Source organism: Tasmannia lanceolata, unplaced genomic scaffold, assembly GCF_043159265.1.
Source record: "Tasmannia lanceolata isolate RefF3 unplaced genomic scaffold, GAP_Taslan_0.1 ptg000003l, whole genome shotgun sequence".
NCBI classification, from domain to species: Eukaryota; Viridiplantae; Streptophyta; class Magnoliopsida; order Canellales; family Winteraceae; genus Tasmannia; species Tasmannia lanceolata.
In genome coordinates, this window is record NW_027518680.1 from 5,167,248 (window position 1) to 5,224,245 (window position 56,998).

Below are 56,998 nucleotides of genomic sequence, written 5' to 3' on the forward strand. Positions count from 1 at the left end.
CAAAAACTGATCCGCTTATTTTCATTGAGACCCTACAAGATCCATTCATAATATGCAATCATTCACAACTAATTTCTCTACCTCTTCCTTGTCGCTATACATTTGGAAGGTAAGAAAGGACGTAAAACGGTTTCCTTATTTTCTTTACAAGGTAGGCGGGTTATAGTATTACACCACCACCTTAGAAATTGTAAGCCTTTTACGCAAGCTTTTTCTCTAATTATTTGGTAAGAGTTCATTAGCAACAGACATATTCAGTCGTCAACTACAAGATGAGGAAAAAAATGAATACAGAAAAAGAAACCCATTTTTATTGGAACAATAAACACAGTGTATCAACTTTATTACAATCCATGAACAAATAAAATACAGTATTTTTCCCATCACTATTTTGAAGACACAAACAGGAGAAGTTGTCCTCGACTCTTAATGCTGAAAGAGACCCACAAAAAATTAAAACCCAATATAATTCATGTCAATCTAATGGAAGAATAAAAAATCACACTATCCTAGATCGATAAATTAATACAAGTATATTTAATTTCCTTCTCTTTAGAAGCAAGGGCGTGGGAAAACATTTCCTATTGCATTCCCATTAACATTTTTGCATGAGCTAGTTGTGGTTTTCCCTCCACTTCCAACCAAATTAATGTTATTCAACACTATCCCATGACATGGCAAGCTCTTGCTGCAATCAAAGTCCACAGCCACATCTGAGGCACTTGTCCCTTTGATGTTATTGTAGACCACATTACTTACTGCCACAGCTGTATTCTGCAAAACACATCAAAATTCTTGTTGGATTTAAGTGAGAGATCCTATTTAGATGAGTCAAAGTAAGAAAGGGTCTGGTGGGGGTTGAGAAATCACCTTTTCCGGGCATGCTTTGTTGGAGTCACAGTAGTTTTGGTCAATGATTATAGGATTGGCGACATTGCGCATGGCAATGTTTTGAAATTTGATGTTGCTTGCACTCCCGGAACCTCCCTGCCAGGTTTTGATCCTGACCCCATTTGTTGTTCCAACAATATTGGCTCCATCTACTATTACTTGTGAGACATGATCTTCTGAATTGCCAGATCCCAGGCTTCCAATACTGGGTTCAAGAAGACAATATTTGGACAAACAAAAAATATAAATAAACAGTTAAATTTTTCTTAATTAGAAAATTTATAAATTAAAGTTTCAAGAAGGATTAGATTGAGTTTGAGACCTGATTCCATGGCCTGGTCCACAGGTTATGCCTGTCGCTTTGACGTTTTGAGACCCACTTACTATTGAGATGCAGTCATCACCTTAAAAAAATATGGAGAATGTACACATCATAATCGAGTTTTTTGGAGTTTCTTATGTCTGTTAAAGTACCCAAAGCTCCATTGAAGGAAAAGTAGAACATGAAAATGTTTTGTTTTTTCTTTCTTCTGTTTGTTTTGTGTTTTGTAAATGAAATTAAGACCATATTTCATAGCACAGAAAAAAAAAACTTAGGAGAAAATGAGGTGACACCTTGTTCATCTTTTTTCTCTTTACCTGTTCCAATGACACAATTTGTTATCTGAATGTTTTGGGTATTTGTGATATGAATTCCATCCGTGTTGGGGCTTGTTTCTGGTGCAGTTACCTTGAGATTGGAAGCTTGGACATTGGTACATCTCTCAAAAGAGAGATGAATTTGTTGGCTGTCCTTAATGCTGAGGTTATTCACTATCAAGTTCATGCATGAAGAAAAGGTCAAGGCCTGTTGAAAAAAAAACCCAAAGATGGAAGAACATCAGTTCCTTTCTTTAACTACTTAAACCATTTTTAAGATTTTTATAGAAAGAAAGCTGAAAGTCGAGAGGAAATGTATTTATTTACACATCTCTATAATGAAACTAAACATGGGTTCGGTGGAAAGAGAACAAGAAATGTACCGTTGGAGCCTGCGTGCAAGTCTGCAAATTCACAGATGAGGAATTAAAAAAGAATTAGCCCTTGTTGAAAGAAAATGCATGTTTGTTATATCGAACTTGGTGATTGTGAATTCAAAAAACTTACAAAAGCTTTGTTGATTTTGCAGGAGTTTTTCCACCATATCTCTCCATTCCCATTGATAGTCCCAGCACCATCAACTCTAAGATTCTGAATATTCTTAAAGTTAATCCAGTATCTTCGATCCCGGTTCCAATCCGATCGATCTGAGGAAGCTTCAATGGTTCCATATATCTGATGCATTAGGAAAAACAAATAAATATAACATGTATATGAACTGAAACGATAAGGGAAACAAATACACTTAATAATTTGCATGGGGGTCAATCTTCATATACAAAAAAAAATTAAGACCCATATGTGTTTGCCTAATTAAATTTATCTTACCATTACTGTGACAGATGACTTGCAAGGGCCTGAGAAGGTGATTGGCTTAAGAAGGTAGTTTTTACTCTTAGATATCACAAGAACAGATGGAGCAGATGAACAAGCTTTCTCCCAAGCCTTCCCAAATGCCTGACAGTTACACCATATAGAAAGTGAGACTTTTAAAAACCACGCAAGAACAAATAGACCCATTCACAAACAAAAAGTCAGACATCATCAAAACCCAACGAGGATTCAATCACAACTGCGTGATATTCTGTTTTGTTTTTATCATTACTCTATTGGTGCTTACCTGTGTATCATCTGATCCGTCACCTTTAGCTCCAAAATCATCCACATTCACCATTATAGGTGAAGAATAATGACTCTCCACGTGATCTAACTGCTTGAAACTAAATAATTGGGGTTCGCCATAGCCTATTGAAGTCGCGAATTCCTCCCCGACTTCGCCGGCATCTTGGTTGATAGTGCCGAAATATGTAGGATAAGCACTTTTGTCATAAGGAGAGGCTTCAGAGAGTGGGTCCTCAAAAAAATTGCCATAACAGGAATAAGAACAACAGCATAGCATTAAAAGGGGGAGTAAATGTCTTTCTAGACCCATATCTCTCACTTGTAAGAAACAGATAAAACAACCAATCTGATATGGAGTACTTGACGTTCAAGAGGTATAGTGGTGAAATCATGTCATGAGGAGTTTCTATATATATAGAAACCAGTGGTAGCTTTTGAAGCTTCTAGTAGGCCGAGAGAAAGAGGGAAAGAGAGTACAGTTTGTACTCAATCCATGGCGGCTTTGGATAGTGTGTTCTTCATGATAATTTTAAGGTATGGATTGCGATACAGGAGATTGAGATGTAAGGATTTCTTGGGCGGTCACTGACCTAATTGCACCACCTTCTCAAGTCTCTTGTTCTCCAAAGGGAAAAAGATTTCTCTTCTAGCTACCGCCCTTTCCTTCCCCATTTTCCTTGTTACTCATAATCATGCATGTACATATCAACATAGGTAGACATGCATATGTATCATATACAGTCATACATACATGAAGCTTATAGATATACACAAATTTGTTCTTTGTACATTACATACATGTTATGAATTTTGCGCGCTAAATAGTACCCCCGGTCCTAATACAACTTGTCGGGACCAGGGTAGAACTCATCCTTAAAAGCTTGCCGTAAAGGGGAGGGTGCCCAAGCCCTTATAAGCCCATGTAAGCATAGACATGTGTTCAAATCTTATTAGTATTTTTGTCTTTCTCTTTTTTAACTCAAGCCGGCACCTTAAATTTTATTAGTACGAAAAAATAGTGCAAGAGGGGGACATGCTGCCCGAACTCCAACCCAAAGATATACAATGAACCAAAGATTGCCTCTATAGCTAGCAATTCCCAAATACTGTAAATATTATAAATCCCATAACAGCACAAATACTATAAATCACATGAATGGATATACACTTGAATATATGTATGTATGAAGTTGTAGATGAATTGCATGAAGGCATGCATCCATGCACATGTACAAACAGATGGTCGCACTAACAGTGATCATATTTTTTCACGTGGGTTGGCCAAATGTATTTTTTTTTCGTAGATAGATGGCTTATGGTCAACGGAATCAACATGACTGTGGATGATGTCAAATCGGACATGGTTCACCCATTAGAAGTGCGGCGTGGAAAGGACACGTGGAGGCCATCGATAAGAGCCTTGAGATACTTGTCATCCAATGGATGAACTCTCCTTCACTAGAGTCATCACTAATCCTAAAGAAATGCAATAAAGTCTTGGTAACATTTATGTCACAAGGATAAGCCTTTGAACCCAAACGTTAAAAGCAACAAACCCAAGTCACAAACGCCAAGCCCTCCTCCAAACCAATGCCTTCCTTTTCCCTAACTCACCACGGCAACTCGTGGTATAAACATTACTATTGCCCCAAAACACACGCAAATACCGTTCTCTTACCACATTCTCACCTTCTCCTTTTCTTACCTCCTCTTCGTGCGCGCATCTAGCTCTAGCTAGGGGTGTTTGGAGTGTTAGCTAGGGCCTAGGGCTAGGGGGCTATATACCCTTGTTTTTATCCTGCCGAATTTACGAGCGATGCGTGTAACCTACCAAAAAAAAGAATTTACGAGCGATGCATGTGATTAGGGTTGGGGATAGACCAAGGCTTCATATGAGCCTATTCAATACTAGAATTTCCATTTGACGTTGAGGAGTTCGTGTTTGATCTGTGAATATTGATTACTTTCTATTTTGATATGGGCCGTTGGATCTTGTTTTTCAACTTGCGAACATGATTCATGCAAAACAATATGAGCTTTCTATCTACTGTTTATGAGAATATTGAGTTGGGATCCTCCTAAGGCAACCCACACATAAACACTGTTGGAAAGTTGCCTTATTTCCGACCCACGTTGGATTACTTGGGTGGGAAGGCAAAAAGCAAAGTAGTAGTTTTCTCTTTTTGGGGTTTAGAAAGAAAAGAAAAACCTAGCAATTTTAGCTCCAAAACCAACGTTTGGAAAGGGGCAAGAGAGGTGTTTCTCTTGGGTGTGAGAACGTGTAAGAGAAGAGAGAGAGAGAGAGACGAGAGAGAAGGAGAAGAAGAAAGTGGGTTTTTCTTGAGTTGGGTTTTCTCTTGTGGGTTTCTCTCGGGCTACTCTTGGGTGTGGTCTTGGGTTTGAGAAGCAAGGGAAGGGTTGCGGGTTTTGGGTTTTGGTTTAAATCCATTGTAATCCTTGTATGTTGTTTTCTCATGGTGGAAGATCGTGTTTCTCGCCCGTGGAGGAGGCTTGTCCGAACTACGTAAAATCTCGGTGTTCATCTTGTGGCTTGTTTGTGTATTTTACTTTTCCGTTAAATTTGTGCCCGGTCAAATTGTTATGCCCAATGGATTTTCTCAACAAGTGGTATCAGAGCTGTGGTTGGAGCGATCGTCGAGGCCGTGTGAAGTGATCGTGGGTATTGTAGTTGGATCACTATTAGAGTGATTTTTTGGGGTGGAAAGATTGTTAAAGAAGATTCTTGTTCGAGGTGGAGTATTACACCGAGAAGTGCGAAGTAATATGAGATGGTGGCAAAATCGAGTTCTAACCAGTTTAACATCCACAAATTTAACGGAAAGGGCAGTTTCACCCTTTGGCAGATGAGGGTGAAGGACATCCTAGTTCAATAGGGCTTGGCGAAGGCGTTGAATGGAAAGAATGGGAAGCCGGAGAAGATGACGGGTGCCGAGTGGGAAGACATAGAGTCGAAGGCGGTCAGCACGATTCGACTATGGCTGGCAGATAGCGTTATGTTTAACGTTATGGGAGAAGAAGATGTGCCTAAATTATTGGAGAAGTTGGAAAAGCTTTATATGTCAAAAAGCTTGGCCAACCGGTTGTACCTAAAGCGGCAATTGTACGGGCTGAAGATGCATGAAGGCGGAGATCTTCTGGAACACATCCCGGTGTTCAAAAAGGCTTGTGGATTAGCTCTACAAGGTTAATGAAAAGTCGAAGGAAGAAGGCAACGCCCTTTTGCTTCTTACTTCACTTCCTGATTCGTATGACAACTTGGTGTCGACTTTATTGTACGTTAAGGATACGATAAACTTAGAGGAAGTCACAGCGTCACTCTTATCAGATGAGATGCGAAAGAAACCTGTTCTTGGTGTAAGTGAAGAGCACGGGTTGGTTGTTAATGTTGGGAATCAAAGAGGAAGGTCGTCTGACAGGGGATCTGGAAAAGGCAGGTCAAGATCTTGAGTCGGCGGAAAGAGCGCGCAATGTTACCGTTCCTAGGAGTATAGTCACATCAAGCGGGATTGTCCAAAGCGAGCTGACTGGGCGGACAATGGTGCTACGAGTGCTGTGGTGGCAGTAACGAATGAACATAATGAAGTGTTTGGAGACGTTCTCACAGTCTCCTCACGTAATCACACTTCTCCTCATGATGAGTGCATTTCAGATTCAGGGTACTCTGTTCATGTATGCTCCAGGAGAAAAGATTTTGATACGATCCAAGAGACAGGGGCGGGTGTAGTGTCCTTGGTGACCAGTCTACTTGTGACATCACGTGAGTTGGGACGGTAAAGATCAAAATGTTTGATGGAATGGTTCGTACTTTGGGTGGTGTGGCGTATGTCCCAAAGATATGGAAGAATCTAACATCTCTTGGCCGGTTTGACTCCAGGGGTTGCAGGTTTTCAGCTGCAAGTGGAGCTATGAAAATCACACGTGGCTGTATGGTTCTGATGAAATGAGAGAAGTGTGGTGGATTATATCATTTGTTCGGGGACACAGTGACTAGGGTTCCTAAGATCTCGATGGCTAGTTGGAAACTGGGTAATTATGTGCGCACATGTAGGGTCTCTTTCGCAGTTGGTTCAGAGACAGGTTTCCAGGTTGCAGATGATGGTGAGAGGATGACAGTACCTGCGTTGGGGAGGATGGATCGAGATCCCTCTCCAAGGTTAACTAGGTGAGCCAACGGGTTGGCAGCTACACATGTGCATTGGCCGTGTTGATCGAATCGGAAGCAATCAGAACCAAGGTGATTCGAGGGTGTGTAGCTGATTCTTTGGCAGGCCAGTGGTGGTTTGCGGTAATAGTAGACCGGTGGCAACATCAACGAAAAATCTTCAGGTGGCTGGGAAATAAGCGAAGGTGGAGATTATTGGAAAGTTGCCTTATTTCCGATCCACGTTGGATTACTTGGGTGGGAAGGCAAAAAATCGAAGTAGTAGGTTTCTCTTTTTGGGGTTTAGAAAGAAAATAAAAACCTAGCTATTTTAGCTCCCAAAACCCACGTTTGGAAAGGGGGCAAGAGAGGTGTTTCTCTTGGGTGTGAGAACGTGCAAGAGAAGAGAGAGAGAGAGAGGGAGAGAGAAAAGAGACGAGAGAAAAGAGAGCGAAAGAGGGAGAGAAGGAGAAGAAGAAAGTGGGTTTTTGTTGGGTGCCTTTGGAGGTTTCTCTTGGGGTTTTTTCTTGGGTTTTCTCTTGTGGGTTTCTCTCGGGTTACTCTTGGGTACGGTCTGGGGTTTGAGAAGCAAGGAATGGGTTGCGGGATTTGGGTTTTGTTTTAAATCCATTGTAATCCTTGTATGTTGTTTTGTCATGGTGGAAGATCGTGTTTCTCGCCCGTGGAGTCAAGTTTTCCGAACCACGTAAAATCTCGGTCTTCATCTTGTGGCTTGTTTGTGTATTTTACTTTTCCGTTAAATTTGTGCACGGTCGAATTGTTCTGCCCGGTGGATTTTCTCAACAACATGGTTATTGTTAAGTTGTAATCATAGTCATCGAACTTGGGTCCCACATAGTACACAGATCGTCGAGAACATATGTTGGGTCCATTTGAATCTTTAGTAGCTTGCCAAGAACATAAGTTGCGTCCATCTATATGGCTTAGCTTTTATTGGCAAGCTATTAAAGATGCCTTAGGCTCTATTTCTTTTGAGTTAAAACGGGCGTAAAACAAAATTTATGCCCATATTTCACTAAAATGGATGTAAAATTTGTTTTATCGCCCATTTACATAGAGAAAAAATGGAACCTTATCGATGAAGGTTATAGGATCATCCAATTATAGTTGGACCAACTGCAATGGGCTAAACTTGTGGTTCCTGCGACATGTTATGTCCTGAGACACCTTTCTTTGATTCTTTTTTTTTTCCTTCTTTTTTTCTAAGTCGTATGTATATCTCTCCCAAATTCTAGATTGAAGGATAGTTGGGTATTTTATCTTTCTTTTTATATAGCAGTTTAGATCCAGATTGGACAATAGGTATCATTTTTTTTATTTCTACAAGACTCAGTTTAAACAACCTTTTGTTCAGCTGCTTTCCTTGACATAGAAGAACTGGAAAGGAAAACCATGGGCACTGTAGATAGATTAAGTTAAATAAGGCCATATTTTAGTTGTATCCAAGAATGCCCTTACGTTTCCTTTATCTCATGCAATAATTACATGAAGCAATTGATACTCATGAGCAAATGCATGGTACTTTTGCGAAGAAGTCTTTCAATCCATAAATCATATCATCGCATTAAAACCCCCAAGTGAATTTTTGCCTTCTGAATAAACTAGCTAGCCTTTTAAGTGTTTGCTGTGTTACGTTTGGTGTTGTTTTTTCTCTATTCATTTCTTCTGTTTTTTATACTGAAGTGCTAAAATGACGGTTGTTGTTAGGCTTGTTCCTGACGGGCACTATGTTACAGTCATGGTTTTAAATTTTGGCCGAAATCCGAAATTTTGGAGTTCGGTCGAGACCGTATACCTGAAACGGTTCTCTTTTTTTTTCAGCTGAAATTTCATTTTTCCGAACTTTTGTCCGAAATTCAACGAAATTCTGCCCTAAAATCTCCATTTTATTAATTAAATAATGTTTTCCCAAAATTTTGCTAATTTTGGCCGAATTTTTTTATGAAAAAAAAATACTATGTTAATTGATTTCGGCCTAAAATGTGAAATTCAGTGAGGACCGAAATGCATTTTGAAACTGAAAATTGAAACCATGGTACAGTGAGGTGGTTCCCACTGCGGTTCATCTTCTGTAAATTAAATATGGTTGGAATTGATTAAAAGAAAAATTAGATAAGATTTAGGCCCTGTTTGTTTTTTATTTTGAGAACCGATTGGGAGGCCAAAACTAATTATTGACACAAAACTGCAACTTTGCAGACTGAAAGCCCCAAACTGAAATTGGCTCTACACTCAAATGTGCTAGAATGCAACTGATTTAACAGAGGGTTGGTTTGGATGTACACCAAAGTTAAACAAATTCGAATCTATGAAAAAATAGAGAAAAGCAGCATGTGACAATCGGACGGATTCCATTAGAACGATTGCTTCACTAAGCACGTTTCCTTTGATGTAAAATGATTGTAAAACAGATTTTACAAGAATTTGTTTTACACCCTCTTCATGTGGAAAGGAGGTTGAAATAATTTGTGCTCAAATTTCACTTTAATAATGAAAACCCATTTCAAAAAGAAAAAAGAAAGGGAAAAATACACTTAGACCCCCAGTGGTCTCTGACACATTCAACTTAACCCCTAATGTTTAAAAAGTTACAAGCAGAACCCTGTGGTTTCAATTTGTGTAAGGTAGACCCCCTCAATTGACGGTTTGTCCACAGATTGAAGGGTTAGGATGATCCTATGGAGCTGATTTTTTTGGCACACCCCATCTATGCCAAGGCCCATCAAATGAACGCTTTGGATCATCCAAACAATGTGGGCACACTGTTTTTGGTAGTGTTTGGATTCGGATATGGGGTTTGGGCCCACTATCAAAAACACAGTGGGCTCACATTGTTTGGATGATCCAAAGCGTTCATTTGATGGACCCTGACATAGATAGGGTGTGCCCAAAAAATCAGCTCCATAGGATCATCCTAACCCTTCAATCTGTGGACAAACCGTCAACTGAGGGGTTCTACCTTACACAAATTGGAACCACAGGGGGTCTACTTGTAACTTTTTAAACATTATGGGTTAAGTTGAATGTGTCAGAAACCAGAGGGGGTCTAAGTGTATTTTTCCCAAAAAGAAAAAAGAAAAAAAAAGCTTGAAATAAGCTGAGCCTAATAAATTGATGAAAAATTCGAGGGGAAAGTAACCGAATAGTAGAGGTTAGTGTACTATTATTAATAGGGGTGCAACCTGAGTAGGGTTGGGTCGGGTTGGCAGAGGCCAACACAACCTGATTTCCAAACTGACAAGGTTCAACCCAACCTGACCCCTCAAACCTGGCCCAACCCGACTTTTTAAGCTTACACAACAATAAATTGATAAAAAATGTTGGGTTTCACTTGGGTCGGGATGCCCAAGCCCTCAACCCGAACCCAACCTGAATTCAACCCTACTAGACCGGACTTTTTTTGGGTTGAAGCGGACCTGAGTTGCACCCATAGTACAATACTAAAGATTCTAGCCCTAATAATAATAAAAAAAGATTCGAGCCATAGAACTTCTCAATTCTGACACAAGGTACATCTCAATTCGAGCCATAGTACAGTTGACTAGCCAAACCCACATGATCTTGATCACACATCCCATGAGTAGGGGCGCTTTTTTGGTATAAAAAACAAACCATCATTCAAATATGGTCTTGGTTATTCGAAGCCTTTTTTTCCCCTTGGGTTTGTCCACTACGTCAAGTATGATTATTCGAAGCCTTTTTTCCCTTGGGTTTGTACATTACGTCAAGTCTTTATGGCTACTAGTAAAAAGGCACGTGCACCGCACGTGCGGCGTCTTAATGAACTATTCCGATCGACTATCATGTTTTGATAACTGCACTAATTAATCTTGTCCTTTTTATTTAAACAACTGTCAACTGTTATTGCTCTTTAGAGCTAGTTGAAGAGGAAATACAAGCTAATTTTGTTTCATTATTAAATAGGCAAAATTATAACTAATAGGCAAAACAACTGTCAACTGAACCAATTATAAATACGATTAGGCAAAATATCTACATTTGGTGAAGGTTGGGTAAACCCAGAACCGAACCGATTATATATTGTTCTAGCTCGGCTCGGTTCCAAACATATATGGTTCGGTTCTGGTTCCAATTTCAGGGAACCAATTATATATGGTTCGGTTCTGGGTATATCCCAAAACCGAACCATGTCCACCTCTAATGGCTATAGGGGGCTTCACTTGGGACCTCACCTATCCAAAAAGAAAGAAATCCGTTTTAACTCCCTACCAATGGTTTGGATTAGGCGGGCCCCATATCTCTTCCTGCGGACTCCTTGCGGACTCCCTACCGGCTTGTGCTTTTGAGAAAAGCACACAACAATTATTTTCGACTTAGATTCAATCCAAGAACTAGGACCACCGAAAGAATATTCGAGGAGACGTAATGGCTTCCCTACCCCATCTGAACCGGCGAAAGAATTGGACTAAGACTAAGCAAGATCCTCCCCCCCTCCTGAGTCCGGACTATTAAGTCAAAGCACGGTTTAGCATTTCTTTTTGGACCCTCAAACGAGGATTGATGGATCGAGGGCCTAAGATCATCTGATCAAGAGCAGATCAACAAATCTGTTCACGCGCGTACATAAGGCGGAAGTGGGGCCCCTCCATTTCATGAAGATCACGTACGGGATGAGTCTCACCATTTGATTTGTGGCATGTACATCGATTTTTAAGCAAAATCGAACTTTACCAAATTGGGCTGGCCCAGCCGATCAACCCGAAATGCTTTCTACACCCAAATCCAATTGGGCAAAGTCTGCCTAACCCGAACCCACCCGACCCGACCCTGATCCACTTATATTCTCCTCCATAGTCCATACTATATAAAAAAGGTATCATTTCATGGGCCCATCAAAACTACCTCCCTTTCTCCCATCAGCTTTCTTTATTTTTCTTGGGCAAGAAGATTATTGAGACCCTACAAGATCCATTCATCATATGCAATCATTCACAACTAATTTCGCTACCTTTTCCTTGTTATACATTTGGAATGTAAGAAAGGAGGTAAAACGGTTTCCTTATTTTCTTTACAAGCTGGTAGGTTACAGTATTACACCACCACCTTTGAAATTGTAAGCCTTCTACGCAAGCTTTCTCTCTAATTAATGCTTTCTACACCCAAATCCAATTGGGCAAAGTCTGCCCAACCCGAACCCACCCTACCCGACCCTGATCCGCTTATATTCTCCTCCATCCTATAGAAAATAGGTATCATTTCATGGGCCCCATCAAAAACTACAATCCAGCTTTCTTTATTTTTCTTGGGCAAGAAGAATATTGAGACCCTACGTCTTCCATGTTATACATTTGGAATGTAAGAAAGGACGTAAAACGGTTTCCTTATTTTCTTTACAAGGTAGGCAGGTTATAGTATTACACCACCACCTTAGAAATTGTAAGCCTTTTACGCAAGCTTTTTCTCTAATTATTTGGTAAGAGTTCATTAGCAACAGACATATTCAGTCGTCAACTACAAGATAAGGAAAAAAATGAATACAGAAAAAGAAACCCATTTTTATTGGAACAATAAACACAGTGTATCAACTTTATTACAATCCATGAACAAATAAAATACAGTATTTTTCCCATCACTATTTTGAAGACACAAACAGGAGAAGTTGTCCTCGACTCTTAATGCTGAAAGAGACCCACAAAAAATTAAAACCCGATATAATTCATGTCAATCTAATGGAAGAATAAAAAATCACACTATCCTAGATCGATAAATTATTACAAGTATATTTAATTTCCTTCTCTTTAGAAGCAAGGGCCTGGGAAAACATTTCCTATTGCAATCCCATTAACATTTTTGCATGAGCTACTTGTGGTTTTCCCTCCACTTCCAACCAAATTAATGTTATTCAACACTATCCCATGACATGGAAAGCTCTTGCTGCAATCAAATTCCACAGCCACATCTGAGGCACTTGTCCCTTTGATCTTATTGTAGACCACATTACTTACTTCCACAGCTGTATTCTGCAAGACACATCAAAATTCTCGTTGGATTTAAGTGAGAGATCCTATTTAGATGAGTGAAAGTAAGAAAGGGTCTGGTGGGGATTCAGAAATCACCTTTTCTGAGCATGGTTTGTTGGAGTCACAGTAGTTTTGGTCAATGATTATAGGATTGGCGACATTGCGCATGGCAATGTTTTGAAATTTGATGTTGCTTGCACTCCCGGAACCTCCCTGCCAGGTTTTAATCCTGACCCCATTTGTTGTTCCAACAATATTGGCTCCATCTACTATTACTTGTGAGACATGATCTTCTGAATTGCCAGATCCCAGGCTTCCAATACTGGGTTCAAGAAGACAATATTTGGACAAACAAAAAATAAAATAAAATAAGTTCAATTCTTCTTAATTAGAAAATTTACAAATTAAAAGTTTCAAGAAGGATTAGATTGAGTCTGAGACCTGATTCCATGGCCTGGTCCACAGGTTATGCCTGTCGCTTTGACGTTTTGAGACCCACTTACTATTGAGATGCAGTCATCACCTTAAAAAAATATGGAGAATGTACACATCATAATCGAGTTTTTTGGAGTTTTTTTTATGTCTGTAAGTACCCAAAACTCCATTGAAGGAAAAGTAGAACATGAAAATGTATTGTTTTTGTTTCTTCTGTTTGTTTTGTGTTTTGTAAATGAAATTAAGACCATATTTCATAAAACAGAGAAAAAAAAAAAAAAAAACTTAGGAGAAAATGAGGTGACACGCTGTTCATCTTTTTTCTCTTTACCTGTTCCAATGACTCAATTTGTTATCTGAATGTTTTGGGTATTTGTGATATGAATTCCATCCGTGTTGGGGCTTGTTTCTGGTGCAGTTACCATGAGATTGGAAGCTTGGACATTGGTACATCTCTCAAAAGAGAGATGAATTTGTTGGCTGTCCTTAATGCTGAGGTTATTCACTATCAAGTTCATGCATGAAGAAAAGGTCAAGGCCTGTTGAAAAAAAAGAACCCAAAGATGGAAGAACATCAGTTCCTTTCTTTAACTACTTAAACCTCTTTTAAGGATTTTATAGAAAGAAAGATGAAAGTGGAGAGGAAATGTATTTATTTAAGCATCTCTATAATGAAACTAAAAAAGAGAACAAGAAATGTACCGTTGGAGCCTGCGTGCAAGGCTGCAAATTCACAGATGAGGAATTAAAAAAGAATTAGTCCTTGTTGAAAGGAAATGCAAGTTTGTTATATCGAATTTGGTGATTCTGAATTCAAAAAACTTACAAAAGCTTTGTTGATTTTGCAAGAGTTTTTCCACCATATCTCTCCATTCCCATTGATAGTCCCAGCCCCATCAACTCTAAGATTCTGAATATTCTGAAAGTTATTCCAGTATCTTCGACCCCGGTCCCAATCCGATCGATCTGAGGAAGCTTCAATGGTTCCATATATCTGATGCATTAGGAAAAACAAATAAATATAACTTGTATATGAACTGAAATGATAAGGGAAGCAAATGCACTTAATAATGTGCATGGGGATCAATCTTCATATACAAAAAAAATTAAGACCCATATGTGTTTGCATAATTAAATTTATCTTACCATTACTGTGACAGATGACTTGCAAGGGCTTGAGAAGGTGATTGGCTTAAGAAGAGTAGTTTTTATTCTTAGATATCACAAGAACAGATGGAGCAGATGAACAAGCTTTCTCCCAAGCCTTCACAAATGCCTGACAGTTACACCATATAGAAAGTGAGACTATTCAAAACCACACAAGAACAAATAGACCCATTCACAAACAAAAAGTCAGACATCATCAAAACCCAACGTGGATTCAATCACAACTGTGTGGTATTCTGTTTTGTTTTTATCATTATTCTATTGGTGCTTACCTGTGTATCATCTGATCCGTCACCTTTAGCTCCAAAATCATCCACATTCACCGTTATAGGTGAAGAATAACGACTCTCCCCGTGATCTAACCGTTTGCAACTAAATAATTGGGGTTCGCCATAGCCTATTGAAGTCGCGAATTCCTCCTCAAATTCGCCGGCATTTTCGTTGATAGTGCCGGAATATGTAGGATAAGCACTTTTGTCATAAGGAGAGGCTTCAGAGAGTGGGTCCTCAGGAAAATCGCCATAACAGGAATAAGAACAACAGCATAGCATTAAAAGGGGGAGTAAATGTCTTTCTAGACCCATATCTCTCACTTGTAAGAGATAGATAAAAGAACCAATCTGATATGGAGTACTTGACGTTGAAGAGGTATGGTGGTGAAATCATGTCATGACGAGTTTCTATATATATAGAAACCAATGGTTGCTTTTGAAGCTACTAGTAGGCCGAGAGAAAGAGGGAAAGAGAGTACAATTTGTACTCAATCCATGGCGGCTTTGGATAGTGTGTTCTTAATGATAATTTTAAGGTATGGATTGATATACAGGAGATTGAGATGGAAGGATTTCTTGGGCGGTTGCTGACCTAATTGCACCACCTTCTCAAGTCTCTTGTTCTCCAAAGGGAAAAAGATTTCTCTGCTAGCTACCGACCTTTCCTTTCCCCCATTTTCCTTGTTATCTCATAATCATACATGTACATATCAACATAGGTAGACATGCATATGTATCATATACAATAATACATACATGAAGCTTATAGATATACACAAATTTGTTCTTTGTAAATTACATACGCGTTATGAATTTGGGGAGCTAAATAGTACCCCCGGTTCTAATACCACTTGTTGGGACCAGGGTAGAACTCATCCTTAAAAGATAGCCATAAAGGGGAGGGTGCCCAAGCCCTTATAAGCCCATCCACATCTCTTTCACTTTTCGAATGTGGGTTCTCTCTGCATTCGTGTGGAACCCCCAACAAAGCGAGGAACACCATACATGTAAGCATAGACATGTGTTCAAATCTTTCCCAAAACCCCTGATACATTTTTTTTTTCTTTTTCTTTTTTAACTAAAGATTGCCTCTATAGCTAGCAATTCCCAAATACTGTAAATATTATAAATCCCATATCAGCACAAATACTATAGATCACATGAATGGATATACTCTTGAATATGTATGTATGAAGTTGTAGATGATGTGCATGAAGGCATGCATCCATGCACATGTACAAACAGATGGTCGCACTAACAGTGATCATATTTTTTCACGTGGGTTGGCCAAATGTATTTTTTTTTCATAGATAGATGGCTTATGGTCAACGGAAATCCATTTTTTATTGCCACACCCACATATCCATGGATTTCAAAGGATATCGACATGTCTGTGGATGATGTCAAAGGGGTTTGAAAATGAGTATTTGTGGGGCGATAGTAATGTTTATACCATGAGTTGCCGTGGTGAGTTAGGGAAAAGGAAGGCATTGGTTTGGAGGAGGGCTTGGGTTTGTGACTTGGGTTTGTTGCTTTTAACGGTTGGGTTCAAAGGCCTATCTTTGTGACATAAATGTCTCCAAGACTTTATTGCATTTCTTTTATTGGAGGGACCCTTTTCTTTTTCCCATTTTGGTATATGATTGTGGGCGATCAATGTTTGCTTAGCCTCTTTAGGACTTGAGATGACTCTTATCGATGGCCTCCACTTCTCATTGGTGAACCATGTCCGATGTAGATGTGACACGTAGCCGGAGAGTCGTGCGCGCATAGCTAGGGGTGTTGAGTGTTAGCTAGGGCCTAGGGCTAGGGGGCAATATACCCTTGTTTTTAATCTGCTAAATTTACGAGCGATGCGTGTAACCTACCCAAAAAAAAGAATTTACAAGCGATGCATGTGAAAAGGGTTGAGGATGATAAGATGGCGTCTTTATCAAATTTCGTAGTCGAATCTAGTTATAGAGGGAAGACCAAGGCTTCATATGAGCCTATTCAATACTAGAATTTCCATTTGACGTTGAGTTCGTTTTTTATCTGTGAATATTGACTACTTTCTCTTTTGATATGGGCCGTTGGATCTTGTTTTTCAACTCGCAAACATGATTCATGCAAAAACATATGAGCTTTCTATCTACTTTTGAGAATATTGAGTTGGGGATCCCCCTAAGGCAACCCACACATAAACACTTTGGAAAGTTGCCTTACTTCCAACCCACGTTGGATTACTTGGGTGGGAAGGCAAAAAGCAAAGTAGTAGGTTTCTCTTTTTGGGGTTTAGAAAGAAAAGACAAACCTAGCAATTTTAGCTCCCAAAACCCACGTTTGGAAAGGGGGCAAGAGAGGTGTTTCTCTTGGGTGTGAGAACATGCAAGAGAAGAGAGAGAGAGAGAAAAGAGACAAGAGAAAAGAGAGAGAAAGAGGGAGGGAAGAAGAAGAAGAAAGTGGGTTTTTCTTGGGTTGGGTTTTCAGTTGTGGGTTTCTCTCGGGTTACTCTTGGGTACGGTCTTGGGTTTGAGAAGCAAGGAAAGGGTTTTGGGTTTTGGTTTAAATCCATTGTAATCATTGTATGTTGTTTTCTCATGGTGGAAGATAGGCTTGTCCGAACCACATAAAATCTCGGTGTTCATCTTGTGACTTGTTTGTGTATTTTACTTTTCCGTTAAATTTGTGCATGGTTGAATTGTTCTGCCCGGTGGATTTTCTCAACAAGTGGTATCCGAGCTGTGGTTGGAGCAATCGTCAAGGCGGGGTTGAGTGATCGTGGATGCTGTAGTTGGATCGCGGTTAGAGCTATTTTCTAGGGTGGAATGATTGTTAAAGAAGATTCTTGTTCGAGGTGGAGCGCTACACCGAGAAGTGCGAAGTAATCTGAAATGGTGGCAAAATCGAGTTCTACCCAGTTCAACATTGACAGATTTAACGGAAAGGGCAGTTTCACCCTATGACAGATGAGGGTGAAGGACATCTTAGTTCAACAGGGCTTGGCTAAGGCGTTGAATGGAAATGATTGGAAGTCGGAGAAGATGACGGGTGCCGAGTTGGAAGACGTAGAGTCGAAGGCGGTCAGCACGATTCGATTATGTCTGGTAGATAGCGTTATGTTTAACGTTATGGGAGAATAAGATGTGCCTAAATTATTGGAGAAGTTGGAAAAGCTTTATATGTCATAAAGCTTGGCCAACCGGTTATATCTAAAACGCCAATTGTACGGGCTGAAGATGCAAGAAAGCGAAGATCTTCTGGAACACATCCCGGTGTTCAACGAGTTTGTGGATCAGCTCCACAAGATTGACGAAAAGTTGAAGGAAGAAGACAAGGCTCTTTTGTTTGTTACTTCACTTCCTGATTCGTATGACAACTTGGTGTCAAGGATACGATAAAGTTAGAGGAAGTCACGGCGTCGCTCTTATCAGATGAGATGCGAAAGAAACCTGTTTTTGGTGTAAGTGAAGAGCATGGGTTGGTTGTTCATTGTGGGAAACAAAGAGGAAGGTCGTCTGACAGGGGATCTGGAAAAGGCAGGTCAAGATCCTGAGTCGGCGGAAAGGGCGCGCAATGTTACCGTTGCAAGGAATATAGTCACACTAAGCGGGATTGTCTGAAGCGAGCTTACCGGGCGGACAATGGTGCTACGAATGTTGTGGTGGCGGTAACGAATGAACATAATGAAGTGTTTGGAGATGTTCTCACAGTCTCCTCACGTAATCACACTTCTCCTCATGATGAGTGGATTTTTTTATTCAGGGTACTCTGTTCATGTATGTTCCAAGGGGGAATATTTTGATACGTTCCAAGAGACAGGGGCGGGTGTAGTGTCCTTAGTGACAGGTCTACTTGTGACGTCACGAGAGTTGGGACGGTGAAGATCAATATGTTTGATGGAGCGGTTCGTACTTATGGTGGTGTGGCGTATGTCCCAAAGATACGGAAGAATCTAATATCTCTTGGCCGGTTGGACTCCAGGGGTTGCAGGTTTTCAGCTGCAAGTGGAGCCATGAAAATCACACGTGGCTGTATGGTTCTAATGAAAGGTGAAATTCCAAGGGTGGTCCCGAATTGGCAACTAATGAGGAGTGAAAAATTAGGTTGCTAACAAGTTTTAATCTTTTGAAAACTTCAACCCAATATTTAGAAGATTAAGAGATCAAGAATTAAATTCAAGCACACAAGTTAAATCTAAAGGTGCAAGTGCAAATAAAGAGCAAAAGATAAGAGAGAGTGCACCCGAGATTTAAAGTGGTTCGGTCCTCCAAACGCGAGGCCTACTCTACTCCACCAACCAAACCCGTTGATGGCTTCACTATGTGATCTTCTTAACTTCGACGAAGATCGGTGCCGATTACAATTCCGATTACCTTTAACCTTGGTGGCAATCTTCACCACGGAGAGTGGGCTACGCTTCTCCGAACACTCGCCCGATACAAAGTTCTTGATAAGAAAGAAAGAACAAAAAACCATCCCTCACAAGGGTTTACAAAATGTAGAAGATGTACAAATTGAGCCTATGATCCAAATCCTAATCTTTAGAGGATGAGAGGCATAATCAAGTTTGATTCACTCTTTGGATGTTCAAATGAAGTTTTAGAGTGTTAGTATTGATTATTTGGAAGTTGGGAATACCCATATATATAGAAAAACCCAAATATGATCGTTTGGTGGCATAGTGGTAATTCTGGAAAAAACACCAACGGATATAAATCTGACCTTTATTAGTGTTCTCGGAGTTCCGAGAATTTTTCTCGGAGTTCCGGGAATACAAACAGAAGATGAAAAATGTCTACTGGACCAAATCTCGGAGCTCGGAGCTCTGAGGATTTCTCGGAGCTCCGAGAATTATCTCGGAGTTCCGAGAAGCCTATGTTGAGCAGATTTTCACTTCTGTTTTTGGGCTTCCAATTTTACACCAACTTGGGATTGTTATGAGGGTTCCAAAGTGTTGGAACACCACAAGGACAATCACTTATATATTTTAGGGGTGTGTGAGATTAACTTAATTATGCCTCTTAAAATCTAAGCTAAGATTGGATCGTATACAATCTAAAGCGACTTTGATCTTCAATGCGATTCTTCAAGTCTTCATGGTCTTGGACTTCGATGTCTTTGGCCTTCATGATGTGGTCCAATGAGATCTTCGTGGCCTCAATCCAAGCAATATTGTCTTAGCACAATTAAGATCTACAACTTAAACAATTAAACACATTAGTGATCTTAAATCACTTGTGTATTGGAATCATCAAAATAAGATGGGAATTGCCAAGGTGGGAACCATTGGGCTTACAATCTCCCCCTTTTTGATGATGACAAGCACAAGAGATTTTCCAATAAAAAGCACATTTATTTCCTTACACAAGAATTCTCTCCCCCTTTGGCATCAATAAAAAAGATTGGGGTAAAAGAGAAACAAATGGATGAAATATTCAATTTAGGGCTCCCCCTTTTTCAAGGAAAAAGACAAACCTAGAACTCCCCCTATTTAGAATTTTTATTCAACATAAGAGGGGATATTTTAATTTTTCATAGAAAGATATTCAATTTTAGAGCAAGCCCCTAATCTAAGCACATATGATGAAAATCATATGGGGGCTTTGGGAACCCAAGATTTCTTGGTTCCCCCATAATACCTAATCTTAGATGCACATTGGAATTTGGTAATGACCATTTATTCCACAATAATGGCATCTAACATGAGGGTTAGATAAGCTAGTCCTATCATAAAATGCATGATTAGGTCTATGACTAGCTTTCTTTAAGATTATGTCAATTATTTTGTCACCATTTAGGAACCCATGGAGACATAATCTTAACTTTTCATTTTCATTATGAAGATGTGTTATTTGATTTAAAGAATCATTAAATTCATCTTCATAAGATTTGGAAGAGCTTGCCACATCTTGAAATTGTGCTAATTGGCAAGTTTTCTCATCCAAACAACCCTTAAGGGTTTTAATCTCAAGTTTAAAATTTTCAATTTGTACTTGAGATTTGGAAGAAGATTCATTCCTCAAAAAATTAAGTTCATTTTCTAATTTTGAAATAGATTTCTTTTGAACTTTATTTTTAGAAATTTGAGAATGCAAGGTTGAGCACAATTCATCATAGGATATCTTTTCACTATCACTACTTGATGAATTATAAGAGAGGTTAGAATTTACCTCGACTTCATGCGAGAGTGCCATGAGGCAAAGGTCATCTTTATTTTCTTCCCCTTCACTTGAGCTCTTTCCCGAGGTGCTAGTAGCATCCCATCCGGCGGCAAGAGCCTTATGCTTCTTCCAATCCTTCTTTCCCTTATACTTTGAGGAAGACGACTTGAGAAGTGGACAATCCGGTCTTTTGTGTCCAATCTTCTTGCAATTGTAGCATCTTAAAGCTCCCTCAACTTCACTTTTTTCTTTCATCTTCTTTTTATCCTTTTTATGTTTCTTTCTCCATAAGCTTTTAAATTTTCTTAAAGCTTCTTCTTCATCGCTATCCGCCTCGCTAGAGGATGATGAGTTCGCTTTGGAGGCTTTTAGAACTAGAGATCGGCCTTCTTTTTCCTTCTCTTTTGGCTTCTTCTCCTCTTGTCGGCTAGTGAGGAGCATCTCATGGGTGATGAGAGATCCTACAAGCTCCTCCATGGTTAGCGTCTTGAGATTCTTTGATTCTTGTATGGCGGTTACCTTTGGATCCCTATATGGAGGAATAGACCTAAGCAACTTACTCACAAGCTCATCAGTAGGATAAGATTTACCAAGATTTGCTAGTTCATTAGAAATTTTAGAAAAACGGGTATACATTTCGAAAATGCTTTCATTTTGACCCATTCTAAACATTTCATATTTGCTCTTTAACAAGTTTATTTTGGAATCCTTAACTTGAGATGTTCCCTCATGGGTAACGGCAAGTGTATCCCAAATAACCTTGGCGGAATAAAAAAGAGCAACTCGATTAAACTCCTCCGTAGATAGGGCGCAAAACAAAGAATTTATAGCTTTGTAATTTAAATTTGCATGCCTTTTTTCTACGACATTCCATTCTTCAAATGGTATGGAAGGCAACATGCATCCATTTTCAACAATGTGCCAAAGTTCCACATCTATCGAAAGAAGATAGATGCGCATCATTGTCTTCCAATGTTCAAAATTGGACCCATCAAAGAAAGGAGGTCTAGTTGTGGAATGGCCCTCCGGAAGTCCGGTTCCATTTCTATCCGCTATTTCACAATTAGAAAGTTGCCAAAGATCTTATGATCTTTCCCTTGTTGAAAACAAAAAAAAATTTTCAAAGATTTTTAGAAAAGAAAATCTTTTAAGAGCCAAGGCTCTGATACCAAGTGAAATTCTAAGGGTGGTCCCGAATTGGCAACTAATGAGGAGTGAAAAATTAGGTTGCTAACAAGTTTTAATCTTTTGAAAACTTCAACCCAATATTTAGAAGATTAAGAGATCGAGAATTAAATTCAAGCACACAAGTTAAATCTAAAGGTGCAAGTGCAAATAAAGAGCAAAAGATAAGAGAGAGTGCACCCGAGATTTAAAGTGGTCCGGTCCTCCAAACGCGAGGCCTACTCCACTCTACCAACCAAACCCGTTGATGGCTTCACTATGTGATCTTCTTAACTTCGGCGAAGATCGGTGCCGATTACAATTCCGATTACCTTTAACCTTGGTGGCAATCTTCACCACGGAGAGTGGGCTACGCTTCTCCGAACACTCGCCCGATACAAAGTTCTTGATAAGAAAGAAAGAACAAAAGATAATCCCTCACAAGGGTTTACAAAATGTAGAAGATGTACAAATTGAGCCTATGATCCAAATCCTAATCTTTAGAGGATGAGAGGCATAATCAAGTTTGATTCACTCTTTGGATGTTCAAATGAAGTTTTAGAGTGTTAGTATTGATTATTTGGAAGTTGGGAATACCCATATATATAGAAAAACCCAAATATGACCGTTTAGTGGCATAGTGGTAATTCTGAAAAAAACACCAACGGATATAAATTTGACCGTTATTAGTGTTCTCGGAGTTCCGAGAATTTCTCTCGGAGTTCCGGGAATACAAACAGAAGATGAAAAATGTCTACGGACCTATGTTGAGCAGATTTTCACTTCTGTTTTTGGGCTTCCAATTTTACACCAACTTGGGATTGTTATGAGGGTTCCAAAGTGTTGGAACACCACAAGGACAATCACTTATACATTTTAGGGGTGTGTGAGATTATCTTAATTATGCCTCTTAAAATCTAAGCTAAGATTGGATCGTATACAATCTAAAGCGACTTTGATCTTCAATGCGATTCTTCAAGTCTTCATGGTCCTGGACTTCGATGTCTTTGGCCTTCATGATGTGGTCCAATGAGATCTTCTTGGCCTCAATCCAAGCAATGTTGTCTTAGCACAATTAAGATCTACAACTTAAACAATCAAACACATTAGTGATCTTAAATCACTTGTGTATTGGAATCATCAAAATAAGATGGGAATTGCCAAGGTGGGAACCATTGGGCTTCCAAAAGGAGAGAAGTGTGGTGGATTATATCGTCTGTTTTGGGACAGAGTGACTAGGGTTCCTAAGATATCGATGGCTAGTTGAAAACTGGGTAATTGTATGCGCACACGTAGGGTCTCTTATTTTATTAAAAATGACCAAAGGGCCCTTTTGTCATAAAAATGACCAAAAGCCCCTCATCTTATAGAAAATAACTAAAATACTCTATCTCATGGAAAATAGCACACCTATTTGCATGACGTGACCACTAGGTCACAATGGAACAACCTTACCGTTGCGCCAAGGCTCACCCTCTGCAAAGCGGGTGTAAGGCTGCGTACATCTAGCCCTCCCTAGACCGTGCAATGGCGGGAGCCTCGTGCACTTGGCTGCCCTTTTAATGGTCCCTGCCATAGATTGACCCACGATATTTTATATTTGGACCTACCCCATTGTTTATTTGGACCCGCAACTTAGCCCACAAACTTTTTGGGACAATAGTAGAAATTGGAATGAAAAATACTCTTATTTTAAAACTCCAATATCTGATTTATTTACAACTAATCCTTTTTAGTGGGTCTCACAACATTTATTTATTTGGACCCTCAATTGGGTCCCCACAAACTTCCTATAGTAATGGTAAAAAATTAGAATGTAAAACTTTAAAATCCAGATTACTTAACATCCCTAGTGAGGTCCCTACTCGAAGAGTCCTAGGCATTCTTAGAGTGACCCACAATGCCGCAATCCATGGCTTCATTAGAGTGACCAACAATCCGGGAAATCTTTTGGCATTTTAAAATCCCCGCGATGAACCCTCCCTAAAGGATCTTCCTAGGAAGATTCTTTCACGTGCATCCCAAAACGGGAGGGCTTTTCTTCACAAATGAGAGATTTCATCTTGGGCTGCTTGGAGGAGTGAAATCTTCTTCTTGGAGGATAGATTTTGATGACTTATTCTTTTCTTTTGTAAGCCCTTCTAGAAGAGTAACTCCTTTAGTCGGAAAAGATTTTGACTCCATTTTTGTAAGGAGTCCTCTCGGAAATGGAATTCCCTTGAGTCAGAGATGTTGATTTTGTAAGGTATATTTTGAGGAAGATACTTTCACGGACCCTTGGTTTTCTTCCCGGATAAGATAAATTTTCGTTGCGGAGATAAAAACTTCTTTCCCTTTCCTTGAGTCTTACAAAGAGAGCTCTCAAGGAATATCTTTTTCTCGCTGAGGGAAACCTTCTTAATGAGTCTCCTGGAAGAGACTCAAAACGATCCACTTCTTCTCAGAGGAAGTCTCCAAGAGCAAAGGAATATAATTAGGTAAAAATCTTTGTCACTTTTCTCTCTTATTCTCTTCTTATCCTTAGCATAGCTCTTTTTTCTCCAAATGATTCGATCCCCCTTCCAAAATGATTGCCTCCTATTTATAGAGTTCGTCTTGGGGCCGTTAGCAACTACCACCACACCCTTTACTTTTATTCCCATATTCTCAACTTTCTCGTTCATGGGGACCTCGTCCTGTTTATAGAATTTCCTATTGCATTGTGTACTACATTTTTGAATAGATAAATCAATAGTTCAATTTGATTTTATTATGTCCTTTTCTGCCTGACAACTTCTGTTAGTGTATCTTTGAAATTAATGGTTTAGTCTTTATATATGTCATGCCACTATATATAATATGTCTCAATGCTTATTGACGGTCGAGTTCTGATGATATTCCATCTTCAGTCCTCAAGATTATCATAAGCTAAAGCGATGCTTACGCTGCCTTGTCCTGCGTCTCTTCCTTTTCCTTGGGGGAAGGGCCAAATGACTTGGTTGTGGACATTAGGAAAGGGCATTGATCCTATAACTCCAATGGTTAGGGCTTTATGTACAACCTCAAAGTCGCAGCTCACTGGTTCATGTTTTAGACCGATTTAATTGGAGAATCTTTGTATCATACATTGTTGTGGGCTGTACTCGTCATGCACTATATTTTTTTTTGAAGAAAGATAACATTTATTAAATAAAAGATGATTACCAGTGCACTTCAGGGGGTAGAGACTGCCCCATATACAAGGCAGCTCTAGTAGCTCCCAATTTGGCAAGGCAATCAGCCAAATCGTTGGAGAGAAAAATAGAAATCACCATGCATACAAAAATCTCTAATCTCATCCAATAGATTGGCTAATCTCCACAGACCGACATTAATCCCTATGTCCCAGAACACAATGTCTTTATGCTTATTGACGGTCGAGTTCTAATTAGATTCCATCTTAAGTCCCCAACATTTTCATAAGCTAAAGACATTTGCGTCTACCTCAACTGGCTGAGGTTCTCTGCCCAACATTGAGGCCACACATGTTCATATGTTTAGGACAAATTTGGGTATTTGATTTGGAATTTGTTAGTCACTAGTTATATGGTTTTGTAGCATCTTAGGATTATGTAGATCAAAAGGAAACATAAGCTTTTTAGGTACAACCTATGTATGATGTACGATTGTAAGTGATGTATGAAAAAAATTCTTTCATACTATTGAATTATATATATTCCACAATGTCACAGGTGCTATGTTGATCATTGGAAGAGAGAGAGAGAGAGAGAGAGAGAGAGAGAGAGAGAGAGAGAGAGAGAGAGAGAGAGAGAGAGAGAGAAGGGGGGGGGTATATTTCCACCCCCTTTTCTAGCCACTCTCCTTGTTGACTTCTTGTTTTTGCTTACAAGTGGCATCCCGTTTAGTGGCCCATGAACTGTTAGAGACAAAAGATTAATTAGGAACACGAAAGTAGGTGTGTGTCAGTCTGTTGGAGTCTCTCTCTACACTTACACAGTACCCAACCAATACCAACAAAGTGAGTTCTGGTTCTTTTGAAGGCCACTAGCAAATAGCTACAGCCTCTGTCCTTGGATTTAAAGGAAAATTTCATCTTTACTGATTTAAATCCACACCCATGCCTCTATAAAAGTTGATTTTAATCCAAAACCATACCTTTGTAAAAAATATTTTAATCAAGAACTACGCCTTTCTAAAATTTGATTTTAATGCAGAATAAAGCCTTGTAATAAAATTTTCATCGTTCAAAAGAATGCAGAATAAATCCTTTCTAAACATTCACAGGATCTTCCATTTCAAAAAAAAAAAAACATTCACAGGATCTTAGACGTGTTCTCAAATTGGAGGGAGCAAATCCTCAAGCTTGGCCAACAAAATTGCAAACAGCTGCTCTCCTACTTGCTACTGAATGGTCTTTTATGGTTAATGGAATGGCTAATTGTAGGGGTGGAAATATCATCCCCGTATGACACACACACACACACACACACTAAACACCATGCTATGATATGTTCTGCATTTTATATATGATTGCACAGTGCTTGATTACCTTCCATGTTGAGTCTTTTTGTTGTGATACAGCTCAAATATAGAGGTCTGTTGATGCTATTAATTCCTTGATTAACTTGGTTCATGCCTGTTAGAGAATATGAATTGAAGATATTGCTTTAATTCCCAACTCATGACCCATGAAGACACAGTAGACAAATACTTGTATGGATGTATGTCATTCTGAGCAAATAACGTAGAAACGTATATTAAGAAAGCACAATAAGATTGTATGCCTGGATGTTGATTAATAGTCCTAATTGCTCTAGTAAGTTACTGTAATTGCTCTAATAAGTTACTCCACTGGCTTGGTGATTAAACAAGCTGTGGGCAGTGTCCCATTTGCATATATCTGCAATAGAAGTTTGATATTTTATTATGGGATCCCTTTATTATTTGTTTCTGTTATTGCTTTATTAGTACTTTTTTTTAATTTCTTGTTCACTATTTGAAAATTCATTCGTGTGCAGGCAACATTTGACTGCCTGTTGAAGACATACGGTTTCCTTACACCAGATTTCTGGAGGGAAACTCGCTTTACAAAATCCCCTTTCCAGGAATATACAGATCTGTTAGCGAAGCCTACAAAGGCCATCATCCTGGAGGACGTCGAGAAGTTAGAAGCTTAAGGTTAATGAGGAGAATTTGAGGTTAGTTTTGTTCTTGGTTGGTGCCTTAGGGAAGAAGTATCTTTTTCTGGTTCAAGGACTTGAATCTTTTCTTATTGTGAAAGACTTTTGTTTGATTTTATTATGTCCTTTTTACCCTCACGGGGCTATGTTCTGTTAGTATGCCTTACTTTATCCAATTCCAGAAAGTGGTGTCAACTTTTACCCTTGATTAAACTAGCCTTTGATTGTTTACTGTGTTAGGTTTGGTGTTATTTTTTCTCTATTCTTTTCTTATGTTTCTTTTATACTGAAATGCTAAAATGACGGTCGCTGTTAGGCCAGCTTGTTCCTAATGGGCACTATGTTACGGTCATGGTTTTAAATTTTGGCCGAAATCCGAAATTTTTTTTTTCGGTCGAGACTGAAACCGAAATCGGGTATACCTGAAACGGTTCTTTTTTTTTTCAGCCGAAATTTCATTTTTTCGTCCGAAATTCAAGGAAATTCTGCCCAAAAATCTCCATTTTATTAATTAAATAATGTTTTCCCAAAATTTTGGTAATTTTGGCTGAATTTTTTTATGACATAAAATACAATTTTAATTGATTTCGGCCTAAATTTCGAAATACGGTGAGGACCGAAATGCATTCCGAAACTGAAATTTGAAACCATGGTTGCAGTGAGGTGGCTATGTAAAAATTAAATATGATTGGAATTGATTATAAGAAAAATTAGATAAGATTTAGGCCCTGTTTGTTTTCGATTTGAGAACCAATTGGGAGGCCAAAACTAATTATTGGACACAAAACTGCCGCTTTGCAGACTGAAAGCCCCAAACTGAAATTGGCTCTACACTCAAATGCTCTAGATTGCAACTTAATAGGGGGTGGGTTCGGATGTAAGCCAAAGTTGAACGAAATTCGAATCTATGAAAAACAAAGAAAAGCAGCATGTGACAATCGGACGGAATCCATTAGAACAATTGCTTCGCTAAGCACGTTTCTTTTGATGTAAAATGGTTGTAAAACAGATTTTACAAGAATTTGTTTCACCCTCTTCATGTGGAAAGGAGCTTGAAATAAGTTGTGTTCAAATTTCACTTCAATAATGAAAACCCATTTCAAAAAAAAAAATCTTGAAATAAGCTGAGCCTTGTAAATTGATGGAAAATTTGAGGAGAAAGTGACCCCAAAGTAGAGGTTATTAGTGTACTATTATTAATAGGGGTGCAACCTGAGTAGGGTTGGGTCGGGTTAGCAGAGGCCAACCCAACCTGATTTCCAAACCGACCAGGTTCAACCCAACCTGACCCCTCCAACCTGGCGCAACCCGACCTTTTAAGCTTACACAATAATAAATTGATAAAAAATGGCAGGTTTCACTTGGGTCGGGATGCCCAAGCCCCAAACCTGACCCAAGTTAAACCCGCCATTTTTTATCAAGCCCTTATAATAATAATAATAATAAAAATTGAGCCATAGAACTTCTCAATTATGACTAGGACTGTCAATCGGGCCGAGCTTGGGCGGGCCTGAGGTGCTCAAGCTCAGCCCATGTCTATACAACGGGCTTCGGGCCGAGTTCAGGCCTGACTAAATTAGAAAATTTGCTTGCCCAAACTCAGCCCAAACTCCACAACTGGCTTCGGGCCGAGTTTGGGCTTGCCCATCACCCCTTATTTTCTGCACTAGAAAAGACTAAGGCAAGCATTGAAAAGCCAATTTCATAGAAAGCCATTAAACTTGTTGGCTTTGGCATGTGAGAAAAGCCACACCGATTGATTTTTTGCCAGATTTTGTCTTATTTATTTAATAAATCTGAGGTCGAACTATAGCCTATAGGATATGATGATCCAAACCGTTCATATGGAGTGGGCTGAAGAGGGGCCCAATTTGTATACTTCAACGGTTTGGATCATCATATTAAGTGGGTTGAAGAGGGGCAAAATAAAGAAAAAAAAAACCTATTTAATGTCGAACTATAGCCTATAGGATATTAATGTTTAAGTAACCTATTTAATTAATATCTACTGATTTTTAAGGGCATAAAAACTCTTGAAAAATTATATAGTAAATATATTATCGGGCCCAGGCTTATAACGGGCTGGACGACCCTTGATCAAGCTCAGCCCAGCCCAAATTAGAGTTCAGGCTTCAACTTTTGACCAAGCTTGGTTTGGCTTGTTCTCATTTTAATTATGGGCGGGCTTTTAGCGGGCTGAACGGGCGGGCTTCGGGCTTGCCCATCCCGATTGACAGTCCTAATTATGACACAAGGTACTTGTTAGATCAATTGTCACACAAGGTACTTCTCAATTCGAGCCATAGTACAGTTGACTGGCCAAACCCACATGGTCTTGATCATGGTTTTAAATTTCGAATTTCGGTGGGGACCGAAACTGAAATTTATTGAAATTTCGAATTTCAGCTTTTACCAAATTTCGGTTTGAAATTTCAAGAAAATGTAATTTTTTTAAAAAAAATGTTACAAAAATTTTGGCCAAATTTCGGACCGAAGTGAATTAAATAAGCTTTTTTAATTATTAACAAATTTCAATCGAAAATTTGAAATTTTAGGACTCCAAAGCCGGTACCGAAACCGAAATTTTAAACCATGGTCTTCTTGATCACACATCCCATGCGTAGGGACGCTTTTTTGGTATTAAAAAAACAATCATTCAATTATGGTCATGGTTATTCGAAGCCTTTTTTTTCCCTTGGTTTGTCCATTACGTCAGGTCTTTATAGCTATAGGGGGCTTCACTTGAGAGGTCACCTATCCAAAAAGAAAGAAATCCGTTTAACTCTCTACCAATGGTTTGGATTAGGCGGGCCCCACATCTCTTGCTGCGGATTCCCTACCTGCTAATGCTTTTGACTTCGATTCAATCCAACTTGCAGTCCAAGAACTAGGTCCGCCTAAAGACATAATGGCTTCCCTGCCCATATGAACGGGCGCAAAAATTGGACTAAGACTAAGCAAGATCCTCCCCTCCGAACTATTATGTCAAAGCACGGTTTAGCTTTTCGTTTTGGACCCCTCAACAAGGATTGATGGATCAAGGGCCTAAGATCATCTGATCAAGAGCAAATCAACGAATCTGTTCACATACATTAGGCAGAAGTGGGGCACAATAAATGTCTTTTAGGGAGAAGGGTAACAATTCCCCCTTTTCTTTTTATCATCTTCCTTCTAATTTATATAAATTCTTTGGTAAGCAATTATGAGAAGCTTAAAAAATTAGACATTATTTTGCCCCTCCATTGCATGAAGATCACGGGATGAGTCTCACCATTTGATTTGTGGCATGTACATTGATTTTTAGGCAAAATCGAACTTTATCGAAAGGGAAAAATACACTTAGACCCCCTGTGGTTTCTGAAACATTCAACTTAAACCCAAATGTTTAAAAAGTTACAAGTAGACCCGCCTGTGGTTTTAATTTGTGTAAGGTAGACTCCCTCAGTTGACGGTTCGTCCACAGAATGAAGGGTTAGGATGATCCGATGGAGCTGATTTTTTGGGCACACCCTATCTATGTCAGGGCCCATCAAATGAACGCTTTGGATCATCCAACCAATGTGGGCCATACCCAAATCCAAACACTACCAAACACTTCCAAAAACTGATCGCTTATTTTTCATTGAGACCCTACAAGATCCATTCATCATATGCAATCATTCACAACTAATTTCTCTACCTCTTCCTTGTCGCCATACATTTGGAAGGTAAGAAAGGACGTAAAACGGTTTACTTATTTTCTTTACAAGGTAGGCGGGTTATAGTATTACATCACCACCTTAGAAATTGTAAGCCTTTTACGCAAGCTTTTTCTCTAATTATTTGGTAAGAGTTCATTAGCAACAGACATATTCAGTCGTCAACTACAAGATAAGGAAATAAATGAATACAGAAAAAGAAACCCATTTCTATTGGAACAATAAACACAGTGTATCAACTTTATTACAATCCATGAACAAATAAAATACAGTATTTTTCCCATCACTATTTTGTAGAAACAAACAGGAGAAGTTGTCCTCGATTCGGTATGCTGAAAGAGACCCACAAAAAATTCCAAACTGAGCTAGAAAATTAAAGCCCAATTTAATTCATGTCAATCTAATGGAAGAATAAAAAATCACACTATCTAAGATCGATAAAATAATACAAGTATATTTAATTTCCTTCTCTTTAGAAGCAAGGGCGTGGGAAAACATTTCCTATTGCATTCCCATTAACATTTTTGCATGAGCTAGTTGTGGTTTTCCCTCCACTTCCAACCAAATTGATGTTATTCAACACTATCCCATGACATGGAAAGCTCTTGCTGCAATCAAATTCCACAGCCACATTTGAGGCACTTGTCCCTTTGATGTTATTGTAGACCACATTACTTACTGCCACAGCTGTATTCTGCAAAACACATCAAAATTCTTGTTGGATTTAAGTGAGAGATCCTATTTAGATGAGTCAAAGTAAGAAAGGTTCTGGTGGGGGTTGAGAAATCACCTTTTCTGGGCATGGTTTGTTGGAGTCACAGTAGTTTTGGTCAATGATTATAGGATTGGCGACATTGCGCATGGCAATGTTTTGAAATTTGATGTTGCTTGCACTACCGGAACCTCCCTGCCAGGTTTTGATCCTGACCCCATTTGTTGTTCCAACAATATTGGCTCCATCTACTATTACTTGTGAGACATGATCTTCTGAATTGCCAGATCCCAGGCTTCCAATACTGGGTTCAAGAAGACAATATTTGGACAAACAAAAAATAAAAATAAAAAGTTAAATTCTTCTTAATTAGAAAATTTATAAATTAAAAGTTTCAAGAAGGATTAGATTGAGTTTGAGACCTGATTCCATGGCCTGGTCCACAGGTTATGCCTGTCGCTTTGACATTTTGAGACCCACTTACTATTGAGATGCAGTCATCACCTTAAAAAAATATGGAGAATGTACACATCATAATCGAGTTTTTTGGAGTTTTCTTATGTCTGTTAAAGTACCCAAAGCTCCATTGAAGGAAAAGTAGAACATGAAAATGTATTGTTTTTTCTTTCTTCTGTTTGTTTTGTGTTTTGTAAATGAAATTAATACCATATTTCATAGCACAGAAAAAAAAAAAACTTAGGAGAAAATGAGGTGACACCTTGTTCATCTTTTTTCTCTTTACCTGTTCCAATGACACAATTTGTTATCTGAATGTTTTGGGTATTTGTGATATGAATTCCGTCCGTGTTGGGGCTTGTTTCTGGTGCAGTTACCTTGAGATTGGAAGCTTGGACATTGGTACATCTCTCAAAAGAGAGATGAATTTGTTGGCTGTCCTTAATGCTGAGGTTATTCACTATCAAGTTCATGCATGAAGAAAAGGTCAAGGCCTGTTGAAAAAAAAAACCCAAAGATGGAAGAACATCAGTTCATTTCTTTAACTACTTAAACCTTTTTTAAGATTTTTATAGAAAGAAAGCTGAAAGTCGAGAGGAAATGTATTTATTTAAGCATCTCTATAATGAAACTAAACATGTGTTCGGTAGAAAGAGAACAAGAAATGTACCGTTGGAGCCTGCGTGCAAGTCTGCAAATTCACCGATGAGGAATTAAAAAAGAATTAGCCCTTGTTGAAAGAAAATGGAAGTTTGTTATATCGAATTTGGTGATTGTGAATTCAAAAAACTTACAAAAGCTTTGTTGATTTTGCAGGAGTTTTTCCACCATATCTCTCCATTCCCATTGATAGTCCCAGCCCCATCAACTCTAAGATTCTGAATATTCTTAAAGTTAATCCAGTATCTTCGATCCCGGTTCCAATCCGATCGATCTGAGGAAGCTTCAATGGTTCCATATATCTGATGCATTAGGAAAAAGAAATAAATATAACATGTATATGAACTGAAACGATAAGGGAAACAAATAGACTTAATAATTTGCATGGGGGTCAATCTTCATATACAAAAAAAAAATTAAGACCCATATGTGTTTGCCTAATTAAATTTATCTTACCATTACTGTGACAGATGACTTGCAAGGGCCTGAGAAGGTGATTGGCTTAACAAGGTAGTTTTTATTCTTAGATATCACAAGAACAGATGGAGCAGATGAACAAGCTTTCTCCCAAGCCTTCACAAATGCCTGACAGTTACACCATATAGAAAGTGAGACTTTTCAAAACCACACAAGAACAAATAGACCCATTCACAAACAAAAAGTCAGACATCATCAAAACCCAATGAGGATTCAATCACAACTGTGGGATATTCTGTTTTGTTTTTATCATTATTCTATTGGTCCTTACCTGTGTATCATCTGATCCATCACCTTTAGCTCCAAAATCATCCACATTCACCATTATAGGTGAAGAATAACGACTCTCCACGTGATCTAACCGCTTGAAACTAAATAATTGGGGTTCGCCATAGCCTATTGAAGTCGCGAATTCCTCCCCGACATCACCGGCATCTTTGTTGATAGTGCCAAAATATGTAGGATAAGCACTTTTGTCATAAGGAGAGGCTTCAGAGCGTGGGTCCTCAAGAAAATTGCCATAACAGGAATAAGAACAACAGCATAGCATTAAAAGGGGCAGTAAATGTCTTTCTAGACCCATATCTCTCACTTGTAAGAGACAGATAAAACAACCAATCTGATATGGAGTACTTGACGTTCAAGAGGTATAGTGGTGAAATCATGTCATGAGGAGTTTCTATATATATAGAAACCAGTGGTAGCTTTTGAAGCTTCTAGTAGGCCGAGAGAAAGAGGGAAAGAGAGTACAGTTTGTACTCAATCCATGGCGGCTTTGGATAGTGTGTTCTTCATGATAATTTTAAGGTATGGATTGCGATACAGGAGATTGAGATGGAAGGATTCCTTGGGCGGTCACTGACCTAATTGCACCACCTTCTCAAGTCTCTTGTTCTCCAAAGGGAAAAAGATTTCTCAGCTAGCTACCGCCCTTTCCTTTCCCCATTTTCCTTGTTACTCATAATCATGCATGTACATATCAACATAGGATGACATGCATATGTATCATATACAATAATACATACATGAAGCTTATAGATATACACAAATTTGTTCTTTGTACATTACATACGTGTTAAGAATTTGGGGCGCTAAATAGTACCCCCGATTCTAATACTACTTGTCGGGACCAGGGTAGAACTCATCCTTAAAAGCTTGCCATAAAGGGGAGGGTGCCCAAGCCCTTATAAGCCCATCCACATCTCTTTCACTTTTCCAATGTGGGATCTATTTGCATCGTGTGGAACCCCAACAATACGAGGAACACCATACATGTAAGCATAGACATGTGTTCAAATCTTTCCCAAAACCCCTTATACATAGTTTTTTTTTTTTTTGTCTTTTTCTTTTTTAACTCAATCCGGCACCTTAAATTTTATGAGTACGAAAAAATAGTGCAAGAGGGGGACATGCTGCCCGATATACAATGAACTAAAGTTGCCCCTCTATAGGTGGCAATTCCCAAAAACTATAAATATTATAAATCCCATATCAGCACAAATACTATAAATCACATGAATGGATATACTCTTGAATATATGTATGTATGAAGTTGTAGATGATGTGCATGAAGGCATGCATCCATGCACATGTACAAACAGTTGGTCGCACTAACAGTGATCATTTTCTTTCACGTGGGTTGGCCAAATGTATTTTTTTTTCATAGATAGATGGCTTATGGTCAACGGAAATCGACATGACTGTGGATGATGTCAAAGGGGTGGAAAATGAATCTACGTGTCACGTCTACATCGGACATGGTTCACCCATTAGAAGTGCGGCATGGGAAGGACACATGGAGGCCATCGATAAGAGCCTTGAGATACTTGTCATCCAATGGATGAACTCTCCTTCACTAGCTAGAGTCATCACTAATCCTAAAGAGGCTAAGTAAACATTGATCACCCACAATCATATACCACAATGGGAAAAGAAAAGGGTCCCTCCAATAAAAGAAATGCAATAAAGTCTTGGTAACATTTAAGTCACAAGGATAAGCCTTTGAAACCAAGTTAAAAGCAACAAACCCAAGTCACAAACGCCAAGCCCTCCTCCAAAACACACGCAAATACCGTTCTCTTACCACATTCTCACCTTCTCCTTTTCTTACCTCCTCTTCGTGCGCGCATCTAGCTCTAGCTAGGGGTGTCAGGAGTGTTAGCTAGGGCCTAGGGCTAGGGAGCTATATACCCTTGTTTTTAACCTGCCGAATATACGATCGATGCGTGTAACCTACCCAAAAAAAGAATTTCCGAGCGATGCATGTGATGAGGGTTGAGGATGATAAGATGGCGTCTTCATCAAATGTCGTAGTCGAATCTAGTGGTAGAGGGAAGACCAAGGCTTCATATGAGCCTATTCAATACTAGAATTTCCATTTGACTTTGAGGAGTTCGTGTTTGATCTGTGAATGTTGATTACTTTCTCTTTTGATATGGGCCGTTGGATCTTTTTTTTCAACTCACGAACATGATTCATGCAAAAACATATGAGCTTTCTATCTACTGTTTATGAGAATATTGAGTTGGGATCCTCCTAAGGCAACCCACACATAAACACGGTTGGAGAGTTGCCTTATTTCTGACCCACGTTGGATTACTTGGGTGGGAAGGCAAAAAGCAAAGTAGTAGTTTTCTCTATTTGGGGTTTAGAAAGAAAAGAAAAACCTAGCAATTTTAGCTCCAAAACCCACGTTTGGAAAGGGGCAAGAGAGGTGTTTCTCTTGGGTGTGAGAACGTGCAAGAGAAGAGAGAGAGAGAAAAGCGAAGAGTTTTTCTTGGGTTGGGTTTTCTCTTGTGGGTTTCTCTCGGGTTACACTTGGGTATGGTCTTGGGTTTGAGAAGCAAGGGAAGGGTTTTGGGTTTTGGGTTTTGGGTTTTGGTTTAAATCCATTGTAATCCTTGTATGTTGTTTTCTCATGGTGGAAGATCGTGTTTCTCGCCCGTGGAGTAGGCTTGTCCGAACTACGTAAAATCTCGGTGTTCATCTTGGGGCTTGTTTGTGTATTTTACTTTTCCGTTAAGTTTGTGCACGGTCGAATTGTTATGGCCGGTGGATTTTCTCAACAAAGTGGTATCAGAGCTGTGGTTGAAACGATCGTCGAGCCCGTGTGAAGTGATCGTGGGTATTGTAGTTGGATCGCTGTTAGAGCGATTTTTTTGGGTGGAAAGATTGTTAAAGAAGATTCTTGTTCGAGGTGGAGTGCTACACCGAAAAGTGCGAAGTAATCTGAGATGGTGGCAAAATTGAGTTCTACCCAGTTCAACATCGACAGATTTAACGGAAATGGCAGTTTCACCCTATGACAGATGAGGGTGAAGGACATCTTAGTTCAACAGGGCTTGGCTAAGGCGTTGAATGGAAAGGATTGGAAGTCGGAGAAGATGACGAGTGCCAAGTTAGAAGACGTAGAGTCAAAGGAGGTCAGCACGATTCGACCATGTTTGGCAGATAGCGTTATGTTTAACGTTATGAGAGAAGATGTGCCTAAATTATTGGAAAAGTCGGAAAAGCTTTATATGTCATAAAGCTTGGCCAACCAGTTATATCTAAAACGGCAATTGTACGGGCTGAAGATGCATGAAGGCGGAGATCTTCTGGAACACATCCCGGTGTTCAACGAGCTTGTGGATCAGCCCCACAAGGTTGACAAAAAGTTGAAGGAAGAAGACGAGGCTCTTTTTGAAATAATCAAGAGGGGGGGTGAATTGAATTTTCCTCAAAATTAGGTCTTTTGAGAATTACTTATGAACCCTAATTGGAATTTTCTTCACTTAATTAAATATTTGGTTAGTGCAAATATAATTGACAAACAAAATGAAATGCCAAACCAAACAATAATGGAAATGCAAGAGTGAGAAATGACACACCGATATATAGTGGTTCGGCCAACGGCCTACTCCACTCTACTCAAGGTCGCACTTGAGGGATTCCACTATAGGAGACCTCCACGATGCCCGGCTCCGAGGCGGTTACAAATCCAAGGGATATTAAACAAGGATGCCCTTACACCTTTACAAAGACTCTCCTTCTCCGCCGAGTTCTAAGCGGTTGCTCTCTAGGGAATTAAAAAGGGAATGCCCTAGCCACCTATACAAGATTTGAAAGAGAATAGCTTGGCTTCTTCTTGAAAGCTTGATGCTCTTTGTAGACCCTTGATTGCTCTTCAAAGATGGTGATTTGCAAGTGAAAGCACTACTATATCCAAACTCAAAAGATTCACAAGTGAAAGGCAAGTTTGGGATGAAAAATAAAAACTCAAGCTAAAATGGATTGCAAATGTTTTTGATGCTTAAGGATGTTTTTCAAAGATCAAGAGAGGAAGAAAAACTTCTCTACATATTGTATTTATAGCCTCTCCAAAGACTATGACCGTTTGGGGGTGGAAATATCAAAATACAAGAATTAATTCAAATCCCAACGGCTATATTCTGAGCTGTCGCAAGGTTCTCGGAGTTCCGAGAACCATTCTCGGAGTTCCGAGAATTCTCGGAGTTCCGAGAAATATTCTCGGAGTTCCGAGACAACGGCCAGAAAATGGAATTTTTCTACTGGACCATTTCTCGGAGTTCCGAGAAAATGTCCAGACGCTACTGGACCTTTTCTCGGAGTTCCGAGGGAACTCTCGGAGTTCCGAGCTCAGAGCTCCGAGAAAAATTCTCGGAGTTCCGAGAAGCCTAAAAATCCGCAGTTTTTGATTTTTTATTGCTTGTTTGATTTTTAGCTTTTGGAACTCAACTCCTATGATTATTTTGGAATGTTTATGAGGGTCCCAACATGTTGGTCCACCACATAACCATTCACTAATCCATTTTAAGTTCTTAAGTGTTCTTTGAAAACCAAGTTGAAAACACTTTGAAAACGTTTTGCCTTGACTTGAGAATCTAAAGAGAAAGGATGTACAATGATACCTATGCAATCTTCGATCCCTCTTTAGCTTTGGTCTTCAAATGATCTTCCATCTTTGGATGCTTGCTTGAGTGATGATGTGAGCTACACTTAGCTCCTTTGGCTCTTGTTTGGTACACCTTTAAGCATGACCAAGTTGAGTGTTGGTTTCTTCAATGATCAATCCTATCTTAAACACAACACTTCAAAGCAAATTGATTAGTATTCAAAAAACACAATCAATTATGTTTAGAATCATCAAAACAAGATAGGAGAGTAGACCCTTGGGCTTACAATCTCCCCCTTTTTGATGATGACAAACAAAATTGATTATGAGGTGTGTGTGGAGTGACATAGTAGGCAAGTGAATACTGGAACTCCCCCTCAACATATGCACACATATAAATGATACAAGTTATAAGCAAGTGGTGCATATAGTCAATTGAATAGATAATCAATTTCAAACTTCTCCCCCTTTTGTCATCGACAGAAAGGGTGTAAAAAAAAATTTAGGAGTGGATAACTCCCCCTAAATCAATGCTTATGGTATAAAAATATATAACCAAGTAATGTACATATACCTGTTCATGATCGAGATGTTGACATATGTCAAGATGTTAGGTATTTTAATTAAAGTGAAGATACCTCTCCAACTTAGAAAAACTAAGAAGGCTAAGAATATCAATTGAGTGATTTTTAAGATTAAAAATTTGACATCTCATTCATGCAGATACTACCAAACAAAGATTATATATATAAATACTATATAGATAAGCTGGTTAAAGACACAAAGTATTTATTTGGTAATTTCTTTGATTTGATCCGCACTCCATATGTTTAAGGCACTTCGGATATAGCAAATTCTATCATCACTAAGGGGTTTTGTAATGATATCCGCTAATTGTTCTTCAGTGTTGATATATTTTAAGCAAATATCCCCTTTTTGTGAGTGATCTCTGATGAAGTGGTGCCTAATCTCAATGTGTTTTGTTCTTGAGTGTTGTATGGGGTTCTTTGTTAAGCTTATAGCACTAGTATTGTCACATTGGATGAGAATATTTTCCATTTTGATTGCATAGTCCATCAATGTGCTTTTCATCCATAGGACTTGAGCACAGCAAGCTCCAGCTGCCACATATTCTGCTTCTGTTGTGGACAGAGCTACTGAATTTTGCTTCTTGCTAAACCATGAAACAAGTGATTTACCCAAGAATTGGCAAGTTCCACTAGTGCTTTTCCTATCTACTCTACATCCAGCAAAGTCTGCATCTGAATATCCGATGAGAGTGAAGGAAGATGATCTTTCATACCACAGTCCTAGACTTTGGGTTCCTCTTAAGTATTTGAAGATCTTCTTAACGGCTGATAGGTGGGATTCTTTAGGATCCGATTGAAATCGAGCACAGAGACAGACAGTAAACATAATGTCCGGTCTGCTGGCTGTCAATTAGAGCAAACTACCTATCATACCCCTATACAATTTCTGATCCACAGATTTGCCAAATTCATCTTTTTCTAGCTTAGCAGTAGTACTCATGGGAATTCTTGATGTCTTACTGCTATCCATGCCATACTTCTTTAATAACTCCTTTGTATATTTTTCTTGATTTAAAAATATTCCATTTTTGTATTGTTTAATTTGGAGTCCTAAGAAGTAGGTTAACTCTCCCATCATGCTCATTTCAAATTCATTTTTCATTAAGGTTGCAAATTCATCACACAATTTTTGATTAGTTGAGCCACAGATGGTATCATCCACATAGATTTGGACAAGGAGGATATCATGATTTTCTCTTTTGATAAATAAGGTTTTATCCACCTTTCCCATCTCGAATCCCTTTTCAACTAAGAAAGTGCAAAGCCTCTCATACCAAGCTCTAGGAGCTTGCTTTAATCCATATAAAGCTTTATCAAGCCTGAAGACATGATTTGGATGTTTGAAGTCTTCAAAACCTGGAGGTTGCTCAACATACACTTCCTCTTGGATATAGCCATTTAGGAAGGCACTTTTGACATCCATTTGATATAGTTTAAATCCTTTATGAGATGCATATGCCAAAAGTATCCTAATAGCCTCCATACGGGCAACAGGAGCAAATGTCTCATCATAATCTATCCCTTCCTCCTGATTGTACCCTTGGGCTACAAGCCTAGCTTTATTCCTAGTGATAATTCCATTTTCATCCAATTTATTTCTATACACCCATCTCGTGCCAATGACTGGATGATCACTAGGTCTAGGTACTAGCCTCCATACCTTGTTCCTTTCGAATTGACTCAACTCTTCTTGCATGGCCATCAACCAATATTCATCCTTTTCTGCTTCCTTGATGGATTTTGGTTCCAATTCGGATAGGAATGCCAAATTATTGCTCACACTACGATAGTATGATCTAGTTCTTACTGGCAATGTGGCATCACCTAAGATTTGGGATTCAGGATGATCAACCAATGTTCTCCTATCCCTAGGTAATGAGGCATCATTTTCATTTTCTACTTCCTCACTAGGTGGTGTATGACTAGTAGATGCATGAGGAGGAGCACTCAATTTTGGAAAAAGATGTTCAACAGGTTCATCCTCATCATGTGGCATTTCTTGAGGTGTTGGCTCTCTTTCATCAAATGTCACATGCATGGATTCTTCTACTACTAGGGTTCTCCTATTAAATACTCTATATGCTTTGCTATGAGAAGAATACCCTAAGAATATTCCATCATCCGACTTCTTATCAAATTTATGTAAATTATCTCTAATGTTCAAAATGAAGCATTTACATCCAAACACTCTAAAATAGCTTATATTTGGTTTCAAGTTTTTCCAAAGCTCATAAGGTGTTTTCTTAGAGATTGGCCTTAAGTATACCCTGTTTATGATATAGCAAGCGGTGCTAACCGCTTCCGCCCAAAAATATCTAGGGAGATCATTTTCATGCAACATTGTTCTAGCCATTTCTTGGAGAGTTCGATTCTTTCTTTCTACTACTCCATTTTGTTGAGGTGTTCTAGGTGCAGAAAAATTATGTTTAATGCCATGTTCATTACAATAAGTGTCAAAATGTACATTTTCAAATTCAGTTCCATGATCACTTCTAATGTGGGAGATGGCAATACCTTTTTCATTTTGAATTTGATTGCACAATGTAAGAAAGTTTTCATAAGTTTCATCTTTATGTCCTAGAAATATGACCCATGTGAATCGTGAGTAGTCATCAACAACTACAAACACGTACCTCTTTCCACCTAGGCTACTAGTCTTCATTGGTCCAAAAAGATCCATATGAAGTAGCTCCAAGGGGTAGGAAGTTGAAATCATATTTTTAGGTGCAAAAGAGCTTTTCAATTGTTTTCCTAATTGACAAGTTCTACAAATGTGATCCTTGATGAATTTGAACTTAGGCAATCCTCTAACACTTTCTTTTGAGGAGAGGGTCGAAATGAGATCCATTCCGGCATGACCCAACCTCCTATGCCATAGCCAAGAATCCTCACTTATGGCATTTAGACAAGTTACATTTTGAAGTCTAAGATCATCTAATCCGATTGTGTAAATGTTATTGTCTCTTAAACCTATGAATTTGACTTCTCCATTTATCTTATTTTTAACAATGCATTTATCGGGATTGAAGACAACTTCAAAACCATTATCACATAATTGACTAATGCTAATAAGATTATGGGACAAGCCATCAACAAAGAGTACATCATGTATGGGAGAGGTAGAGTTACCTATGGTGCCTTCACCTTTGACTTTTCCTTTCTTATCATCTCCAAAGGTAACTTCTCCACCATCCTTGAGTGATAGGGATGCGAATTGAGTGAGATCTCCGGTCATGTGTCTAGAGCATCCACTATCAAGGTACCATGTGTTCCTTTTGTTGTGGCTTTTAAGGCATACCTACATAGGAATAGGCAAGTGAGATCCCTTAGGTACCCAAATCTTCATAATCTTGCTATGTTCATTTGTTTTCACTTTAGAGTTCAATTTGATCTTATCTTGTTTAGCATGCAAGCAAGCAACTTTATAATGACCTAACAATCCACAATAAAAGCAAATTTTGGTACTACTAGAGGAAGTCTTTTCAAGTTTGTTTTTATAGTTAGATATTGTGGTATTCCATCTATGTCCAAGTCCACTTTTGTCACTTGACATTCTTTGAAGATTTACAAGTTTATCCAATTTTAATGAACTATTTTCAAATTTTTCAAAGAGTTTCTTGAGTTCATCATATTCAAAAGATAGTTTACCGTTTTCATGCTTTAGTTTGTTATTTTCAATAGAAAGATTTTGTCGATTTTCATTCAAAGTCTTAATGGTAGCATTTAGCTCATGAATCCCTACTTTGCATTTTTCATTTTCATCATCTAAGAATTCATGATCCTTTTTTAACCAACCAAATTCTTTTGTCATGTTAGCAAGAGAATTTTCAAGTGATGCAATTTTATCAAATTGAATTTCAAGTTCATCATTTGCACTTTGTAAGGAATCTAAAACTTCTTGTAAGATAATGACATCATTTAAAGTGTTTACCTCATTGTTGTCGTTTGTTGAGGCCATGAAGCACACATTTCTTGCTAATAGGCAATCTTCCCCATCATTTTGTTCGCCTTCGCTTTCAATCTCCTCATCCCATGTGGCGGACATTCCTTTCTTGCCTTCTCTTCTCTTGAAGCGGTTGTTTGAAGTAGGTTCATTGTTGAGTGGACAATCCGGGCGAATGTGTCCAAGCTTCTTGCAACCGTAACATCGGGGTTGAGAAGATCCATCACCAACTTCTTCTTTCTTCTTGAATGGAGGATTGGTCCTTCTATTTCTCATGCCTCCCATGTTTCTTTGCAAGAATTTGATCCTTCTTGTTAGGAGAGCTACTTCATCCTCGATGTCTTCCTTTGCATCTTCACTTTCACCTACATTACAAGCAAAAGCAATTCCTTTTCCTTTTTCGATTTTAGTTTCGATTTCGGGTGCTTTTGTTTTGAAAATCATTTCATGTGTGATCAAGGACCCTATAAGTTCATCTAGGTTCAAAGTGTTCATGTCCTTGGCTTCGGTGATTGCGGAGGTTTTGGATTCCCAAGACAAAGGTAGGGACCTAAGAATTTTAGTTACTAAATCTCTATTGGAAAATTGTTTTCCAAGTCCCCTTAATCCATTTACAAGATTGGTGAATCTAGTGTACATGTCGGCAATTGTTTCATCGGGTGTCATTTGAAAAAGTTCGTATTGCCGAAAAAGATGGTTCATTTTAGATTCTTTAACTTGATTGGTTCCTTCATGGGTGACTTCTAGAGTGTCCCAAATTTCCTTAGCCGAATTCAAATTTGATACTCTATTGAATTCTCCGGGAGATAGAGCACAAATGAGAGAATTCATGGCTTTGGCATTATAATTCGAAGCTTGTTGTTCGGCTTCGGTCCAATCATTTAAATTTCTTGTGGGTAGGATATATTCATTATTAATTGCTCTCCACATTTGATAGTCTTGAGTTAAAAAGATTTTCATTTTAGTTTTCCAAAAACCATAATTTGTACCATCAAAATAGGGTGGCCTAGTGTTTAAATAACCTTCATGATGTTGAGGGTAGTTTGCCATTTTTGAATCTTTACTCTAAACCGGTTAGGGTTTTCAAAAAAAATAGAGACGAGGCTCTGATACCAATTGAAATAATCAAGAGGGGGGGTGAATTGAATTTTCCTCAAAATTAGGTCTTTTGAGAATTACTTATGAACCCTAATTGGAATTTTCTTCACTTAATTAAATATTTGGTTAGTGCAAATATAATTGACAAACAAAATGAAATGCCAAACCAAACAACAATGGAAATGCAAGAGTGAGAAATGACACACCGATATATAGTGGTTCGGCCAACGGCCTACTCCACTCTACTCAAGGTCGCACTTGAGGGATTCCACTATAGGAGACCTCCACGATGCCCGGCTCCGAGGCGATTACAAATCCAAGGGATATTAAACAAGGATGCCCTTACACCTTTACAAAGACTCTCCTTCTCCGCCGAGTTCTAAGCGGTTGCTCTCTAGGGAATTAAAAAGGGAATGCCCTAGCCACCTATACAAGATTTGAAAGAGAATAGCTTGGCTTCTTCTTGAAAGCTTGATGCTCTTTGTAGACCCTTGATTGCTCTTCAAAGATGGTGATTTGCAAGTGAAAGCACTACTATATCCAAACTCAAAAGATTCACAAGTGAAAGGCAAGTTTGGGATGAAAAACAAAAACTCAAGCTAAAATGGATTGCAAATGTTTTTGATGCTTAAGGATGTTTTTCAAAGATCAAGAGAGGAAGAAAAACTTCTCTACATATTATATTTATAGCCTCTCCAAAGAATATGACCGTTTGGGGGTGGAAATATCAAAATACAAGAATTAATTCAAATCCCAACGGCTATATTCTGAGCTGTCGCAAGGTTCTCGGAGTTCCGAGAACCATTCTCGGAGTTCCGAGAATTCTCGGAGTTCCGAGACAACGGCCAGAAAATGGAATTTTTCTACTGGACCATTTCTCGGAGTTCCGAGAAAATGTCTAGACGCTACTGGACCTTTTCTCGGAGTTCCGAGGGAACTCTCGGAGTTCCGAGCTCGGAGCTCCGAGAAAAATTCTCGGAGTTCCGAGAAGCCTAAAAATCCGCAGTTTTTGATTTTTTATTGCTTGTTTGATTTTTAGCTTTTGGAACTCAACTCCTATGATTATTTTGGAATGTTTATGAGGGTCCCAACATGTTGGTCCACCACATAACCATTCACTAATCCATTTTAAGTTCTTAAGTGTTCTTTGAAAACCAAGTTGAAAACACTTTGAAAACGTTTTGCCTTGACTTGAGAATCTAAAGAGAAAGGATGTACAATGATACCTATGCAATCTTCGATCCCTCTTTAGCTTTGGTCTTCAAATGATCTTCCATCTTTGGATGCTTGCTTGAGTGATGATGTGAGCTACACTTAGCTCCTTTGGCTCTTGTTTGGTACACCTTTAAGCATGACCAAGTTGAGTGTTGGTTTCTTCAATGATCAATCCTATCTTAAACACAACACTTCAAAGCAAATTGATTAGTATTCAAAAAACACAATCAATTATGTTTAGAATCATCAAAACAAGATAGGAGAGTAGACCCTTGGGCTTACACTTTTGCTTCTTACTTCACTTTCTGATTCGTATGACAACTTGGTGTCGACTTTATTGTACTGTAAGGACACGATAAATTTAGAGGAAGTCACGGCGTCGCTCTTATCAGATGAGATGCGAAAGAAATCTGTTCTTGGTGTAAGTGAAGAGCATGGGTTGGTTGTTCATTGTGGGAATCAAAGAGGAAGGTCGTCTGACAGGGGATCTGAAAAAGGCAGGTCAAGATCCGGAGTCGGCAGAAAGGGAGTGTAGCCAGTGGTGGTTTGCGATGATAGCGGACCGGTGGCAACATCAACGGAAAATCTTCAGGTGGCTGGGAAATAAGCCGAGGTGGAGATTGTTGGAAAGTTGCCTTATTTCCGACCCACGTTGGATTACTTCGGTGGGAAGGCAAAAAAGCAAAGTAGCAGGTTTCTCTTTTTCGGGTTTAGAAAGAAAATAAAAACCTAGCTATTTTAGCTCCCAAAACCCACGTTTGGAAAGGGGTCAAGAGAGGTGTTTCTCTTGGGTGTGAGAACGTGCAAGAGTAGAGAAGGAGAAAAAACATGAGAGAAAAGAGACGAGAGAAAAGAGAGAGAAAGAAGGACAGAAGGAGAAGAAGAAAGTGGGTTTTTCTTGGGTGCCTTTAGAGCTTTCTCTTGGGGTTTTTTCTTGGGTTTTCTCTTGTGGGTTTCTCTCGGGTTACTCTTGGGTACGGTATTGGGTTTGAGGAGCAAGGAAAGGGTTGTGGGTTTTGGATTTTGGTTTAAATCCATTGTAATCCTTGTATGTTGTTTTCTCATGGTGGAAGATCGTGTTTCTCGCCCGTGGAGTCAGCTTTTCTGAACCACATAAAATCACAGTCTTCATCTTGTGGCTTATTTGTGTATTTTACTTTTCCGTTAAATCTGTGCACGGTCGAATTGTTCTGCCCGGTGGATTTTCTCAACAAGTGGTATCAGAGCTGTGGTTGGAGCGATCGTTGAGGCCGGGTGGAGTGATCGTGGGTGTTGTAGTTGGATCGTGTTTAGAGCAATTTTTTGGGTTGGAAAGATTGTCAAAGAAAATTCTTGTTCAAGGTGGAGCGCTACACCGAGAAGTGCGAAGTAATCTGAGATGGCGGCAAAATCGAGTTCTACCAAGTTCAACATTGACAGATTTGACGGAAAGGGCAGTTTCACCCAATGGCAGATGAGGGTGAAGGAGATCCTAGGGCTTGGCTAAGGCATTGAATGGAAAGGATGGGAAGCAGGAGAAGATGACAGTTGGCAAGTGAGAAGCATAGAGTCGAAGGCGGTCAGCACGATTCGACTATGTCTGGCAGATAGCGTTATGTTTAACATTATGGGAGAAGAAGATGCGCCTAAATTATTGGAGAAGTTAGAAAAGCTTTATATATAAAAAAGCTTGGCCAACCAGTAGTATGGGCTAAAGATGCAGGAAGGCATAGATCTTCTGGAACACATCCCGGTGCTCAACGGGCTTGTGGATCAGCTCCACAAGGTTGACAAAAAGTTGAAGGAAGAAGACAAGGTTCTTTTGCTTCTTACTTCACTTCCTGATTCGTATGATAACTTGGTGATGACTTTATTGTACAGTAAGGATACGATAAAGTTAGAGGAAGTCACGGCGTCGCTCTTATCGGATGAGATGCGAAAGAAACATGTTCTTAGTGTAAGGGTAGAGCATGGGTTGGTTGTTCATGCTAGGAATCAAAGAGGAAGGTCGTTTGACAGGGGATCTGGAAAAGGCAGGTCAAGCTCCAGGGTCGGCGAAAAGGGCGTACAATGTTACTATTGCAAGGGATATTGTCACATTAAGCGGGATTGTCCGAAGCGAACTGACCGGGCGGACAATGATGCTACGAATGATGTGGTGGCAGTAACGAATGAACAGAGTGAAGTGTTTGGAGACGTTCTCACAGTCTCCTCAGGTAATCACATTTCTCCTCATGATGAGTGGATTTTTCTCTATTCTTTTCTTATGTTTTTTTATACTGAAATGCTAAAATGATGGCCGCTGTTAGGCTTGTTCCTAATGGGCACTATGTTATGGTCATGGTTTTAAATTTTGGCCTTTGGCCGAAATCCGAAATATTTTGTTTCGGTCGAGACTGAAACCGAAATTGGGTATACCTAAAACGATTATTTTTTTTCAGCTGAATTTTCATTTTTTCGTCCGAAATTCAAGGAAATTCTGCCCAAAAATCTCCATTTTATTAATTAAATAATGTTTTACCAAAATTTTGCTAATTTTGGCTGAAATTTTTTATGAAATAAAATACTATTTTAATTGATTTCGGCCTAAATTTCGAAATACGGTGAGGACCGAAATGCATTCTGAAACTGAAATTTGAAACCATGGTTACAGTACCTGGCTTCTGTAAATTAAATATGATTGGAATTGATTTTAAGAAAAATTAGATAAGATTTAGGCCCTGTTTGTTTTCGATTTTGAGAACCGATTGGGAGGCCAAAACTAATTATTGGACACAAAACTGCCGCTTTCAGACTGAAAGCCCCAAACTGAAATTGGCTCTACACTCAAATGCTCTAGATTGCGACTTAATAGGGGGTGGGTTCGGATGTAAGCCAAAGTTGAACTCGGATGTAAGCCAAAGTTGAACGAAATTCGAATCTCTGAAAAACAGAGAAAAGCAGCATGTGACAATCGGACGGAACCATTAGAACAATTGCTTCGCTAAGCATGTTTCTTTTGATGTAAAATGGTTGTAAAACAGATTTTACAAGAATTTGTTTTACACCCTCTTCATGTGGAAAGGAGCTTGAAATAAGTTGTGTTCAAATTTCACTTCAATAATGAAAACCCATTTCAAAAAAAAAGAAGAAGCTTGAAATAAGCTGAGCCTTGTAAATTGATGGAAAATTTGAGGGGAAAGTGACCCCAAAGTAGAGGTTAGTGTACTATTATTAATAGGGGTGCAACCTGAGTAGGGTTGGCAAAAGCCAACGCAAGCTGATTTCCAAACCGACAAGGTTCAACCCAACCTGACCCCTCCAACCTGGCCCAACCCGACCTTTTAAGCTTACAGAACAATAAATTGAAAAAAAAAATGGCAGGTTTCACTTGGGTCGGGATGCCCAAGCCCCCAACCCGACCCAAGTGAAACCCGCCATTTCTTATCAAGCCCTTATAATAATAATAAAAAAAAAAATCGAGCCATAGAACTTCTCAATTATGACACAAGGTACTTGTTAGATCAATTGTGATACAAGGTACTTCTCAATTCGAGCCATAGTACTGTTGACTGGTGAAACCGACATGGTCTTGATCATGGTTTTAAATTTTGGCCGGATCGAAACTGAAACTTGCCGAAATTTCGAATTTCGGCCCTTACCAAATTTCTGAAATTTCAAGAAAATGTAATTTAAAAAAAAAAAATGTTACAAAAATTTGGGCCAAACTTCGGACCGAAATAAATTAAATAAGCTTTTTCAATTATTACCAAATTTCGACTAAAATTTCGAAATTGAAATTTTAAGGCTTCGAAACCGGTACCGAAACCAAAATTTTAAACAATGGTCTTGATCACGCATCCCATGTGTAGGGGCACTTTTTTGGTATTAAAAAAACAATCATTCAAATATGGTCATGGTTATTCGAAGCCTTTTTTTTCCCTTGGGTTTGTCCATTACGTCAAGTCTTTATGGCTATAGGGGGCTTCACTTGAGACCTCATCTACCCAAAAAGAAAGAAATCCCTTTAACTCCTTACCAATGTTTTGGATTAGGCGGGCCCCGTATCTCTTGCTGCGGATTCCCTACCTGCTTATGCTTTTGACTTAGATTCAATCCAACTTGCAGTCCAAGAACTAGGTCCGCCTAAAGACATAATGGCTTCCTGCCCCATATGAACCGGCGCAAAAATTGGACTAAGACTAAGCAAGATCCTTAAACAAGGATTGATGGATCAAGGGCCTAAGATCATCTGATCAAGAGCAGATCAACGAATCTGTTCACATACATTAGGCAGAAGTGGGGCACAATAAATGTCTTTTGGGAGACGGGTAACAATTCCCCCTTCTTTTTTTTTTTTTTTTATCATCTTCCTTCTAATTTATATAAATTCTTTGGTGGGCCCCTCCATTGCATGAAGATCACGGGATGAGTCTCACCATTTGATTTGTGGCATGTACATTGATTTTTACGAAAAATTGAACTTTATCGAAAGGGAAAAATACACTTAGACCCCCTGTGGTTTCTGAAACATTCAACTTAAACCCAAATGTTTAAAAAGTTACAAGTAGACCCTCCTGTGGTTTCAATTTGTGTAAGGTAGGCCACCTCAGTTGACTGTTCGTCCACAGATTGAAGGGTTAGGATGATCCGATGGAGCTGATTTTTTGGGCACACCCTATCTATGTCAGGGCCCATCAAATGAACGCTATGGATCATCCAAACAATGTGGGCCATACCCAAATCCCAACACTACCAAACACTTCCAAAAACTGATCCGCTTATTTTTCATTGAGACCCTACAAGATCCATTCATAATATGCAATCATTCACAACTAATTTCTCTACATCTTCCTTGTCGCTATACATTTGGAAGGTAAGAAAGGACGTAAAACGGTTTCCTTATTTTCTTTACAAGGTAGGCGGGTTATAGTATTACACCACCACCTTAGAAATTGTAAGCCTTTTACGCAAGCTTTTTCTCTAATTATTTGGTAAGAGTTCATTAGCAACAGACATATTCAGTCGTCAACTACAAGATGAGGAAAAAAATGAATACAGAAAAAGAAACCCATTTTTATTGGAACAATAAACACAGTGTATCAACTTTATTACAATCCATGAACAATAAACACAGTATTTTTCCCATCACTATTTTGAAGACACAAACAGGAGAAGTTGTCCTCGACTCTTAATGCTGAAAGAGACCCACAAAAAATTAAAACCCAATATAATTCATGTCAATCTAATGGAAGAATAAAAAATCACACTATCCTAGATCGATAAATTAATACAAGTATATTTAATTTCCTTCTCTTTAGAAGCAAGGGCGTGGGAAAACATTTCCTATTGCATTCCCATTAACATTTTTGCATGAGCTAGTTGTGGTTTTCCCTCCACTTCCAACCAAATTAATGTTATTCAACACTATCCCATGACATGGAAAGCTCTTGCTGCAATCAAAGTCCACAGCCACATCTGAGGCACTTGTCCCTTTGATGTTATTGTAGACCACATTACTTACTGCCACAGCTGTATTCTGCAAAACACATCAAAATTCTTGTTGGATTTAAGTGAGAGATCCTATTTAGATGAGTCAAAGTAAGAAAGGGTCTGGTGGGGGTTGAGAAATCACCTTTTCCGGGCATGCTTTGTTGTAGTCACAGTAGTTTTGGTCAATGATTATAGGATTGGCGACATTGCGCATGGCAATGTTTTGAAATTTGATGTTGCTTGCACTCCCGGAACCTCCCTGCCAGGTTTTGATCCTGACCCCATTTGTTGTTCCAACAATATTGGCTCCATCTACTATTACTTGTGAGACATGATCTTCTGAATTGCCAGATCCCAGGCTTCCAATACTGGGTTCAAGAAGACAATATTTGGACAAACAAAAAATAAAAATAAAAAGTTAAATTTTTCTTAATTAGAAAATTTATAAATTAAAAGTTTCAAGAAGGATTAGATTGAGTTTGAGACCTGATTCCATGGCCTGGTCCACAGGTTATGCCTGTCGCTTTGACGTTTTGAGACCCACTTACTATTGAGATGCAGTCATCACCTTAAAAAAATATGGAGAATGTACACATCATAATCGAGTTTTTTGGAGTCTTCTTATGTCTGTTAAAGTACCCAAAGCTCCATTGAAGGAAAAGTAGAACATGAAAATGTATTGTTTTTTCTTTCTTCTGTTTGTTTTGTGTTTTGTACATGAAATTAAGACCATATTTCATAGCACAGAAAAAAAAAAAACTTAGGAGAAAATGAGGTGACACCCTGTTCATCTTTTTTCTCTTTACCTGTTCCAATGACGCAATTTGTTATCTGAATGTTTTGGGTATTTGTGATATGAATTCCATCCGTGTTGGGGCTTGTTTCTGGTGCAGTTACCTTGAGATTGGAAGCTTGGACATTGGTACATCTCTCAAAAGAGAGATGAATTTGTTGGCTGTCCTTAATGCTGAGGTTATTCACTATCAAGTTCATGCATGAAGAAAAGGTCAAGGCCTGTTGAAAAAAAAAACCCAAAGATGGAAGAACATCAGTTCCTTTCTTTAACTACTTAAACCTTTTTTAAAATTTTTATAGAAACAAAGCTGAAAGTCAAGAGGAAATGTAGTTATTTAAGCATCTCTATAATGAAACTAAACATGTGTTCGGTGGAAAGAGAACAAGAAATGTACCGTTGGAGCCTGCGTGCAAGTCTGCAAATTCACAGATGAGGAATTAAAAAAGAATTAGCCCTTGTTGAAAGAAAATGCAAGTTTGTTATATCGAATTTGGTGATTGTGAATTCAAAAAACTTACAAAAGCTTTGTTGATTTTGCAGGAGTTTTTCCACCATATCTCTCCATTCCCATTGATAGTCCCAGCCCCATCAACTCTAAGATTCTGAATATTCTGAAAGTTAATCCAGTATCTTCGACCCCGGTACCAATCCGATCGATCTGAGGAAGCTTCAATGGTTCCATATATCTGATGCATTAGGAAAAACAAATAAATATAACATTTATATGAACTGAAATGATAAGGGAAGCAAATACACTTAATAATCTGCATGGGGGTCAATCTTTATATACAAAAAAAATAAGACCCATATGTGTTTGCCTAATTAAATTTATCTTACCATTACTGTGACAGATGACTTGCAAGGGCCTGAGAAGGTGATTGGCTTGAGAAGGTAGTTTTTATTCTTAGATATCACAAGAATAGATGGAGCAGATGAACAAGCTTTCTCCCAAGCCTTCACAAATGCCTGACAGTTACACCATATAGAAAGTGAGACTTTTCAAAACCACTCAAGAACAAATAGACCCATTCACAAACAAAAAGTCAGACATCATCAAAACCCAACGAGGATTTAATCACAACTGTGTGATATTCTGTTTCGTTTTTATCATTATTCTATTGGTGCTTACCTGTGTATCATCTGATCCGTCACCTTTAGCTCCAAAATCATCCACATTCACCGTTATAGGTGAAGAATAACGACTCTCCACGTGATCTAACCGCTTGAAACTAAATAATTGGGGTTCGCCATAGCCTATTGAAGTCGCGAATTCCTCCTCGAATTCGCCGGCATTTTTGTTGATAGTGCCGAAATATGTAGGATAAGCACTTTTGTCATAAGGAGAGGCTTCAGAGAGTGGGTCCTCAGGAAAATTGCCATAACAGGAATAAGAACAACAGCATAGCATTAAAAGGGGGAGTAAATGTCTTTCTAGACCCATATCTCTCACTTGTAAGAGACAGATAAAACAACCAATCTGATATGGAGTACTTGACGTTCAAGAGGTATGGTGGTGAAATCATGTCATGATGAGTTTCTATATATATAGAAACCAATGGTAGCTTTTGAAGCTACTAGTTGGCCGAGAGAAAGAGGGAAAGAGAGTACAATTTGTACTCAATCCATGGCGGCTTTGGATATATAGTGTGTTCTTCATGATAATTTTAAGGTATGGATTGAGATACAGGAGATTGAGATGGAAGGATTTCTTTGGCGGTTGCTGACCTAATTGCACCACCTTCTCAAGTCTCTTGTTCTCCAAAGGGAAAAAGATTTCTCAGCTAGCTACCGACGTTTCCTTTCCCCATTTTCCTTGTTACTCATAATCATGCATGTACATATCAACATAGGTAGACACAGGGGCGATGCCAGAAATTTTGCACAAGGGGGGCAAAAATTATAGTAATTTTTTATTTATCTTAAAATTAAGATAGAAAAAATTTATATCTAAAATTTTAGACAAGGGGGTAAAAATTATAGTAAATTTTGCACAAAGAAGGGAGATAAAAATGGTAACATTAAAATTTTAAACTTGTTTTCTATGGGATGATTGGAAAGGGGGGCATATTTTTTAAAAAGGGGTAAGTATAAAAAAATATTAAAATATAAAGGTATATATATATTTTTTCCAAAAAATAAGGGGGGCAATTGTCCCCCTTTCCATACAAGTGGCATCGCCCCTGGGTAGACATGCATATGTATCGTATACAATAATACATACACGAAGCTTATAGATATACACAAATTTGTTCTTTGTAAATTACACCGTGTTATGAATTTGGGGAGCTAAATAGTACCCCCGGTTCTAATACCACTTGTTGGGACCAGGATAGAACTCATCCTTAAAAGATAGCCGTAAAGGGGAGGGTGCCCAAGCCCTTATAAGCCCATCCACATCTCTTTCACTTTTCCAATGTGGGATCTCTTTGCATTCGTGTGGAACCCCCAACAATACGAGAAACACCATACATGTAAGCATAGACATGTATTCAAATCTTTCCCAAAACCCCTTATACTTAGTTTTTTTTTTCTTTTTTCTTTTTTAACTCAAGCCGGCACCTTAAATTTTATTAGTAGGAAAAAATAGTGCAAGAGGGGGACATGCTGCCCGACCTCCAACCCAAAGATATACAATGAACTAAAGATTGCATCTATAGCTAGCAATTCCCAAATACTATAAATATTATAAATCCCATATCAGCACAAATACTATAAATCACATGAATGGATATACTCTTGAATATATGTATGTATGAAGTTGTAGATGATGTGCATGAAGGCATGCATCCATGCACATGTACAAACAGATGGTCGCACTAACAGTGATCATATTTTTTCACGTGGGTTGGCCAAATGTATTTTTTTTTCATAGATAGATTGCTTATGGTAAACGGAAATCCATTTTTTATTGCCACACCCACATATCCATGGATTTCAAAGGATATCGACATGTCTGTGGATGATGTCAAAGGGGTGGAAAATGAGTATTTGTGGGGCGATAGTAATGTTTATACCATGAGTTGCCGTGGTGAGTTAGGGAAAAGGAAGGCATTGGTTTGGAGGAGGGCTTCAGTTTGTGACTTGGGTTTGTTGCTTTTAACGTTTGGGTTCAAAGGCCTTTCTTTGTGACATAAATGTCTCCAAGACTTTATTGCATTTCTTTTATTGGAGGGACCCTTTTCTTTTTCCCATTGTGGTATATGATTGTGGGTGATCAATGTTTACTTAGCCTCTTTAGGATTAGTGATGACTCTTATCGATGGCATCCACTTCTCATGGGTGAACCATGTGCGATGTAGATGTGACACGTAGCCGGAGAGTCGTGTGCGCATAGATCGGGGTAATAGGAGTGTTAGCTAGGGCCTAGGTCTAGGGGGCTATATACCCTCGTTTTTAACCTGCCGAATTAACGAGCGATGCGTGTAACCTACCAAAAAAAGAATTTACGAGCGATGCATGTGAAAAGGGTTGAGGATGATAAGACGGCGTCTTTATCAAATGTCGTAGTCGAATCTAGTTGTAGAGGGAAGACCAAAGCTTCATATGAGCCTATTCAATACTAGAATTTCCATTTGACGGTGAGGAGTTCGTGTTTGATCTGTGAATATTGATTACTTTCTCTTTTGATATGGGCCGTTGGATCTTGTTTTTCAACTCGCAAACATTATTCATGCAGTAACATATGTGCTTTCTATCTACTTTTTATGAGAATATTGAGTTGGGGACCCCCCTAAGGCAACCCACACATAAACACTTTGGAAAGTTGCCTTACTTCAAACCCACGTTGGATTACTTGGGTGGGAAGGCAAAAAGCAAAGTAGTAGGTTTCTCTTTTTGGGGTTTAGAAAGAAAAGACAAACCTAGCAATTTTAGCTCCCAAAACCCACGTTTGGAAAGGGGGCAAGAGAGGTGTTTCTCTTGGGTGTGAGAACATGCAAGAGAAGAGAGAGAGAGAAAAGAGACTAGAGAAAGGAGAGAGAAAGAGGGACAGAAGGAGAAGAAGCAAGTTGGTTTTTCTTGGGTTGGGTTTTCTCTTGTGGGTTTCTCTCGGGTTACTCTTGGGTACAGTCTTGGGTTTTAGAAGCAAGGAAAGGGTTGCGGGTTTTAGTTTAAATCCATTGTAATCATCGTATGTTGTTTTCTCATGGTGGAAGATGGTGTTTCTCGCCCATGGAGTAGGCTTGTCCGAACCACATAAAATCTCGGTGTTCATCTTGTGACTTGTTTGTGTATTTTACTTTTCCATTAAATTTGTGCAAGATTGAATTGTTCTGCCCGGTGGATTTTCTCAACAAGTGGTATCAGAGCTGTGGTTGGAGCAATCGTCGAGGCCGGGTGGAGTGATCGTGGCTGTTATAGTTGGATCGCGGTTGGAGCGATTTTTTAGGGTGGAAAGACTGTTAAAGAAGATTCTTGTTCGAGGTGGAGCGCTACACCGAGAAGTGCGAAGTAATCTGAAATGGTGGCAAAATCGAGTTCTACCCAGTTCAACATCGACAGATTTAACATAAACGGCAGTTTCACCCTATGACAGATGAGGGTGAAGGACATCTTAGTTCAACAGGGCTTGGCTAAGGCATTGAATGGAAAGGATTGGAAGCCGGAGAAGATGACTGGTGCCAAGTTGGAAGACGTAGAGTCGAAGGCGGTCAGCACGATTCGACTATGTCTGGCAGATAGCGTTATGTTTAACGTTATGGGAGAAGAAGATGTGCCTAAATTATTGGAGAAGTTGGAAAAGCTTTATATGTCATAAAGCTTGGCCAACCGGTTATATCTAAAACGCCAATTGTACAGGCTGAAGATGCAAAAAGGCGAAGATTTTCTGGAACACATCCCGGAGTTCAACGAGCTTGTAGATCAGCTCCACAAGGTTGACAAAAAGTTGAAGGAAGAAGGCAAGGCTCTTTTGCTTCTTACTTCACTTCCTGATTCGTATGACAACTTGGTGTCGACTTTATTATAAAGTAAGGATACGATAAAGTTAGAGGAAGTCACGGCGTCGCTCTTATCAGATGAGATGCGAAAGAAACATGTTATTGGTGTAAGTGAAGAGCATGAGTTGGTTGTTAATGGTGGGAAACAAAGAGGAAGGTCATCTGACAGGGGATCTGGAAAAGGCAGGTCAAGATCCGGAGTCGGCGGAAAGGGCGCGCAATGTTACCGTTGCAAGGAATATAGTCACATTAAGTGGGATTGTCCGAAGCTAGCTTACCGGGCGGACAATGGTGCTACGAATGCTGTGGTGGCGATAACGAATGAACAGAGTGAAGTGTTTGGAGACGTTCTCACAGTCTCCTCAGGTAATCATACTTCTCCTCATGATGAGTGGATTTTTTATTCAGGGTACTCTGTTCATGTATGCTCCAGGGGGAATATTTTGATACGTTCCAAGAGACAGGGGCGGGTGTAGTGTCCTTGATGACGGGTCTACTTGTGACGTCACGGGAGTTGGGACGGTGAAGATCAATATGTTTGATGGAGTGGTTCGTACTTTGGGCGGTGTGGCGTATGTCCCAAAGATACGGAAGAATCTAATATCTCTTGGTCGGTTGGACTCCAGGGGTTGGCTTAAGGAGGAAAGATGTCACCGGGCGAGGGGAACGAAATCCAATAGTTTGGCTGTTGTGCGTACGAAACTTGCCTTCAAGCTTGAAACTTCTTGCCCATCCATCCTGGCTTTAAACATAGGATTTGCGGCATATGACTATTACTGAATAAAAGGAAGCATGGAATTGGGTGGAGTCGAGCTCTTTGGTTTTCAGCTGCAAGTGGAGCCATGAAAATCACACGTGGCTGTATGGTTCTGATTAAAGGAGAGAACTGTGGTGGATTATATCGTCTGTTCGGGG

General features: G+C 39.1%; 3 protein-coding genes and 1 pseudogene across 4 annotated transcripts; all 4 read right to left on the reverse strand.

Annotated features, from left to right (window-relative positions):
- Positions 1 to 289: 289 nt before the first annotated feature.
- LOC143860422 (polygalacturonase-like) lies at positions 290 to 3,167 on the reverse strand. The gene is made up of 8 exons (XM_077371050.1): positions 2,651 to 3,167; positions 2,359 to 2,487; positions 2,038 to 2,205; positions 1,914 to 1,934; positions 1,531 to 1,738; positions 1,214 to 1,295; positions 871 to 1,096; positions 290 to 774 (listed from the first exon to the last, which is right to left on the reverse strand). The coding sequence occupies exons 1-8, from the start codon at positions 2,960 to 2,962 to the stop codon at positions 553 to 555; spliced, it is 1,368 nt and encodes a 455-aa protein (XP_077227165.1). The 5' UTR covers positions 2,963 to 3,167; the 3' UTR covers positions 290 to 552.
- An 8,466-nt stretch (positions 3,168 to 11,633) lies between these two features.
- LOC143848855 (polygalacturonase-like) lies at positions 11,634 to 15,038 on the reverse strand (annotated as a pseudogene). The gene is made up of 9 exons (XR_013235486.1): positions 14,691 to 15,038; positions 14,398 to 14,527; positions 14,078 to 14,245; positions 13,954 to 13,974; positions 13,583 to 13,790; positions 13,258 to 13,339; positions 12,913 to 13,138; positions 12,584 to 12,816; positions 11,634 to 11,928 (listed from the first exon to the last, which is right to left on the reverse strand). The product of XR_013235486.1 is annotated as a polygalacturonase-like (transcript).
- Positions 15,039 to 31,039: 16,001 nt separating this feature from the next.
- LOC143848830 (polygalacturonase-like) lies at positions 31,040 to 33,968 on the reverse strand. The gene is made up of 8 exons (XM_077357896.1): positions 33,431 to 33,968; positions 33,139 to 33,267; positions 32,817 to 32,984; positions 32,693 to 32,713; positions 32,309 to 32,516; positions 31,989 to 32,070; positions 31,645 to 31,870; positions 31,040 to 31,548 (listed from the first exon to the last, which is right to left on the reverse strand). The coding sequence occupies exons 1-8, from the start codon at positions 33,740 to 33,742 to the stop codon at positions 31,327 to 31,329; spliced, it is 1,368 nt and encodes a 455-aa protein (XP_077214011.1). The 5' UTR covers positions 33,743 to 33,968; the 3' UTR covers positions 31,040 to 31,326.
- Positions 33,969 to 49,909: 15,941 nt separating this feature from the next.
- LOC143860426 (polygalacturonase-like) lies at positions 49,910 to 52,793 on the reverse strand. Its single transcript, XM_077371062.1, has 8 exons — positions 52,276 to 52,793; positions 51,984 to 52,112; positions 51,665 to 51,832; positions 51,541 to 51,561; positions 51,157 to 51,364; positions 50,837 to 50,918; positions 50,493 to 50,718; positions 49,910 to 50,396 (listed from the first exon to the last, which is right to left on the reverse strand). Exons 1-8 carry the CDS (start codon positions 52,585 to 52,587, stop codon positions 50,175 to 50,177), a joined length of 1,368 nt encoding a protein of 455 aa, XP_077227177.1. The 5' UTR covers positions 52,588 to 52,793; the 3' UTR covers positions 49,910 to 50,174.
- Between the last annotated feature and the right edge of the window lie 4,205 nt (positions 52,794 to 56,998).

Coding starts and splice junctions, on each gene's coding strand:
- LOC143848830 (XM_077357896.1), bottom strand. CDS start 33,742: ATGGGTCTAGAAAGACATTTACTGCCCCTTTTAATGCTATGCTGTTGT. Junction 32,714..32,816: donor GCAAAATCAACAAAGCTTTT/GTAAGTTTTTTG, acceptor GTGAATTTGCAG/ACTTGCACGCAGGCTCCAAC. Junction 32,071..32,308: donor AAATTGTGTCATTGGAACAG/GTAAAGAGAAAA, acceptor TATTTTTTTAAG/GTGATGACTGCATCTCAATA.
- LOC143860422 (XM_077371050.1), bottom strand. CDS start 2,962: ATGGGTCTAGAAAGACATTTACTCCCCCTTTTAATGCTATGCTGTTGT. Junction 2,206..2,358: donor AGTCATCTGTCACAGTAATG/GTAAGATAAATT, acceptor CTAATGCATCAG/ATATATGGAACCATTGAAGC. Junction 775..870: donor ACAAAGCATGCCCGGAAAAG/GTGATTTCTCAA, acceptor TGTGTTTTGCAG/AATACAGCTGTGGCAGTAAG.
- LOC143860426 (XM_077371062.1), bottom strand. CDS start 52,587: ATGGGTCTAGAAAGACATTTACTCCCCCTTTTAATGCTATGCTGTTGT. Junction 50,719..50,836: donor GGACCAGGCCATGGAATCAG/GTCTCAAACTCA, acceptor TCTTGAACCCAG/TATTGGAAGCCTGGGATCTG. Junction 50,397..50,492: donor ACAAAGCATGCCCGGAAAAG/GTGATTTCTCAA, acceptor TGTGTTTTGCAG/AATACAGCTGTGGCAGTAAG.